Here is a 60,948-nt window from a genome sequence, read left to right as displayed (position 1 = left end):
ATATCATTTCCCTGTAGATGATGTTTAATTCTGCTATTCATTGCAGGATTATCAGGTTTTATAAACTACTTTACATACAGGCCTACTTTACTTCTACAAATCCCTCACAACAGTAACCAAATTGAAATGCTATCAATAGGCTAAATGGTTTATAATCTCTCCTACTCTTTTGGGGGAAAGACAATATTTGTTCTCCTGCATGTAAAGTCCTGTGACCTTGCACGTTGGGTAAAATATAAATATACCAAAGTGTGACAGAAATCATGTCTCTGCACGGCGCCAAGGGCGGGCGGGGAAGCACTGAACTGAGCATGCGCACAAGCCGCCTCGGTTCTTCCCCTAAGTTAAGAATGGTGGTTGAAGCGCGCCTGCTTCTTGTAGGTTAGCTGAAGTGACTTCGAAAGCTGCGTTCAGATTCTCACGGCTGGCCAACACTTGATGGAAGATAGTGGTAAGGTCACTAAGCGTGTATTTATTCGTTTGACTGGTGTAACTTTAGTAGCTTAAAGAGCGAGCCGACGCTAGCTACTAGTGGCGCCTTGTGAAGTGGTGGCGTTAGCCGGCGAGCTAACGTGGAGAAGCCGCTGGCGCCGACTATCACCTGGAGACGGAGGCAAACGTTGAGCACGCTGTAGTTGTCCTAGTTAGCCTGAGTTGAACGAGCTTATGAATTTATATCGCGGTGTTTACCCCCTGATAAGCTGAGTTTTGTGGTTAACTAACCAAATGTTAGTAATTGAGTTCGCGTTACTAAACGAGGGCTAACGTGAAGCTAACGTTAACCGTCACTTTAACGCGGTGGTACTTGTCAGGAAATAGGCCGGAGTCTAGGCCCCAACTTTCGGGTTGAACTTTGACTGCACAAACAACCTCACGGGCGCAACAAGGTCTCAAATCAGCCAGCGTCGCTAAAAAGCTAACATTAATCGAGTTTTTGCATAGCGAGTCGATGGGTTATTATTTTATTTTAATGGAGTCACAGGCAATGTTATTTAATTAAGAAAGGAACCACGTGGGTAGGTTTATTTTTAGTCGCTAACCCGAGGGTTTAAGCTGAAGCTGGCGGCCCGTGTTAATGTTAGGACAAGGAAGTGTCCTGTGGCACCGACTGCAGCTCCCCCCCGCGCCAAACCCCTTTTTGGTGTTAGAGCTAATTTAATTAAACTTTTTTAAAACTGTGAGTGTGATCTACATGACACAGCAATGTTAACGCGCCACTTTAGTGAGAACTATTAGAAGTGGTGACCTTACTTTTGTTGATACTTCTGTATCCTTGGAAGTTCAACATGTTACCAAACCGGTTCTGGAAAGTTCCTTATCTACATGTGTGCACTCTTAAATTTGGCACGCGTATTATGTAAGATTACTATTTAAGAGTACCACCCTGTACACTTAGATATCAAGTTGCGTAGTATTTCAACTAACTAACTCTTATCTGCTAAGTTGTTGATGATAATTATTAATAATTATTCTGATCATTTTCTTGCTCAAACAATTATGCATTAATTTCAAACAATTTCCACACCCATGTTGACTTCTAGCTTTGGTTAGACAAACACCCATAAACTCATAAGATATTAAAATGACTTTAACACATGGCTAAAAAAGGCAGATTTTAAGAGGCAGAAACTGGATAATTCTGCTTGAAAAATAACGGACATCATGGATTGATTTTCATAGATAATAAATTAAATTTTCTGTCTAATTATCCAACAGGCCTGCAACTCTCAGACGACGCTATTACTGGAATGCTGGACACTGAGTCCCCTGCCATGGAGAGCAATGGGGATGCCTTTCTTCCTGACCATCCTGTTCTAGGCCAAGCTGCGGACTGGTCCATGGATCAGGTCGCTCCAGAACCGATCACCAACATCCTGCCCGAGGACTCGGACGCATCTCAGGATGCTCCGGTAGAACCACAGCAGCCAGACCAAGATATGAACTCCACGGGGCTAGGCGCTGTGGAGAAGGCCGTGGAGCAGTTTCAGCTCGCCAGTGCTCAGCTCTTTCAAGAAGAGCAGCCACCGCTTCCGCCGCTTCCACCACAGCCCGCAGACGAGCCAGAACAGCCATACGTACACAAAACGGAGGAGATGAATCTAGAGTCAGAGGTTGCTCCACAAGGTAATCAAAATAGTTGTTGCGATGTTTTCAACAGTTCCCACAACCAGAGTTGTGCATTTGTTGGCACACATCTTCATACACGTAATGTGATTTCTGTATATTTCATAATTTCCCAACCAAATAAATGCAGACAGAATATAGGTTGTGCTTCTCGGGCATGATTAACAGTCTATAGGATGTTTGAATTTCAGTATTACAAAATTAAACTCCCCATATTTGTAATTTTTCTGCCTGCTCCCTCACTTAACTCTTCATGTTTCCTTGTTGACTTTTCCAGAGGGTACCGAGGCACCACAGGCAACAGAGGATGGCATGGAGCTGGAAGAACCGTCCAAAGAGACGGCAGAAGAATCGATTGTTCCTTCAGAGCCACAGCTGCCCAGCGAGTTTGAAAAGCTCTTTAAAGGGTGTGAGGAGAACCCAGAAGACTTCAATGGTTGGGTCTACCTGCTGCAGTATGTGGAGCAGGAGGTAAGAAAACATTCAGATTATGAAGATTATTATGTTCATTTTGTATGTTACTAAAGGTAAACAGAAGGATGACCTGCAATTTTAAAATTCAGGATAACCAAATTGTTATTTTATACTATTATTAAATGGTAATATTGAGTCTTTGCTGTTCCCTCTCTTGCAGAATGTCCTTACAGCTGTTAGACAGACGTTTGATGTGTTCTTCCTACGTTATCCCTACTGCTATGGCTACTGGAAGAAGTATGCTGATATTGAGAAAAAGCATGGCAATTACCAGGAAGCAGAAGAGGTAAATATATCTGTTTTTGACACACGCTTGTTTTTTTTGTCTTTGGTTTCTACCTTTAACTTACTAAATACTTGTGTTGTCGCCAGTTGAACCAGCTGGCTCTGTCTATTTTTTTTTAGCCCATCATTAGTTATTATTAGTACACTGACTCAAGACCAGGAACTTTTAGAGACTGCACGCAGCAACTGTGTTGGCATTAAGGCCTAGAAGTCAAGGGAGAATCACTTATAAATATAGTAAAAATAGTTTCAGCCATTGACGGGCTTGTTTGTGTTTGCAGGTGTACAGAAGAGGCTTGGCGGACATCCCGCTCAGTGTGGACCTGTGGCTGCACTATCTGACCTATATCAAAGAGAACTCAGACCCTAATGACCCAGAGGCGGAGGGACGCATTCGAGCGTGAGTTATTTACATGATAATAGATAAGGCTGTCTTTTTTTTTGGCTAATGAAACAACATGGATTTATAATATTCACAATCTTTCCTTTATTTTCTACCATTAGTACCTATGAGCATGCAGTGCTTGCGGCAGGAACAGACTTTCGCTCAGACCGTCTGTGGGAGTCCTTCATCAACTGGGAGACAGAGCAGCAGAAGCTGGCTAACGTCACCGCCATCTATGACCGCATCTTGTCCATCCCGACCCAGCTTTATTCCCAGCACTTTCAGAGGTAGGGGGAGGGAGCTTTTTCCTTAAGAAATTCTAACTCGAATAACGCATGCAACACATCTAACTCTGAGTTAAATCTTATTTTCCTGTTTATAATCTTCACAGGTTTAAAGATCACGTGCAGAGCAACAACCCCAAACACTTCCTGTCAGAAGAGGAGTTTGTTCAGCTGAGGCTCGAGCTCTCGAAAGCCAGTCTAGCGGCAATGGTCGGCGAGGATGAAGAGACGCCTGTTCCTCAGGAGGAGCTTCCACCTGGCACAGAGGATCTTTCGGACCCTGCTAAGGTAAATCCAATTTCCAATCCTGCAGGAGAGACAAATTTCCACAAGTACTGCTTGCAGGGATTAGCAGGAGCTTGCCTGTTCTCCATGATGAGATGGAAAGAAAGCTTTGTTCAGGTTTGAAGAGGTGTCTTTATGTCAGCAGCCAACCAATGAATGCCAGGGGGGATTCAAGTTGGCATCCAATCAGGGACTCGCCCTAAAACTTTAAGGATCAACCGTGGCCCATTGACCCCAGAACCTGCACCCAGAGGCTGATATGCAGGGTGCAGACAAACCTCTCCCCTCTACAGGCTTCTTGTCTCTGGCAAGCTCATGGTGATGTAAATCCTTGGCTGCAGGACTAGCAGTTTTGACATCAAGTGGAGCATGTCATATTGTATATGTGTACGGGGCGTTGACCATGCGTTTTTTTTCCTTTTTTGTGTGTGCCTTTTTATGTAGAGAGTGACAGAGATCGAGAATATGCGGCACAAGGTGATCGAGGTTCGACAGGAAGTGTTCAACCACAACGAACATGAAGTCAGCAAGCGCTGGGCCTTTGAAGAAGGGGTATGTGTCTTGTTCTTTCCACAACTATGTTGATAGTTAGAAGTGTTTTTCTTTGTATTCTTTGACACTGAAACAACATTTATTCATGTCCTTTTTTAGATAAAGAGACCATACTTCCACGTGAAAGCCTTAGAGAAGACGCAGCTGAACAACTGGAAGGAGTACCTGGAATTTGAAATCGAAAACGGGACCCCGGAACGCGTGGTCGTTCTTTTTGAGCGATGCCTCATCGCTTGCGCGCTCTACGAGGAGTTCTGGACCAAGGTAATGTGACCTTTAACCCTGCTCTCACTCCCGCTTCTTCCTGCACTTCCCCATCCACGATGATATCACATCGACACAGTAAATCGTCCTGCACTCTCTTTGCGTGTAACGTTGATATGTGACTGTATCTGTTGTATTAGGGGATGGCCAGCTTGCCACACAAGATTTGACTGCAGCATTTGCCAACTACTACGTTGCATCTTCTTCGTCTCCCACTACCTTACAGAAACTTATCTAATTGGTTCCATGAAGGTGCTGATGGGTTTACACAGAAAATTTCTAAAAACGATCTTGTCAATGAAGAAATTCACTGTTTCTGCCAACTGAAATTTTAGGTTTAAAATGTGCTGTCTTTTTTTTTTTTGCCTTTCTCCTTCTCTTCTGTTCTTTTTCTCTGTCCTCTTCTGCATTTCTTCCAACTCGCTTTCTCTTTTTCACTCTGAAGTATGCAAAATATCTAGAGGGCTACAGCACAGACGGCGTGAGGCATATCTACAAGAAGGCGTGTACCGTCCATCTGCCCAGGAAACCAGCCACCCACCTGTTGTGGGCTGCCTTTGAGGAACAGCAAGGTGAGTGACGGCCAGACATGCAAATTGAGCACAGCTGAATTACCATGGGGTGTGGGGCGGGAGTATCTATGGGTGTGAATAAATGACCTCTTAGGGCGTGACTACATGGTGATACAGAACCAAATTTCTTGTCATTTGGCCTGACGTTCTGATTTTCTTTGCCCAGGCAACGTCGAGGAGGCTCGTGGCATCCTGAAGTCCCTAGAGGCGGCAGTCCCAGGTCTGGCCATGGTGCGACTTCGGCGGGTCAGTCTCGAGCGACGCCACGGTAACTTGGATGAAGCGGAGGCCCTGTTGAGGGAGGCCATGGACTCTGCGAAGGATGCTACTGATTCGTCATTCTATGCTGTGAAGCTGGCCAGGCAGCAGATGAAGGTGCACAGAAGTCTGAGCAAAGCCAGGAAGGTGCTGCTGGAAGCTATAGAGAAAGACCAGGTGAGAGCTGGCGGATGTCCTTCAACAAATACATACAGCAGAGCTCAGAACTTCAAGAATTAGCAAGCTGCTGTTATGATGATAATAAAACGCATATCTATAAGAAATAATAAAAGAAGATGTTTGGTCATTGTCTGCTGCTAAAAAAAAGAGTTTCTTAAACCCTAAAATGCAGTAAGTTATTTCATTTAGATTAATTTGATCAACACACCTCGTAGAGGCATTCTCTAAATGAAAAATCTTGACTGGTCTACACTTAATATTTAATGTTTACAATTTTTTATCCTGCTGGATAACAAGTCAGACAGTTATTCAGTCGTCCACATGAGTTTTATAGACAAATTGCTGTAATGTATGTAATTTAGAAGTGCGGATATATCGCAGTCATGACATACACACTGACACTTTTGTGGCTTTACAGACAAGTCCTAAACTCTATCTGAACCTGCTTGAGCTGGAGTACAACGGAGACGTGACACAGAACGAGGCCGAGATCTTGGCTTGTTTCGACCGAGCCCTGACGAGCCCGATGCCCCTCGAATCACGCCTCCTGTTCTGCCAGCGCAAAGTCGAGTTCCTCGAGGACTTTGGCAGTGACATCAATGTGTGAGTTTGTTTGTACAGCCTGAGTAAATGGAGCAACACGAATGGATTTGTCATATTGGATACTGAGTGTTTTTCATTCTTTTCCATCTTTTAGGCTCGTAGCGGCATGTGAGGAACTTCAGAAACTACAGAAAGAAAATGAGTCCACGAAGAGGAAAGCTGAGAACGGGTATGACAGGTGTGTAATGGGACAGGGCTTGGGTCACACCAACACAGTTTTTCAAGTAACTTCCATCAAGATGCGTCGGTCCAACCAAAGCATCCTGTAGTTTCTCCATTTTCATACAGACATGTTGTAATTGTGTTTGACACGAGCTGAAAAGTTGGCACTATGGCTGTCAGTATTAAATACACCAATATAAAATAACATAAGCTTAATTTGTTGAACAAGGGATTTGACTTACTTGAAACTATTCATCTCCAGCTCTCAAGAACCTGACGCTAAGAGACAACGTGTGGACGACGCTTCCTCTGGTGCAAACGCACTGACAGACACGCAGGCCAACAACTCTGCATACAACTACAACTGGTACCAGGTGGGTTTCTTTTCTGCACACTGAAACTTTGACGTTACGGTACACCAGCCATGCATGGCCATGTAGAGCATTTATTACTTGAAAATTCTAGTAAGAATTTGTTTTGTTTAAACCTGTTTCTTTTTTTTTTCCTTTTTCCCTCCTTTTAGCAACAATACGGTGGTTGGGGACAAAACTCTTGGGGGCAGTACGGCCAATACGGCCAGTATAACCAGTACTACCCTCCTCCTCCAACATGATGGACAGGATCCTGACATGAAGACGGAGACTCAGAGGAAAGCATCCTTCCCGACCTGCCTACATCTCTGAACAGGACTATTTAACAGGGTGTCATGGAGATTTGAAACACAGAAGCTGATTTGTTTCTTCTTTCTGCGTTAAAGTGTGCTAATCAGTTCAATTACACTTCGTAGCCAATTTTTTTTTTTTTTTTTTTTTTGTGAATACGATACTCTTGGCCCTCCATGGCAGTCATGTTGATCAATGGAAAAAAAAAAAACACCCTTCATTGCTACATCCGTCATCTCCAACACTGGCTGTTTTTTTTGGGGTGGGTGGGTGTGGGGGGGTCTTTAATGCATGTTATTTGTGAAGGCAAATTTATTTTCTCCCTGTGTGATGAAAGGCTTTTTAATTTTTAGATCAGATGATTTAGTTTGGTCTCTTTCCTTGTGTTTAAAGATTTAAACTTGCAAAGGAGGCATTCGTCGGTGTACCTCTGAGTCGTGTTTCTTCATCCAACTGAAAGATTTTTAATATTTCGTGGTTATGATTCCATAAAGAAATTGAAGAGTTCCTCCTTTTTTATTTTGACTTGATTTCATAATAAAGAGATTGATATCCTGAAGTGTCTGCCGTTGACTTTATCCTTTTTTTTTTCTTTTACTCCTGAATAGTTCAAATCATGAATCAAATATTATATTTATGCTATTTAGTGACAGAACACAAAATTCCTTGATCAAGTATGTATTTTTGTGTTCAGTAGACTGTGTGCAAGTGATCACAGAAGAAATAAAATACTGTATTGTTATATATAAGTGATTAATGGTGACATAAAGAGCTGATTGCTAATATTACTGAGTCACGTAAAGGAATTAATTCATATTTAAGTTTCATAATGCCAAAATACACCGTGGCCTCCTCAGAGCATCTTGTTATAACGACCTAGTAGAGCTTTGTGTTGTTTTACTGTAACAGTTTAACTATAATTGATCGTTTAATAATTAAGTGAATCTGCTCAATCACCCTCCTAAACGTGATGGGCGTGGCTACGGCTTCCGACTCTGCTGACGTAAATCCGCTCATGCGCAGTGTGGGCCCTTAAACGGCCCTTTTTATGCTTAGCGTTGAACGACTAGCATCAAACGAGGTAAGGCCCCGGCAATATTAGTGAAAAAGCCTAAAAGTGTTCAACTTTGATCGACTTATCCCCGTCGATGTAACACCTGTATCATCAGTTATCACCATCACGCTTTATTTTGAGCAGCTGGACCGTATTTCTTGTGTTTTTTAAGCGACTTAATGAAACGCGTGTCCCATGCGGCTAGTTCAGCTAGCGTAGCATTAGCGCTCAGCTCTCGGCACGTTGCTCTGCTTCTCGTCACTTTTTTAAACTTGATAATTTAGTGACACGGTGTGCTTTGTTTGTGTATCCACGTGTACAATGTTTTAAAAATCTCCTACACTGACAAAACGTGGCGGGTTCAGTCGTCACTGTTAGCTGTCACTAATAAAACCCAACGCCAAAGTCTGATTTCCGCAACACTGACATAGAAACTAAAGTCTGTCTTTTTTTCTCCATCAGCATCAAGATGCAGCTCTTCTTGCGTGCCCAGAACACTCACACCCTTGAGGTGACCGGACAGGAGACTGTCGGACAGATCAAGGTAAAAAAAAATGCCTACAAGTTTTTGGAAACTAAATGAGTAGTGGTGTTTTCAGTAAAGCTCCAATAATAATGCACATGCTTTGTCTCAGGCTCATGTCCAGAGTCTGGAGGGTCTCCTGGTTGAGGAGCAGGTCCTGCTGCTCGCTGGATGCCCGCTGGAGGATGATGCCTCCCTGGCATCCTGCGGGGTCTCAGAGCTCTGCACCCTGGAAGTAGCTGGCAGGCTGCTGGGAGGTCAGTACACCGATGCAGCCCACAGCTGTGTATGAAAATACTAGTTTTAAAGGTAGATGGAAACCCTATGAAATATGCTCAGTGACAATAGAAATGTTTGTATAGTTTTGTGTTTTTAAAATTAATTATTTGATTGCTCTTTCATCCGAGGCATGGTAGACAGCCCTACTTTTGGATGTGACAAATCTGACTGTATAAGACAAGCCATTGAATCTTAAGATCTAGATCTATAACTAACAAATATTTTCATTATCAATTTTTTAATCAGGAAAATGGCACAAGAAAATATTCATATTTAAAAGACTTAAATTTGTATTAACTTTTTCTCAAATGTTCAAAACAGATGACGGATAGCTAATCTTTTAATCAATTAAATGTTGCAGATCATCCCAAAACAAATGCGTGAATATCTTACTGTTTTTATTACACTACACAACCCGTGTCCCTTTCTGAATCAGTGCAGAAGCTTTAGTTCTGTTCTGCTCAGTTTCTGTAAAATATCCTAACTAACACCACCTTTTCCTTTTCTCCTCAGGTAAGGTTCACGGTTCTCTGGCCCGTGCCGGAAAAGTGAGGGGACAGACACCCAAGGTGAGATTATATTCTGCTTTGTCATGTACCAGTATGTTACAAACTTTTCCCACTGACTTTAAGAACACATTCTGTATCGCTTTAAGTATTCGTATGACAGTAACCTTCACACGTTCAGTTTTGGATGCACTCGTCTTTTAAGTTTCCTACGTTCAAATGTTCACTACCTTGTGATCTTAGAGAGATAACATACATCTTGTTGTGTTGTCCAGGTGGACAAGCAGGAGAAGAAGAAGAAGAAGACTGGCCGTGCTAAGCGTCGCATCCAGTACAACAGACGCTTCGTGAATGTTGTGCCCACCTTCGGAAAGAAGAAGGGACCCAACGCCAACTCCTAAGTGTTTCAATGCTCTAAAGGAGAAACACGGTCACCGCCCACTTTTTACCAAGTTATATGTTATCCTGCTGTACAGAATAAAACAATTTGACTTGGACAAAAGAACTGTGTGGTTTTCTTTAGAAAACTAGTTACCGTTGGGTTGTGACTATTTGTATCCATTTTAAATGGACTAGCTCAAGAGTTCATGGTTTCTTTTGAAACCAGTTTGCCCCCATACTTTGATAACACTGGGGAACACAATTTATGTTGAGTTAGGTCTGGCAGCTGTTTAACAAATTTTTGGGTGCGGAATCCAAAACTGAGCTCAGTTTTTCTCTATCACGTCAAGTTTTTGAACTATAGGATCCCCGTTTTCTTAAAATATGAAAAATACTGTACTTCAGATATGTTCTTGTTTTCACTAAACAAAAGTAACAGTCTGCAATTTTTTTTTTTTGCTCTGCTTGCACACTTTGTGAGGGACCCATGGCTTGTCTTGATCACAGAGTTTTACTTGAAAATATGTAAAATATGCTTGTTTGACAAATGCACTGGTGTTTGCTTTCCTCTGACTTGGAATGGTGAAACTACCACACATATAGCAAAAGAAGTCAGGGTTGTTTAGGCATTTATGATGAGAAGTAGCAGGAGCAGACATGATCTGGAACAAAGGAAATATATACCTATGTAAATAAAACACTAAGATGAAATGGTTACAAGGTTTGAAAACGGCATAAAACGAAATAGAACTTACAACAGTATGCCCATGGTTACAAGGTTAAGAGAAAAGCCAGCACAAATCCTCTTCATTCCTACTATGCTGGCTTTCTGTTTGCAGATATTGATAGTACTGACCTATTGGGAGCTGCACACACCTCTTACAGCATTATCTCAACTGTGACTGCACAAACAAGTTGCCACGTAGCTGTAGATGAGTCCAATCGTAATCAGCTGGCAAGTCTTATTACAGCTAATCAGTGGAATTGTGCTTATCTGGAAGGAAGCTGTGGAGAAAAAAAATTGATGTGCTATAAAAAAACTAACTGCAATTTTGGAATTGGTATGCCAATTTTAATCAGCATAAAAATCTAACTCAACAGAAATAAAAAAAAAAAATTGTTCCCCAGTGTAATCGGATACTACTGCTAAAGACAGGGGTGTCCACACTTTTTTTTTAAAGATTTGACAATGTAAAGATGCCTGGGGCCAATAAAGCATTTTAGAAATGAAAAAAATTACCAATAAAAGTTACATACAAATGCACTGTTCTCTAACTTTTTGTTTTCATTGTCACAATTCTTTTTTTTAAATGACAATGTAACCAAATCTAAGCCAATCAGGTGTGAACAAATCTAAAAAACAGTTCTTCCTTTCTTTCACATCTGAAGTTAGATAACAAAAAAATTGTATGGAATACATTAAACTTAAATGAAGTTGATACAAATCTTACTCTCGTTCATTCTAAACATGAGTTATTACGAGTAATGCAAGTCTGTTAACATTTAAGTTTAAATATCACTCTTGGTCTTCTCTTTCACAAGATAATTCAGAAAGAAATATTGTGTCACATTAACAGATATATAACACCAGCAGTTGCGTCCTTAGAGGTTAACGTTTTAGTGCATTCAAATGCTTCATTATGTCAACCAAAAATTCAGAGTCGTTGATGTGTCTCAACTCTGCAGTTCGTCTAAATTGGTGTCAACTGCTGTACTACATATTTAATGGACAACTGAGACTCCTTGGTCACGCTGGTAAATCTGACTAGTGTGCATGAAACGAGTTGCTTATATAATCAGACTAATTCAAATCAATATTGAACTAATGGGACAGTTTTTTCCTGTCAATGGCATGCATGTGGATTGACATCCAACCTACATGTGCTTGATGTAAAATGATCACAATTGATGTCAAAGTGAAAAATTGTTACTAGTCGTCTCTGAAACAGGTTTATTTATCATTTACATTTTACATGCAAAAGAACCAAAACAATACAGAATAAGGTTTCAGGGTGTCTCATATTTACATTATTGACAAGCCAAAACGTAAAACATTGTAATAACTGGTCATCATTTCTTGTGATCGTGATCATAAATGAGAAAGTAGAAACAGAACTGCACAGTCAAAGCGCCATTTTAACTCGAATCATGACAAGTCCATCCTTGAGATGTAGTGCATGCTGATCAACAGCTGTAAACTAATCCACAGCCACCAGCTCGACCTCGAAAATCAGTTTTGCGTTGGGTGGAATTCTGGTAGGGCTGGAGTTAAGGAGAAGACACATTACAGCTGCAGCACAGGAAACAAAGTGTACCAACGCTCAGCTACATAGTATCAATACCTGACCTCTGACCAGCTGTGTAGGAAGGGAAATAAAATAAAAAAACATTATACATGACATGCACAAAATCAGCCAAACAAAAGGATACTTGGAGTCAGGGAGCCCCTTCCTTCCATAGGCCCACTCTGGTTCAATCTCCAGTCGAGCCGTTTCACCCTTGCTCATTGTCATAAGGCCCTCATCCCACTGTGAAAGAAAAGGATTACTGATGATGTGTTATAACGAGGAACTGACAAAACTTTAGATACCCCTGGTAAAAAACAACAAAAACATCTGCATCACTTACTCCTCTGATGACTCTGCCCAGGCCGACTTTGAAGCTCAGTGGTTTGGTTTGTTTTTTCTTTCTTGCCACTGCAGAGAAAGAAAAAAAAAACAGTGATGGTTTAAATCTATAGACAGAATGTTTATCGTAGGATACTGATTTAATGTGTATATATATAACCATGAGGGCAAATGCTTGAACAAGAACACTGGGTGTATCTTTGTTTATTTTGGAGTGTGGAGTGTGACGCAGGTTTGTCATACGTGTGGGTATGTTGGTGTCGAACACAGTGCCATCCTCCAGAGTACCAGTGTACCAGCAGCTCACAGTCTCGCCTTTCTTTGGAAAGTTCGTCTTGTCACCTTTCTTCAACACCAACTTGGTGTACTTGGGCGGACCCTATGGAAAGCAGAACAGGAGCACCGATTAATATCTTTTAGATGTGCAAAGCAAAAATCAAAGGAAAAAATAAGAAATCCCCTGGACCAGTACCTCGTCCACAACCTCTGTCTTGACTTCTTTGGGCTTCTCGTCAATTTTGACAGCTTTAACCTGCTCGGTCACTTCTTCGACTGGTTCGGTGCCTTTAAACCTCTGGAGATGACACAGAAAACATGACAAACACTTACATCAACGCCACAGATGCAGTCTGCAGTGCAATATATAAAAAAAAAAGTGTCATTCTCATCACTTACTTTGCTCTCAAAGAGCTGATTGTAGGCAATAATCAGCTGTTCTTTCTTGGCTGTTTTGGCAACATTTTTGATGTTTCCCAGCAGCTTGTGCTCATTGAGAAACTGAAAGACAAAATGCATTTAGTGAGGAGAAAGTTAAAGGATATAATCATCTGCGCACATCACTGACAGGTTCAGGGATAGCTTGTAATAATAATAATAATGTAAAAAAAAAAAAAAAAGCATGACAATGCAGCTGTGTCTGCTCTTGGTCAGATGAATAAGGTTAACATTTATCACTTTTAGATTTGATTCAAATGTAGAGTGCATTATAAATTAAACTTATTATTATTATTATTAACATGGTGTGTGCACTGTGCATTGTTGTGCATGCTGCATGGCTCGATGCTAAAACACAAACAGCTTTCCTCATGAGGCTAACCACGCAGCATGCTGCAGCTCCAAGTGTCCATTTAAACACTTTAAACATACAAATATCCAAACCACAACCACAAACGCACCAATGTGCTAAACATACCGAGTGTGCTGCATTGTCCTGAATGAACTTTATTAAGTCTTTTTTGGGCAAATCATCACTTTTGAGCTGCTCATCGCTCCACTCCCGTGTTGGTTCAGCCGCCATTTTGAGAGGCGAACTGTCAACTTTGACCCCTGTGGCGTAGTTTCATTAAAATCCGCAGAGCCCTTTTTGTTTTTGTTTAAAACTTATGTTATATATTTCAACTCAACTCATAAGCTGTCAGATAATATTCACAACGAGTTATTAAAAATAAAAACAACAACAAAAAAGCGAAGTGCACGGGCAGAAATATAAATTAAACACCGGAAACAACGCCGAATAAATCAGTAAACATTAAATTCATAGCAGGTGAACACATTATAAAACTTAACTCTATTCAAGTGAGCCAATTAACAACATTAATAAGTAATAGAGCGAGTTGACATTACTCTAACATCTGTGCCCTGACACCTAGTGGACAAACACATGTAACATCAGCTATTACTTCCACCTGTGGTCATTAAAAAACAAATACAGATATTAAAAGAGCGTAGATGTTAGAGGGATTACAAAACATTTACTGCTGTTCTAAGTGAAAGAAATGTAGTTCACATAGGGTTAGAAACAGACGTGTCACCTGTTTTCTTAGTACAGTTTAGTTTTGTTTGTATCCTATGATCATATTTAGCCACGTAGAGCCTGAACCATGAAATAATTGCAAAAAAAAAATGTGTTTATTAAATAAAAAAAAAATAAAGACGAAATTAAATAGCAATTTGCATATGTGAGTTTTAATTGTCATTTTAGCTACATCCAGTATTTTCGTGCAATTTGTTGCTCACAGTTTATTCATGTCAAACTGTTTGTTTATGTTCTGTCAGGGGTCCTTGACTTCTGCTCTTGTCTGGTCCATGCTTCTTGTAAGTCCCCCCTCATCACTATTATCTGAGTTTTCCTCAGCACACATTGCAGTAGGGGCCCATTCCTCATCATCACCTTCCTGTTACTTGAATTCCCATCCGTAATCATCAGTCACATCTCCAACACATTTAGAAGAGGCCCAGGGTTGATGAAAGCCTTCTTTCTGTACGGTGGAGGATAGCCCAGGTTTATTTCTTACACTGGTGCTATATATTTATGTGGAGATCTTAATCGTCAACACTTGGATAAAGACTATTATATAGGGGATACTAACAACATTTCATCTCAAGTGGCTATAGACCTGAGCCATGGTAAATGACTCCTCTCTCATTGTACATGCAGAGTCTTTAATAGCAGTATAAATCCTGCTAATGGTAATTTTACTTCTATATCAAGAGGAGAAGCTGTTGTGGATTATATATTAACACCCCCATGATTGTATGGACACTCGTATTGACTTGAAGGCAGTCACCTCAGCTGAGCATTTGGATAACGACCCTGCTTGTATTAAATCATTTGTGTTGTAACGTTAACTTTATTAAAAGTAAACTGAAGCCAAAATTAAAGACATACCTGTGCATTTCAAACAAAAGTCTCTTATAGAGGTTGGGTTATGCAGAAGTATTGAGATTGTGTGAGTTGATGTGTGCTAAGTTAGACCCATCTTCTTTTGTTCAGTACAAATTATGATGATTTAAGAGAGTTAATTTTCCATGAAATTGCTCAACAACAACATAAAAAAGAAATATTCTGGTGTACAGAAGAGCAAAAAATTGGACGGGCTGTTTAATTTAGATGTATTTAAAGTTTGCTCACTTTGTTTCAGAAAGAAAGCAAGAATACTTTAATTAGTATTTATTCTCCAATATATGCACAGTCTAGTATATGTTTTTGTTAGTGATTTTATTGTGTTGTAGACAAAGATGGTCTGAGGACATTTTCTATTGTTTGCAAATACATACACAGCACTCTGGTCCTGGCTTATAGGAAATGATGGTGTCTTGTGGGCTGTTATAGTTAATACAATAAGAATTTTATTTGAATATACCGGTACTTGATCTCTTGTCTGATTCTTCTCTGCACAGTGCATTTCCATTCATTTCCATTGTATGCAGATCAGTTATATATAAATGATAAGTTAGATTTCTCTTTGTATTTGAGTATGGGGAATGCAAAACGTATTTAATATTTCAATCTGTCTGTAAGTACTGACACAGCTGTATAAAATATATATGATCTACAATATTCTATACGATCTTCTTCCTCTGGTGGTTAGCACCACCTTCAGGGCTGACTTCTGCTTCTTCTTCTGTATTTCTGGAAAGTTGATGTCTATAGTATGTATCATTATCATACTATTCATACAGTTGTAAACATTGTACCAATTGTAGGCTTCTAAATATTTAAATCCAAATAAAGTTACCATGGTGCATTAAGATTTCTGAACCGACGAGGGCTTTTTGTCCAATAAAAATAAACAGGTAGCTTATAAATGACTGAATATTCAAATATCAATCATTTAATCACCAAATTATACCTTTTAATGATAACTTATATGGATATTAAAACTAATGTGGTTCACTCATTCAGAATAAAAAATAGGCACACTTCCTGGTTGTTATATATTGATAAAAATGTGTGCTTAAAAGTGTAACAAACATACGTAACAGTCCAGTGATACATGTTATAGTTATAGATTTGTTATGTCTTGCTATATGCTGCACCTATTTTTATATTGTACATTGTTATCATGGCAAGCACCATTGCATTCTGTCAGTTTGCAGCCTCCTGCTGCTTTTCTCAAAGATCATGTCAATCTCCCCTCTGTTACATCACCCTCTGTGTTTGCGCCCCGCTGTTCAAGTGGAAATCTTGGATTCACAGTGAGAGGTGCAGCATAAAGAGACCTGCATAAATATGTCTCAGTACTGACTTTGGCTGCTTCTATTCATAAATAACCTTTTAAAAGCAGCGAGCTGATGACTTGGCACCGTTCTAACTAGCTACAGAATAGTTTTTATTTTACCTCACCTTGTTGGTTACGAGGCAACAGCAGTGACTCTGGGTGAGAAGCTCATGAGGAAGAGGAGATAGCTAATTATCTCTTTAGAGGAAATCTCCCAGGTCTCATTTCACCTCCTTTAAAACCCCTAATAGTCACAACAGCACAAACTGTGGAGGTGAGACACCTTCAGAAGAATTGTAGATATCCATATTTATAAACACCGAATAAAATGTACCTCTTCTGCCTTTTGATATTGGAATATGATGTTCTCTTTATGATGACATCTCGCATATGCCTCTCTGTGGAGTATAACCATGAGTTTTTAGATATCACTTGGCCAGTGGGCCTACTTAAAAATGTCTCTTCAGTTCCTTTTTTTTTCACCCTCTCTGTCTTTTTATTCCATTGTTATGCCGCCAGCACAATGTTTGCTTTTGCATTTTAGAACGATGAGCGTGTCTCTCTCTGTGTTTAGGAGTGTCTGGATGAAACTTGCATCACAGGAAGTTTCGGGAGGGAAGAATCGGCGATTGAGGATCGTGTCTGGTGCGTGGTGTTGTGATATAAAGTATTTCTTAGGAATGCAAAGCTGAGGAGCTTAAATGAGCTCACATATCAAGTGAGGAAGGAATTCAATTTGATGCAGTTCCTGAGAGCTCTTCACATCCACAGGTTACACAAACAAGTGATACACATTCTCTAAGATGTGCCTCCCGGCACGGAGACTGCAAACAATGTAATCCTCAAGTAATGTTTGCAGAACAATGTCCTCAGTTACACTCAATTCAAGCACAGACACTGTCAGTCAAGTTTTAGGATTTTGTGGTTAACTCTAGGGAAAAGTATATGCAGTATAAGTAAGACACCTAAAATGAAACAGTAAGAAATAGGTGTGGATGAATTAAAATTATAAAACAGATATTTTGCCCTGTCATAGCAGGAAAGCATGCATAATTTAAAGCACACTTGTGCTGACATTTTGTTCCACATTTACAGCGTTCTACCAAATATCTAAATCTATGTATTTATGGAACTATGAATTGGCACTCACTCACATCCTAATGCAAACAAAGAGCTGCACGGACTTCTCAGCAGTGTCATATGTTGCAGACTAAATACTGAACAAACATATGATCAGCTACTTCAAGAAGATACTGTAATATCTTTAAATTGGATCTGCTGAAAAATGTTCCCTGATGCTTACATGTTTTCCTATCTGCGCACACATTTTACATCACCCTATCATCAAACACCATGTGTTCAATATGTTTACAGATGTTCAGATGTATGCGTGAATATGTTTAATGAGTTCTTCCTATCTGGGTCACTGCAGTTCTGTCTGACTGCAGTCACAACCTTTGACCTCAGGGGGGCAGTATGCACACATTGTTGATATGAGTTTTCCGTTCCACATTTACAAAAGATTGATATTTTCAATATATGAGGTTTACAATGAGGCTTTGACAGGAGGGAAAATGACTATGATTCACACAGATGAAGAGTGCAACAATAATAAACAGCATAAACAATGTAAATAAATAACAGGTGAGGATGGTAAGGGGGGGAAAAAAAGCTTTGCATTGCTGCTATGGTACCGAGCCAACTATGTACTGTCTGAGTGGATGGTGTTAATTTAGTGTTTATGGTTGAAACGCCTAGTGTGCATCTGTTTTTATGTATGTGCAAAAAGAAGTAGGAGTCAGTCTGTATGTGCAACCGTTAATTTGCCAGTTTTCCTTGAGAAATTCTGCAAAAGATAACTCAGTTATACCTTTTTGAATGCACTCAATGACTTCTGAAAGATCCGCAATAGATGTGCTATAGCTGCATCTAGCATGACTCAAATGCCAATGAAATCAGTGTAAGACTAAGAGAACACATTGAGCATGGACATCATGTCACTGTGTTTTTCTAACCTCACAATGCTTTTCAAATACATTCATTTCGCAGGCCTTGAGTTTCCTTATGAATCGTCGCTTAAAAAAATAACCGCACATAACACCCCGAGAACACACTTGATTCATTTTTACGAGTTTAAAGGAAAGCGGTCGACACGGGGAGAGAGAAACATGAAAGTCAGGGGAGGTCAGATAGTCTGTCATATGTATTTTCAACTTCAATGTAATTACTTATAAAATCCTGTTCAAGGAACAAAGCACTGAATTTACATTTCTCCTTCAATGCCAGTCAGGAGTAGACAGGCCTTGAAGATAACATCCACCTGTGCGCGAGCCATGGAGCCAAGGTGCTGCTCCTCTCCTGAAGCATTTTTCCACATCCACCCTACTTACAGCAGAGGAATTAAAGGCTTTCATAATGGAAATCATCTCTCGGTGGCCTTGGTCCACTGTGGAAAATGTATTTTCTGCTCAGAGCCTAATAAGCTCCCCCCTAAGCCATATAGCAGGCTGAGTTCACCTGCCTGTGCCCTGGGCTGTGAGAACACATCTTTAGCTTCATATGGAATATGATTCATACGCAGCTGCAGTTCAAACCAACAGCTCACTCTTCATGTGATGCAGGCAGAGCAGCTCCAGGGTGGAAGAGGTCAGTAGTGGAAAACTCCACCAACATCTCGCAGCAAGAAAGTTGGAACCGTTACCTTTCTCTATAAAACTTCAACCCATAACTGTGTCCCCTGGGTGGACAGTAAAGGTCGGATTAAAGTGCGGTATAGCAGGTGAGTTAATCAATAGGGAGTTTTGGAATATCTCACAATCATGCTCCTGGTTATCATCATGCAGCAAGGAGCTCTCAATCCAACAAGCTGCACCAAGCTTTGGACCATTTCCAATCCAGAGTTTAGCCTGCAGATCTGTAGTCTCAGTACTAGCCCACGCCTGCCCTGTCAGATCTAATCTCTTGGCTGCATGCCGTGAAATGGGGCTTATTAAGAGTTTAACTGAGATCAGCCCAACCCCTGATCTGAAGCGTGCAAAGGAAAAGGGCAATCACTCACCTGAAAAATCTCAAAATCACAAGAACTGGGTGGCATAAGGGGTTGATGTCAGTCACCGGAGGCTTTGCTGTACACCACTACGTGCTTTCTCCCGTCTGTCTCCGGGATGCATCATCTGTTAACCACTAATTAGAAACCAAAGAGAAAAGATGGATTTGAAGTTTCCATTCGAACTGGTCCCAGTATGATATCTCACAAGGCTTAAAGGGACAGACTTCTAAGCCAGATGCTCCCAAAACTCTTGTCTCCTTACATTCCTCTCACATTGTCTCTTTGCAGTTAAACAATGAGTTTCATGACTGCAGTGCAATTTATACATTTAAAATGCTGTATTATAACTTTGTCCACAGATCTGTCTAAGAGGTCCACAGCTCCTCATTTAATTGTCCTTAAACGTTGATATACACTGTTAAAAATAATTGCTTATAAACCGAGGCAGTAAAAGTTTGGCCCTGACATTTTTGTTTCTCTCCTGCTATTACTTCACTTAGTCTGTCTCCAGACTTTATATACAACCTGAATACAGAAACAGTTGAATACAACTTTGCACAATAGAGCAATTACATTGCACGGCAACTGAAAGAAAAGTAATGTTGCTTTAATTATGTTTTTTTTGCTGTGCTAGTGGCGTGGCTCTAGGGATGGCAATGTCTATGTGTGCAATTATTGACCTGCCTGCCACTTTGGTCCAGACTGAAATATCTCAGCAACTACCGGATAGATTGCCGTTCCTTTAGAGACATTCATAGTTCCTAGATGATGAGTTCTAATGACGCTGGTGTCTGGCTTACTTTTCCTCTCCCATTTGTAGTTTTAAGTGGTGTAAGTTTTTTTCTTTTGGCAAATCGCAGGTCTGAATGTATCTGTAACATTTTCATTGACAACATTTAGCTTTTCCTCTTGTAATTTACAATATCTGCTTGTAGCAACCAAAGACAGCTTTTTTATGCTGATATGTAAGTACTCGGAGTGCGTGGCTAAGGTTGGATGTTGAAAAAGTCAATGTCACCTGAAGCAGCATGAGCTACTTTAGCATACAGTTAAAAATCATTGGTGACTGGAGGGAAAACCCAAATAGATCATTCCTAACAAATAATTTAGAATAATAACAAAGCAGGACAAGCACAAGTGTAACTAATACCATTAGGCATTTAACCATTTACCATTTCCTTAATTGTCCCAGTAAGCAGTGATATGCACAACACCAGAGCTCTGGAACTGGCTCACAGCCTCTAGCTATGCGTCAGTGATGGCACACAAGGACCCTGAGACACCTCCCTGGGCGGGTGTAACCGCCTGCTGCAGGTGTGCCGTGCTGTGGGCGGTTTATTTTTCAAAACTCACATTCATATATACATTAAACACACCCTGCCATTCGACCCCTGCAGTGATGTTATCTCACTCCTCCATCCAGGGATCTCTCCTGTCCATACAACCTGAGATCAAGGCTCAATCTCCCCCAGGTCCCCCATCACTCCCACCCTTACCCCCATGGATCCATCTTCAAACAAACCTTTAGTTTGTGTTTACCATCCTTGGGATGAGGTATACACATGTGTCCCCCAATGGGAAACAGAGAGGACAGAGATGGTCGATGCATTGTGACGGTGTAGGGCATACTGATTGTAGACAGGTTGGGAATCAGAGGCAAAACTAAGCGACATTGAACGGCATATGTCAGGACTACATGGTTTGGATTATGAGCTTTTTTCTCAGCCTAATTTGATTTGAATGTGACACTTGCACAGCATGATGCAAAGCGAGTGTTTTTAATTTCAGGAAACAGAATTGGGAAAAAAATTGGACACGTTTATGACTTGGAATCGTAAAATTGATTTCAGTGTTTTTTGATTTGTTCATCTTTTGGAAATAGGCTGATTTTCATACTATAATTTTTTCCTCCCCAAATTGCACAGTTTTGTGGCTGAATATATTTCATGGTGATGCAGACCGACTTAAACATGTTGGCAATTTCAGTTTCATCTAGCGGTGTGTGTGGAAAAGTGATTCACTGCCTGGATCAACCTCCATTAAATCCATGCCAGAAATCCAACGTGGCCTGGCACAAACCTCCTGTCGCACTCATAAAACATTCAAACCTTCAGATAAAATTTGAACGAAATATTTTTTTCTTCCTAAAAAAAAAGAAAAAAGGATGGCATACCTTGCCTTATCAGTATGTCAAGTAAAACACCAAGCAATTTTGCTCTACTTACACTAAGCAGAATGTGTTTTCAAACTTGGGATATAGTAACTTTTTTCCCATTTGTTCAAAGATTGTATTGTATTTTAAGGCAATCCCTTTCTTTTATAAAAAAACATGAACATGCACAGGCTTACGCACCGTGCGTGAGGGCTTTTTTGTGTAATTGAAAATGGGTTTGCGTTCAGTAGATGGAATTCCATCTTCCTCCCTACGCCTCCATCACAAGGATGAAGGAGGTTTCACTGTGGCTGCCATGTATTTATACTTAGTATTTATGAAACACCTCCTGAAGGTTGTTCCTGAAGCAGAATCTTCTCTCAGGGGTGTCAGAAAGGATGGGCAAACATGTGACAGATAGTGTCATGGAAGTCATGAACCCATTATGTTGTTTGCAAATAAAATTGTACTCCACAGGCAGCTCCGGTCCTGGGATTCTGCTTTTTTTTTTTTTTTGTACATGCATGAGCCTGAATACACTTTGGAGAAAGATAAGAGGAGCGAAGGGAGAGAGAGGAATGAACTGCTGTGTGTTAAATCTTGTGCATGCTTGGGGTACACACCTGGTGCAAAAAACCACGGGACATTAAAAGCACAACAGTCATGAAAGAGGTGACCAGTCATTTTTTTTTTATGTGCAGCTCCCCTAGCTTGTCCTCTCCAGCCAGCTGAGCCACTCAGGCACAGAGTTTGATCAGTATGTGAAGCTCGACACGAACAAGGCACCATGCAATGAACATGAAAGGCTCAGCAAACACACAGGCACTGGCACTGGCACCGGCACACACACACACACACACGCAGAGTTACACACACTTCTTCTTTTATATGTCAGTCTCTCTTTTGTTTTGGTCAAAAGGGCTCACAAACACAAAGTCCAACAATTCATGCACACTCTAACCCACCAGCCACTCTGCACTCACTCTCAGAATCCCATTCATCTCAGTAATGGAGAAGACAAAAGTGCTAGTGCCAGACTGTCTGTGGCACCTTGTGGTTTTAGCTAATTTTCCTCTAGTGGGCGAAGCTGTGACCACAGGTTCAATGTCTGTTAGAGACCCGTGGGGAAAGACGAGCTAAACTGAGGAGAGTAAATTGCTCAAACAAGGAACAAGGAGAGTCTGAATGAAAGCGCAAACTATTCAAATATAACTCATGACGTCCTGTGACCTTACAATCATGTCAGACAAAAATAAAGGCAAAGAGTGATGGCACTGTTGATGATGATGACTGTGATATTGTGACATTGTTTACAGGTATAAGCCGAAGGTCAGGCTCTGTCCTGACAAAAAATAGTCATTATCTGGACGGGTGAGATGGTCCACTGGGACTCAGGTCTCATCAGTGTAAAGGACAGAGAGGGAGGCTGCAGACGACAGATACAGTAGACAGGATGAGGCGTCCCAAGACGACAATAACAAGCCATACAGGTGGAGATGGGTATCATTATGGGCAGGGCTGTCTGGCACTCTCTTTTTCTGGCACAGACAATTCAATTAATTTAGGGCTGTGTCAGAGGTTGTTCCTTAAAACCTTGGCTTAAGGCTGCACTGATACACAAAAATCTGTTTATCTCAGGTCATATAATTGTTTGACATTGTGTTCTCTTAATGAAGACACTCTAGTCTATCTGGCAGTAGTTCCATGCTTCAGTTATTCATTGTTACCTGAAGATCTATTCCCCAAAATGTTGAAAATAAGAACTGGTATGCAGTGGACACAAGCTGCCTTTAAAGATTGTTTGTGCACTTGCGGGCAGCACAACAAGCTATGAACACAACACTGTCAGACAGTTTGGTATTTGCACATAAAAAACATGTTGTGTATCTGGTCACCTTGCAAATATAAGTAAAAATGCTGTGTCTTTGTGCTTTTTCCACTGACTCCTGAGAAAAAAGAAAAAAAGTTTACCACCTAGTCGCTAACTTCTTCTTCTTCTTCTTCTTCTTCTTCTTCTTCTTCTTCTTCTTCTTCTTCTTTTCTTCTTCTTCTTCTTCTTTTCTGTCCCGGGCATTGTGTACAGTCTATCAGAGCTTTTCTTTTTGCGGAAAACTGCTGTTCAATAGGGTTGAGAGCAGCAGGACTGAACCAAAACATTAAAGTTGCAGACGGTAAAGCCAAAAACAATGAGCTGAAAGACACTAAAGAGCTTCAAAGGAGAGCAGCAGAGCTGGGTGAAACCTTCTACAATGCAGGTGGCCATTTGATTCATTGCAAATATAAAAATATGGATAAGTGCAGCTTTAAAGTCACTCTGCGGCAGAAGTTTCCTCTGAACTGGACGGAAATGTATTTAAGACTAAAACCCTGTTGTGAGCATAATGTAGATTTATCAAGAACTGCAAGGTAATGCCATTGCAAGGTTTCTCCTCCAGCCCTACTAAGGGGTGCTTACATCAACACTAAATTAAATTAAAAACCGTATTCAACTTGTATCCCAATCACTCAAATAAATCACACTGAAAATCTAAATCTGCAAGATAGATCCTTTATACCACCTTCATTCTGTACTCTCGTTTTCATCATCCATGAGTCACACAGGTCCCGTGACGCAGCTAACTCGACTATTATTACCATAACAGTATGATAGAGTTTAATAAAATAGCGCACACTTGAGGAGTCTAAGTGAGAAAATGGTTTAATCAGCGTTCCACAGAATGGAGTGGTGGTCTCCAGTGGACAAAAGCATCTGGTGAAGGGGGACTGATTGTCTACATATAAATGAATGAAAATAGGCAGAGGGAAGTGTAAAATACATACGTGATGACGTCTTAAGACTCAGACCGAGACATTATCACTTACATGCTGCGCGAATTAACTGTTGTGGTGTTATGTTGATGAAGCTGAGGCTGGCACTTACGCATGTGAAAATAGAATAGAATAGAAAATACCAGCTTACAACATACTACACAAATACGATTTCCATGTAGTAGCAGGAGAAATCATCAGCCATTTGACTTCAACTGCTTGTTTTTGCATGATCCCGTACAGGGTGATCAGAGTAATAATGTGGGATGATGCAATTTTATGTGCAAACGTCCCCTTGCAGGAATATAAAGTGAGGGCAGGATGAAGTTCTGCTTTTAAAGCTTGACCCTGCTACCCGGTGATACTGCATTCAGGAAGACAAGACTACAGCTCATACTAATTATTTCTAACTGATAGGCCAATCCATCAAGAGAGACAGTCTAAAAGAAGGGAGGGTGGAGGTGGAGGGGAAGGACGGTAAGAGCTCACGCTGAGACTCAACCACTCTTCCTCTGTAGGATATCTCCTTTCTGTGGTTTTTTCCCTTTTGTTCTTTCTTTTTTTATCTTCACCCTTTCACATCTCTTATTGCTTTTCCTTCCTCACTTTTCTTGAGTTGTTTTGTGTGCTCTCTGCACACAAAAAAAACGTCCCTTCTTTTGTGTCACAGTACTGTACATGGGGTAAATCAATAACACAAATACACGTCATAGTTTATAATGCGGCAAGCGATCTTCTGTCCGAATGAGTCAATGTGAATTCCTCAGATGAGGATTGCATGACAAATGTCCACAGCCCAGGCACACTGGGTCATTAAATTCAGATTTATAAGATTGATATCAATACTTATCAAAACACTAACGCCCCCTTATGCCATCAAAGACCCCAGGCGCCTATTCGTCCCTCGTGAAGAGAGAGATGGATAGACCCAGAGAATGGACAAGAGCGAGAGAAAGAGAAAGGGATAGATAGATAGAGAGGAAAAAAATGTCCTCAGCCACAGCAGCTGAGCGCGATTCAGCATCACGGCCTTAGCTGACGTCTCCTGATAACAATGGTGAGGGATTAATCAGTATTCTGTGCATAGCTTAGAGCTGCACTAGTCCTTTATCACAGCAGCAACTGCGGTCTTCCTCTAACGGTAAGGTTAAAATGGAGATTACGCTTTGTTCCTGCTCACCTCTTCTAATGAACCTTATCTCCCTTCACTACCCATCTCTTCATTCTGTCTCGCTCACACAGAATAACACACCTCCTGCTCTCTCTGGAGGAAAACAAAGAAGAGCTCTCTGTTTTTCTGTGTCTCTTTTTAAGCGCAATGGGCCACTCACCCTGTTTTCTCCTTCATTTCCTCTTTGAGTCATTCACGTTGAAGCATTTACACTTCTCGGCTGTCCCGTCCAATGTCTGACAATTTGTCAAAATCCCTAAACATGGACTCATTTGCTCCTAATGCTTTAGAATCGCTTAGTGCTTTTCACCCAAACAGCAAAAGTAAAATCCACATCTCCCAGTAAATAATAATGTCTACGGTTGAGAAGAAAACCAATTTAGTTTGATTAATTAAAACATATTGTTGTAAGTCCAATACTATCCATCTCACATGCAAAGCAACAAACCAATTAACACAAATGCTCCTGCAGTTAGATGTTACAGGAAATTACACAGCAGACAGCTGAAAGTTGAGAGATAATTTTCTCACATTTGAAAACATGTGCCCTCAATTTAACCTTGGTTAAAGAGATTTAACCTTTTATTAAGAGATTCATTATTCATCATTATTATTAATCATCATTAATACCTGGATTATCAGAGGAAACAATTATGTTTTTTAAAATTAAGAGTAAAACATATTAGCAGCTACAAAAAAGTAGATGTTTCACAATCAAAAAAAGGTGCAAGAAATAAACTTAACGACACAGTTAACAGTTAGAGTTACTTTAATATGAAATAAAAAACATTACGCTAATAACATCACAGTAAATGGCTAAATGGTGTCAGTTAGGTTAGCAGAGTTGGATAGACCCTCTTATTTATCAAACTAACTTTTTGAATTCTCCATGTACAAATTCCAAACAAAAGAGATTCATTCCTACATTAACTAACTTCTTGTTGGACCTTGTATTTATAGGTGATTTTTTTTAAAAGAGAGAGATTATCTTTATTTGTAGCTTTATTTTCTTTGTATGTATAGTGTTACATAGAATAAATATTAGTAGAGAGTAAGTAGTAAGCGTAGATACAAATAAGATGAGAGATAAGACGGAGGTATGACAAGAATACTTTATTTACACTATAATCTCATAATATCAAATAAATATGGTACAGACAGTGGTATAAATATGAATAAATACAATTACTGTGCAAACAGATCCAGTTCTCAGGCATGCTAAATTTGTCTGAGCTGTGTAAAGGCTGCGTTCTTCAGGGTCACCTCGGTCACACTAAGATAATTCAAAATGTATGATACATCACCTTTGTTTATTTGTTCCCTCTTGATTCCCTCTTGTTCTTTTGTTTTGCAAAGCTGAATCACACGCTGGTGAAACAACAGCAACCTTAATTTACACCTGAGCGGTAGGCAGAAGTATGTAACGCAGTGATGGCAAATCAGGCCATTCAACTTGAAAAGCTTCAGAGTGCTGTTTGTACACGAAGGTGGCTTCTTTCAGCACATCGACTCTGTGATCCTCTCAAACATCAACAGGATGAAGAGGAGTTGCAATGAATCACGCGGAAGCTGGCTTTTTAGGATGTCAAGGTGAAGAAGTGTAGGCACAAACTATATAGAGATAAACTCACATCGCTGTATGTTAATGTGTTCTCCTTTAGTATTCTTGGACATGTAAATGCCCACTTTCAGAATACATGATACAGCTGAATTACATGTGCACTAATTAGAGTGATTATGTGATTAGAGTGGTCCTCAAAACTACTTTGTGTTTGTATCTCTGCAGAGCGACGGACCTGGACGAAAATGCATCTCCCATGCAAATTTGTCATCCTGACGAGACAGGATTCAATCTGGCAAAGTCAAAAGACGAAGAGATGTAAGAGGAGCAATTTGACAAAGTGTCCTCAGATATTAGAGAAAATCCTATTTTCTTAAATTTCTATCATTGGGCTCTCAAATACAAAAACACCTTCTCGACTTTTTGGAGGCCATCTTCTTCTATTTCTCAAAGTAAGAGCACTGGCGGGGCCCGACTTAATGAATGATGAGGCAATTTGGGACGATTTTAGCTTTTACCTGTCTGCTCTTTAAAAGGTATTGGTCTCTCTTGCTAGAGCTCCATCCCAATGTATTCATTGTTTCTCCATCCAACTGAAAAATTCTCCTCATCAGCCTCTAAATCACATTCATTCATCTCAGGCGACAATATCAGGTGTGATGTGAATGAAATGTGAACTGAAAGAGGAGGGAAATGCCATTACATTTCTATTTAGTTTTTCCTTTTAGCTTTTAATCACCAGCCCATTTGGCGTTACATTCACTGAACGACATCTGCAAAACTGTACCTGAAACATGGTGGTCTAACAAGACACTCTTCTACTACTGGTGAAAACACATCTCGCAGATATATTGGCATTCACATCGAAACCTGTTTCTGGGAACGTGACTGTAACATTTAGTCTTCTTTTAGCCTTCACTTCCTGCTGGATGCTCATGAATGTTGACTCACTAGTTGCTGTTTCGTGCTCGGCACGTATCGTACTGTGGATCTGTCAGAGCAAACTGTTGGTATCATTGTGAGTAATGTAGGCACCAGGTTGTGCCAAGGAAGAAGAATAAAAATAAATATATATTTTTTATTCTATCGGGTTCACTGGGAGTCCAACAGTATTTTAGGAGTGCAATGCTAATCAATGAAGTATTCTTGTAAGCAGCTGTTACAAAGTCGTTGGCAGCTGAAGCAACTAAATGTCCTGTTCGGAAATCTGTAGCGTACTATGATAAATGGTTTACATATTATTTCCCCAGCTCCTTCTGCTCTGTTGTTGCAGTGACCTTTTATATCTCCAGACTTAATTCTGCCATCATAAATGACCAATGCGATCTTCCATTCACTGTTTCACTTTCTCCCCTTTTTCATCTGTCTCATAGTTTCCTTTTCGCACACGTCTGTAAATCTCATGCATAAAAGAAAATGTAAAATAAAGTGTTGCTTCGGCTTCGAGGGACATATCTTTCATACATGCACTATTGTTCACAGAGAATCTATCCAAAAAAAAAGCTCAAGTCATTTCTCTGCATGAATGCCCTTTCTAAACCAACAGGCTTTAGATGAATTCTAAATCACTCAATGTGCTTCACTCTCCACTCTCTCTCTCTTTCTCTCTCTTCTCTCTGAGACCACTCAGATCCAAAGCTGGCATGATAAATCTGTATGCACATCTGCCAAACCATCCCTGTCTCCTCTCCACCTCTCTCCCTCCTCCCTGTTCTAACCCCTCCACCCCCACCCCTCCGTGTCCCCACCTCCCTCCATCTCTCAGTCCCAGACTCATTTGATTCGGGGTGTAATTGCGGGTGCAGATCTGTGGCAGGGTGTGGAGAGGAGCGATTGCTGTGCTCCGCTGAGTGCTGAGGATGAGATAGAAGAGAACAGTGCCCAGGAGACTCCATGCTGCTATAGCTGGTTACCTAGACTCACACCTAGATGCAAGCGCACTACAGTGCCAATGGGAAGCCGAGGTTGGCTTTGCCAGTTTAAGTCTCTGTGTCTTTGCTTCAGTCTGTCGTGTTCTGTGTCTTTCACACTTGAGTCTCTCCCCTGTGGGAGTCTCTTATTCTCTTTTCACCTGTCTCTCATTTCGTCCCCTAGTTTTGCTTCTCGCCATCATTTCTATCTATCTATCTATCTATCTATCTATCTATCTATCTATCTATCTATCTATCTATCTATCTATCTATCTATCTATCTATCTATCTATCTATCGTGGTATACCCTAATCTCTGTGTCTTTCTCTTCCACACTCTCTCCACAAGCGTGCATTTTCAATTCCATGTGGACTTAGTTCCTGCAGATTTATCCTTGCTAGGACTCGAGCTACCAATTACCACGCAGGTGCCTTCACGTTTTCGATTTCACGTTCACTTGGCGAGAAACGTAAACCCAAATATGTCTGAATGCATATTGTCAAAGAACGACGGGACGATCCTTCTTCCAAGTGTTGCCGCGTGGAGCCTCAGTGCGCAGCCCATCAGGGAAGCAGTCACCCTCGAACACAGGAAACAGACCACAGGTTTATTTGGAAAAGCTGACATGTTTTTTTTTTTTTGAGTGATCATGATAGCAACACAATGTTTGCTATCATATTTTCTTTTAGTGGCTGTCCTTAAAACTGCAACAATCTCTTTGGTGCAAGCTAGTAATCAAGTCCCTCAAACTACATAATTACAGCCGACTGTTAAAACCCATCAGCCTCCTGTGGTTCCATGCCAACGTATTAAACAGAGGTATAGCCTGTAATTATAGTCAAGACACATAGAGTATAAAGTGAAGTGCCTATGGACAGGGGAAAATATTAAGCAAGTTCCCCTGTGAGTTGAGACCCTAGCAATTAAGTCCCAACATGCTACAGTACATAGCAATCAGATACACTGGGTTATAAGGCTTAATTGCATGACATTGACATCCAAAGCTTTCCCCAAATTGGCTCCCATAAGAAATTAACTGGTGCTATGTGCGATAAATATTCTGAGTGAATCTATTTTGGTAAAGTGAAAATACAGACTCAGCTCCCTGCTCTCAGTCGTGGCCCTGAGATCCTTGCAGGAGAGATTCAGGGGGGAAAAGATTTTGAGTCTGGGAGCGGTTGCTCCGCAGGACACTCCAGGCCTTCACAGGAAATTATTTATTCAGGAAGTAAGTGTTGCAGCAGGCCATGGGGCCTCCCCTGCCATCGTTTAGGTGCATGCGCCTGCTTCATTTATCCTCCCCCTTTTATTGATTAATTCATGGCCCTGATTAAATTTTCACAAGTTGCCAATTGTCCTTCACAACGTCCGACTCCCCTGTCGATCTTGGAGCCAGTGGGGACGGCTGCCCTCTTGGTAATGGGAGAAAAAGACGCTACTTCCTCTGGAACGTTTCCTCCCTCATCACAGAAGGAGCTAGTCTTAGAGAACCCCTCTCCCTCGCTGAATATTTCACAGATTTGCAGGCCATTATAATCTTTCTTTTTTTGGTTACCCAGTGAGAGATTACTTAAATATTGATGATATGGTAATTCATCAATAATTGCGGGCTGCTGGGATAACCACGCACATATGGGCAAAGGAGAGTATCAATTAAGCAGTCAATCATTTCTCACTTGGAGTGTGCAGTGATTCTGCATTAGTTGAAGATGTACCACAGGAAGTTAGGCATTAAACAAAGTGCTATATAGTAAAATGTTGCAGAGATTTATCTCATTATTCATAAGAAGTTCTGCAATGAAGAAGCTCTGGCAAGACACATGGATGCAAACGGCAAGATTTCTTAAACTAGTTATGCAGCTAGCAGTCACATTTCCTAGTTGAAGATACAGCGGGACCTCTAAGAAAAGCTGTGATATAAGATGTAAATTAGAGCTGGAAGACAGTGTGAGTCACCTTAATAAATTTAATGACGATGTTCAAGACTGTTCAAGAAATATTGTAGGTTACAGGTATGACAAAAAAGTATGTTTCCAACAAGGCAGAGAGAAAAAGACGCGGCATTGTAAGTTAACAAAGTTTCCCCAAAGTAACAGCTGAATTATCGTACATGCTTTTGCTCTGTCTCCTGAACTCCTGCTACTTTCCCTTTCATGTTCCACTTTTCTCAAGGCTATGACATATAAAGCAAGAAAGCCCTTCTGACTATGAGAAATCACTTTCATTTCTTTGCAATAATAGAGTCAAAACCTACAATTATTCCCACACTTCGCTACCTGATTACCTGATATGCGGCAGCAGCAGTGCGTGCGCACACACACACACACACACACACACACACACACACACACACTGAAAGAAAGAGAAAAAAAACACAAAAGAAAAGCTGCTACGCTAACTTTACTATCGGGATAGATTTTTTTTTTTTAATCTCCACAGCAATAGATCAAGCTCATTCCCATAACAAGATGATACAACTCTGTGCTGCATTATATCCACGCACATTTGGATGTGAATAAAAACTCTGTGTGTGTGTGTGTGTGTGTGTGTGTGTGTGTGTGTGTGTGCGTGCGCTGAAATGATCCATGAAGCCATGACACAATAATTCTCAATATCTGTCAGTTAAACATGCATAAAAGAGATTATACTGGTAACGTAACTCAATAAATTGAATTGAAATAGACATGATAAGATTTTGATAAAAAGGAGTTTAAACATTCTTGACTGAAACAGGGGCCGGTCAGTCGCAGCTCTGGAGCGTTCATTCAACTCTAAAGTCTAATAATGTTTAACTCTTTAGCAGCTAGACGCTCTGCTGTTATCACAAAGTTTGCCTACTTTTAGAGAGAAACTCACTGTGTGCACGACAGAGAAAGTATGTCACATAAACTCCGGGCTAAGTATGTTAAACAACCCCTCTGCTGCTCAAAGAAGGCACAGCATGGAAGCTGTCGGACGGGTATTTAATAACTGAAGTGTTATCCAAACCGCAACCCTAAAATTAGTCACCACGTTCAGTTGCCATGGAGAGTATCAGACAGGGCTTTGTCTGTGTGTCAGAGAGAAGCATAAATCCCACAGCCCTGCGATAAAAGCCACTAGATTAGAAACACGGGAATGTGCTGAATGCATCTTTTCTATCTCTATCTCTCCTTTGTTCTCTGCTCACTTTGTTGTTATGTCCTTTCTCACCCCTCTCATTCCAGTTGCTCCTTACTACCTGTCTAAAGGGAAGAAATGGACTCTTCTCAATGCCATCCTCACATCAGCCTGTAACTGTGTTTTTCTGTGTCACAGTGTCCTCTTTTCCTCACTCCTCTGCCTCTCATTTCCTCTACCACAATGACACTTGTTAATTCTCATTTTTCTCCCTTATTTTCTCCATCTTTTGCTGTCCTCCCTTTATTATTTTTTTTATATATTTTTTTTTTACCTCCCTTCCTCCTTCATTCCCTCTCAGACTAAGGGTTGCATGGCGTTGCCCCTGGTGAAGGCACCATCCCACTGTAAACGAATGAGTCTGTCACACTGCAAACAATCTGCATTCATCATGTCTTATCTGCCCGGGCCTCCATGGCAGCAGTCATGATACCCGGGCAAAGCGAATGTGTTTGGGCCCGTGGCATGCAGGGTCAAGGTCTACGGCTCAGGGAAATAGCACGCGGGCTCAAGGCTTATTTGGCGAGCTGGTGTTGGATTTAAGCATCAGGCCGTGGAGGAGGGGGGCAGATGGCTTGCCTTATCCTTGATCCAGGATAACGTTCTTTTTTCTATTTGTCCAGTGGATGGTTTGCTGACCATGCATGCTCTTTTCTAGAAATACCCGGCTTCAGATTCATGCGGCTGCAGCGCATATACTAACATCTGGCAGGATAATAGGATAACCAGAGTCTTAAACCTAAACATAAACAGGTTTAAGTGCCTTGCTTGAAGGCTTATCATAATTAATTGTTGAGATGAGCGAGGAGCGAGTGCTGCTTAATCACCTTCCCCACCCTGAATTTCTCCCTCAGTTGCAGACTTCAAAATGAAGCATTTTCCTTCACATCGACTTTAAAATCACGCCGCACTGATGTTACAGATAAAAAAAAAAAATAGACACAAAAAAGTTTGTACTCCGACAAACAGTATTTACAGCTACCAATTCCTCTGTGAAATATTATTCCAGTGAAGCGTAAGTCAAACAACATTTATGTGGGGACTTATTGTCAGTTATCAAAGTCATTACCACAGAGAGACACATGCAAGCTATTTCTGTAAACAAAAGCGGCACCATGGAGCTTGTATTGATGGATTCTACGATGAACTTACGTTTAGACTGTCAAAAATGTTTGTCAATATCAGTGGGATAGCTGATGGAGTTTCAGTGGACTTTATTGGATCCAATAAAGCGTTGGGTCCTGATGCGAATTTGGATTTTATAGCTCATGCGACGCCTTAATGGTGCACAACGGCTCAGAGGGAGCCAACAAAATAATAGAAATACGTGAAAAACCTGCACAAACAAAGACATTTTTATCTTTACACCCAGAATTCATCAAGATGCGATTTCCGGAGATGCTCCGGCATTAAACTCTTGACAAAACTGTGGCATCCAACTGGCCTTGCTGCTAATGACGACAGGAAAACTGTTTATGGGCGTCGTGTTTGGAAGCAAGATTGAATGATAGCACCGGTTTGAAGGTCAGAGCTGCAGCGTTGACCGAGCAACAGAGTCACTGACTCCACCTGCTGCCTGGCAGACCTCTGAGCTACCTATCAGTCACACACCCGGCGGACGGCCGCACCCTGGGTGACTGGACTACACCTCCCAGCTAGCCACTCTATCACCGCAGACAGTGCTCGCGGGAGCATGGGCAGAGGGCATGTTGGAGGTCGTAATCAAGTGCACGGCCTGACTCTTCCATCTGATGGTGCGTGTGTGTGTGGAAAGGTTAGGGGTCACGTGGACATTTCGAACGACTGACTGGATGCGAGATGGGACTCAGCGGCGATAATAAAGATGTAACATGGCGGAGAGAGCGCATGACACATGATAACTGTTGGTGTAATAATTAGAAATACCATGATGGATGTCTGCAGCTGACCATGAACAACACACACACATGTTTGTGTTTATATAATTACTAATGATGAACCCAAGCACGCTGCAGTTGTAGCTGCAGCTTTCTAATTACAATTCCATCTCTATGCTCTTTCTTCCAGCCACTCATCACTCAAACAAAAAGGCAGATGTGTGTTTGGGAGCAAACATCTCCACTATATTACATTCCACAAATCAATTTTTGATCCCCCCCCCCACCCCTTTTCGCTTCTGAGTGAATTATGTGTATTATCCTTGAAGTACAAAGCAGGAGTTAATATAAGTTCACTGGTTGTGCTGCGATTATTTCCTTTCATTGTTGTGTATGTGCTTGTGTTTCTTCTTTCATAATTCAAATCACTGCAGGGAAGTCTCTGCAGGGGGGTCATGCAACACCACACCACGAGCCTCTGGTTCTCAGCTTGCATGGATACGGAAAAGTTAATGAGCACCTTGAACAATGTCGCTCCAAACAAATCTAGTTAACCTGCATTTTAATTCAATTTGGCCTTTGATTGAGTTGTTAATGCCACGTTTTTTTTTTTGTTTTTTTTTGTCCAGATGCATGTGCATATCCACGAGAGAGCCCTGAAAAAATACCTCCTTTTGTATTTGGGCTCATTCTGTTCCCTGCTGCGATGTGAATGGATTCACTGATGGATGCAACATGAATAACAATTAATGCAGATAATAGTAATGACCACTAGAGTTACTCCCTGCACTTACAGTAGCATTTGAGTGTTTTGTATCTGCTCATCGCATTAGCATTTTTAATTAGGAAAAGCACTATGACGGACAATATCTAAAAGTGGTGGCCTTTAAACCGATTTTCATTTCACCCTAAACAAGTTCTGTCCTCAATCTCATGTGGACCTTCTGTGTCTGTCGAGAGTGAAATACACTATCCTTGACTGATAGGGACACTGCTCCACTAATGCATATTTAATTGTGTGAGCCATTACGATGCTGGAATATTTCAATTACATACATGCATTATACTTTCCTTGGAGGAACAGCTCTGTGTTTAATTTGATTCCGTATAATTACTGTAAAATGAATTTTAATTGTTATATCCAATCCTAAAATAAATTGCCATATATTTTCTGCTCCCTGCAGTGAGGTGACTTTTCATTTGGAATTAAAACATCGCAATCAGACTATATTCGGCTAAATTAAGAAAATGCAGTCCATCTAGATAACTTTGTTTAAGCAAAAGCATGACGACACTAAGGCCTCTATTAACCCACTTTGCAGCAGAATCTAGTCCAATGGAAATCTCATCACTGAGGGCTGAAGTCTGTCTAGAGTGAGCGGATCTGAATGTAAAAATAGGACCCGTAACCTTTTTGTTTGACCAAAATTAGGCAGCAGTTTCTGGCAAATCCTAATTGGCCAAGTTGTTTCTCCAACCAGACCTTGTCAAAAACGTTATGGGTGTCACGGTCACCGGAACATCTGCCATATTTATTACAGTTGGCTGCCTATTTCTGCTTTAAAATGAATCTGGCACCTGCCTCTATGCTGCTTACTATGAAATTTTCACTATTGGAAGATGAAATATATGCACCCCTATCTCTCGCTCTATCTCTCTCCGTCTCTTTCTCCATCGATGGCTTCTGTTGTCCGAGTGGATCCAGCAGGTTCCGCTGGGTAAAGATGAGCTTCCCCTATTCGAAAATCAGGAGACACAGCCGCCTCATAATTAGATTTGCTTTCTGTGTGGCGCCAGTCCCTTCAATCTAATCTATTTATGCATTCCCTCTTTCAGGCCTCATTGAGATTCTATCGCCTTGTATTTGTACCCCGCCTGTCAAAACGGCCTTCTTTTCTTCACAATTTTGGGCTCATTTCACTGGCGGAGATGGGCGATGATTGCCCGCTGGTCTCATCGCAAATGCAATGTGCTGGAACTTAAGAGGCTTCTCTTCTCTCTTTAAAAGGCTGGTGTGTGTGTGCGTCTTGTGTGCGAGTGTGTATGTTTGTTTAGCAGGATGAGACATATGCTCGGCTGTGGGATGTGTTTGTGTTCTTGTGTACGTGTACTCATGTCCTTCTGTCTCTATAGTATTGATGTGGGCATCAATAAATAGTCTGTCCATGAGTGAGTAGTATAAGGTTGTGGTGGTGTCAGGGAGGAGGTGGAAGGAGAAGGTGGAGTGTTAAAGTAAGATTAACTTTATTGATCCCTGGGAGGGAGAATTGGTTATTATAGGAGCAAACAATGAGCTATGGGTGAAAATGCAATAAAATGAAGCAGAAGATGTGTGCCAGCGTACCGAAATAGACCTCTTCTTGGCGTAAATGAACTCTCAAATCACAGATTTGTGTAGCTCTCACAGTGGTTACACCTAATGTGCACACTCAAACATGTCACAGTTTTTTCTGATCATGATCACAGAAGATGAACTCAAGCGAGTCTTTTCACACTATTATATTATCTGAGATCAAAATGAGGCTATCGAACTTTTCATAAACAACAGTCGCTGTGGCTACAATTGACAAGTAAAGGATAATGCAGTAGCACAGGAGTTATAAAGTCAACAAACTTAATCAGCAACATCTTTCGAAAGGTTCACTAACACTAGCTACTGAGGTGTCTGCACACAGGTGCATAGTTCCCTACTAACATTAGTATTTTTGACTACATATGGTTTACATGAAGATACTTGGTTTGTCACAGTAGCTGTAATCTTAAGGTCATCTGGATTTTGAGGTAATTTAGATAGAAAGGTCCCAAATGGTGTCTTTGTCCTGTGTCTATCTCCATTTACAAGGTTGAGGAAGAGATCAAGGAGCCATTTCTTGGGATGCCCTGAGAAGAGGAGTCTCCCCCTTTCTTGGGCCTTTTATGACACCAGGGCCATATGTTGGGAGACACTGGGAGAGGAGTCTCTTCCTCTTTCTCTGGCTTTTATGACACCAGGGCCATGTGTTGGGAGACACTGGGAGAAGAGTCTCTTCCTCTTTCTCGGGCCTGTACGACACCTAGGCCTTTTGTTGGGGCATCCCAGGAGAGGGGGCTCTCTCTCATTCTCTGGCCTTTTATGACACAAGAGTTATAAACATTGTTTATTCTGAATGCATGTTCTCCCCCATGGTATATAAGAGCTTGCCCTGTATAGTTCGGGAGAGTCTTTCATCATTCGGCCAGGAGCTCTCCAAGTAACGTTTTACTTGTACGGTACTGAACTTGTTGTAATAAACTTGTTATACAACTAAGACGGTGTCGGCGGAACTTCTCTTCAAACATCAGCATCACCACCGAAAATACACTACACTACCAAGCGAGAAAAGCAGCAAACTTGAGCTAAGGTGTGTTTGTTTTCTCATGGATCCATTTTTGTAAGAGGAAAAATGTGCTATTATTCTTTCAAAAGTCACCTCGTCTTGTTTTAAATAAACATTTTAGATACACAGGAGACACTGTCAGTTTCGGGGTTATGCAAATAGAAAGTGATTTGATCACTTTGCCAAATTACAAGCACGAGAGTGCATTGTTATCGACTGACATTATCCGATTTAGTTTGTGAGCGTGCGTGTGTCTTTTGTGTGGCAGTGTGTGCTTGAGTAGCCATATACATGTTATCTGTTTACACGAAAAGAAGAGAGCCACAGAGTAAATGGGATCCAGGTGACTTGAGGCGTCTCAAGTGTTTCATTCCGTGTCTGTCAGCAATGAAACCTGTCGTAGTTTGTTGCCAATCCTATCAGCGTGAATGGAAATGTCCCCGGAAGGGCATGGCAAAGCTTCAGTACATCCGAACAATAAATTACCCCGATAACAACAATGAATGTTTTTTTCCTGACAAGTCGCTTGCTATTTTATCATTGTCCAGCTGACACCGTCGCCGGTGCCAAGCTGACATTGGTCCGCATTCAAACCAAATCGGGCCTTTGTGGTGAAGCCATCTGCACTGAAGGACGCGAAAAAAGAAAGAAACTGTGAGTGAAGGTTACGGAACTGGAGTCATCCACTCAGGTGTTTGGATCAATATCCTACATGGCAAGGTTCAGCAGTGCTTTTATAGATGTGTGTGTCAAAAGCACCCACCACTTTAGTTTTTATAAGATCATCTTATTATGAACATATAGATTTAATCAATACTGAAATACTGAAAGAAAACACAAAATGGAGGACATATTCTGTAAATTTCAAAGCCGTATTTTAAAATTCTACAATAGAAAACACATTAAATCTACAACACACTGTGTATTTGAACATTTCCAACCATGGCATTCCTTGGTTGTAGAAAAAAAACAGCCAGCCAGGGACACGATGAAAGCGTCACAAAGACTGCAGCCGTTATCAGAATATTCTGAAAGATGCTAAGAAATAGTTAGAGCAACCATCCATCCCTTATCGACTTGCCCTGTGGGGTTTCGGGGGTTAGAGTCATTAATTAACCTGTTAAGTACACGTGTCTTGGGACTGTGGGAGGAAGCACCCGGAGAGAACCCACGAAACCCCACAGGGCACAGGACACAGGAAGAACAGGCAAACTCCACATAGAAAGGCCCCAGCTGAGGTTCAAACCAGGATAGTTATAGCATGTAACCACAAATTGTCATCTATATTCCTGTCAAACCTTCTAACGGGACCTTGCAAGCTGTTCCCCCCCACCGCTTTCACTCTTTGTACAAAGTTAGGCTAATTAAGCACATTTATGAGAGAAGTATTAATCTCCTCATCTAAACTCTTGAAAAATGTCAAACTTTTTTATTCAACTTGAACTAACTTTGTTAGCAACTTTATTTATCTGTGAGCTGAAACTAAATGTGAGATTTTAGTACTCTATGGCTATGGCTATATGATCATTTGCAAAAAAAACCAACAAAACTCTTAATTCTGTCTTGAACACTTTAGAAAAAAGGAATTTAATTAGCGAGACGTTTACACCCTCTAGCTTGCAGACTATCTTTAAGTGAGGCACGTAAGCTCACAGTATATAAATACAGTCACTGGAGAACAGCACAAGACTGCGACTAAAGTGCTAAAACCCCTTTTCTAAATGTGAAAAAACAAGTCTGAAATTGAAGTCAGGTGTTGTCGGAAATAACTACTCAACCTTCCCTGTTGAGTTCGAATAGTGAAAAAAAAGCCCTGCATCCTATAGTAGCTATGCTAATTGACTGCATTGAGTAAAAGCTAGTCAGTATGACAGCCCGTTTCTGTGATGCTTGTTTCCTGTGTGCATTCAGATCTCTTGGGCATGTAATGCAGCTACGCTTCCTGAGAGCTGCAAGCAGCCGCACTGTTCATCTGGTGACACCATTACAGTGAGTGATGGTCTGTCTGACGGGGGCTTCTGTCACCACTCGCAGGAGGAGTCAACGAACTGAACAGTCTCTGAGCGTCTGAGGAGCTCTGCTTGTTGCCAGAGGGATAAACACTGTCACTGGTTGCTTTTAATTTTACTCTGTCTTGTTGAGAATTTGTCAGCTGAACCACTTGATTGTTGTCTCTAAAGCATTTTAGTTCACTATTTGACAAGCATTCACTTTCTGTTATCTAACTGTGAGAGCTTTTGTGGTGATTTCCAGGCTTTCACCACTCATGGTATTATGGTTAGACATGTTTAGTTCCCATACAGAATGAATATATTATCTCATCTGACAGTTTAATTGCGACATTACAGACATGTTCGCGCGTGTAGCTTGTGAGTTTGCATGTCTTACCGTCGTGACAAACCCCAAGATCATAGGAGCACCTTGAACTTACACCTCACAATACTTTGCAAATAAGATTAGAGCAATTTAATTAGGCAGAAAGCCACAGTAATAAAGCCATTAAATTAGTCGCTGGTGCAGGGCAAGGAATCCCACTAATTAACCTGTGTCTCTTAGACTGTTGCAACCCAGCTTGTCATAATGACGAAGGCTCGATGGTGCAATGACCCAAATGTCCCGACCTTGTCCAAAGCACTTAAATTCTCATCTAGTTGCAGAATTGGCAAAGTTCATTAGTGCAAACATACAAAGTGTGCAACATCCTCCTGTTTTTTTCAACTCACTAGACATTTGATGGGTGTAAAATGTAAACGGTTAAAGCATCATGACTTGAATGATGAATGATTACAGGCTTGGCTTAGTTTAGCGGATCCTTTTTTGCTTTCATAATACTGCACTCATCAACGTTTCTTCAAATTTTAAACATCGGTTTCAGTTGAGATTTATATCTGAGCTTGGTGGATAAATAATCATGGACTTGAATTGATGCTCATTCCATAAATATCCCTTTTTCTGCAGCATGCACAACCAAAAGTAACACATTCATATTTTTTTTTATCTAGTGCACTACCAATCCCACTTTATATAAGGACAGTTGAACATGTGCATTAGTTATGATTAAATTATGTTTAAGTCAACAATTTTACTAACAGTCATAACATAACAACAAGATAGCAGCCAGATAATATTACTTAGTAGTCCAACACAGAGTTACTGATTAAAAGTCAGTCTCAAATTTGCTCATCAGGCAGCGTCTTGCTCTGTCACTCTCTCCTTTTATCGTCTTAACTTCCTCCATCACCTCTGTTATTATGTACTTAGAAGCTGTCTAACCCTGTTACATTACCTGCTTGCGCAGCTCCCAGTTCTGGCATGACACTGGTCCTGCTCTTCAACAACTCCCCCTTCTCAGTGGTCCATAAAGTATGATCCTGTGGTACAAACACTAACACTCCCTAGTGCTCTGAACTCACCGCCCTGGTAAAAAAAAACTAGATAGCAGCAGCTATAGTTGGCAGCAGTTTACTTTACTGTCCATCAGGAAACTCTGTAAATGACAGAGAGGAGGAGGTCAGAGTGAAAACTAGAAAACATTTCCTCCATAAAGTATGATCCAGTTTCAGACCTAATGCCGTAACGCGTTAAGTACTTCTTGTAGGTGAGTCATGTAAGTCTTTGTAGCATTAAAATGATTTAAAATCTGCGCTTCTGTGGTAGAAAAGTTACACAATGTTCCTTTAACATCAGCTTCATGAAAAAACAAAACTGAACAAAACAAAACACTTTGTTCTGTGATGCAGAATAGAAGCACATCATATTCCTTTATTTCGTGAAGCAGGCTGTGGATCAAGCAGCCATTATTCTTCTAAATCAGTTTCTAGTACTTGACCCACAGCCGTGCCCAAAGCAGAGACATAAAGATGAGAGTGTAAAAATAAATCCAGAGTCAAAATGAAAGCCTCGATTGCAGAAATAACATCTCACGGCTCACCTTGTGAACACTCATCTACATCCTATCAAACACTTGAAAGTCATTTTTTCCATTCTCATATGGCTTTGGTAAAATATGAAATGGCATTAATTACTTTACCTGTCCACATTTTCCTAACACTGCAGCTAGAGGGCAAGCTAGCATAGAAAACTGTTTGACTGAATGTCTCAGACGGATGAGGGTTAAACTGGGATCTCAGTGATGAAAGCCTGTGTGTTAACACATGATCTTCATAGGATATAAATTAAGGATGTTCAGCATGCCTTCAGAGTAATACTGCACTGTACATCACTGTTTGTGTATTACCTCAATGCAAGAGTAGCACAGGATGATATAATCCTCTTTGTTTAAATGATGAGAGGTGTACCCTTCAGATTATTTGACAACATAGCTGGATGTCTTATCTCGGAGGCTTACTTTCACAGACATGCACTTACACGCAAAGCCCTGGAAAGAATCAGCGAGACGTAAAACATGACATCTTAAAGATGTAACATGAAGGTCTGCGAAGCGCTGGATGTTTCTGTTGGTCTTTGACACGGTATCCGTTTTGGGTGGGTAGTGCTTCTAGCACGCGTTGGCTGACTGCAGCACCCATGGGACTTTGCCTAGCCCCTGGCATTGTCATTCTTCATTGATCAGAGGGGAGAGGCTAACAAGGTCTCCAGGCTACATGCTGCTCTCTGCCTGCTGTTAGAAACCTGCTTCTGCTGTGCTGTCTAGGCTGGGCATTGGTGCTTTCCCACTGTCAACGAAAAAACCATCTTAGTCAGTACCTAGATTAAGGGTATATTTTGGTTCATCACAACTTTGGCCTCAATTTTATAGTTATAGTTATATCATTTCTATCAGAGATGATAAATGCTGAAATGTGGGAATGCAGCAAAAAGAAATCTGATAGGGCAAGAAACAGAAGCTGTATTTTGAGGAGCAAAGAAAAATATCGACATCTACAAAAGTATCGTCAAGTTTATGAAAAATCGGGTAAAGATGAGCAGACGTGGCCGCTAACAGTGCTGAAGCCACGCCCACTCGTAGGAGCGGTCAAGCAACAATTCTGGAGTGACAGAAACGTGCCAGATGAGTTCAGAAAATTTTATGACTAACTGTGAAACAATCTGATCGAGATGAATTGATCTCTATGTCTCTGCTAGGGGTGAAGGGTTATGCTGAGGGTGGCCTCAGTGTGTCATCGATCCATCCTTTAGCACCGCCCAAGAACTCCGTTCAAAGTTCAAAGTCTTTTCACGTGTTTTCACCAACTATTTTCCAACATATTTAATGTAATCTTTACACAGACTTTAATGTCTTGTTTACAGCTTCTTATTTTATAATTTTCTATAATAATCTTTGAAGAGAAGCCAATGTGGAGTTGTTTTAAACTGGCTCTTTTTTAATGGCCAGTAGGAGGTGGCTCCTTTAGCTGTAAAAAGAATTCTGATTGTTTTGAGTCTTATGATGAAAGGAAGCCACTTCTCAGTTGATTTATGCCATCCATAAACCATTTCATCATGAATTTATGTTCCCAATCTCCAGTTTGAAGTCTTCTTCCTTTCATTTTGTAAATTATGTGTGGCTATTGGCAATTGACATATGTTTGTCATTGAGTCTGTTCAGTGCAACACACCTGGCTCAGATCAAACTGTCAAACTAGACAATATCAAGATACTGTTCCTGCAATGCCTATTTCTTATCTTAAATATAACAGTTGTTTAGCTGTAATATGAGGATGTTTGTGACTGCTTGAAAGAACCAAGCGCAGCCCAACTCTCAGTACGTCATGTCACCCACCAGTTCCACACTCTTGTCCAAATATGTTCATTTCTGGATCCAAAAACAAAGTTGGCCATACAGCCATGATGCCAAACTCTGGGTTTATACTTGGCTGTGGGATGACAAGGCAACAAGCTCAGACTCAACTGTCCTCTCCCTTTTCAGTAACTCACATTTAGCAAAGCCACTTCCACTGCAGACCTGCTCACTGCAATCTGCTCTTTCTGTCACCGTGACTGAAATAACATAAATACTTTCAATACTGTAATAGTCCCATATTCAGTAAATAAACAAGGTGAACATTCACACTGTTTGTACCGTGGTTACATGGCAGTAGGCTCTCTGTAATGAGACATGGTGAAATAGGAGTTACCTAGAAACCAAAACTTACGCTGTAGGTGTCTACAGGGGGACCGCTGTTAAACCCTTTATGTCAAACACAAACCCAGTTGAAATCCTCCTTTCAGTTTCTCACTCTGTAAAGTGATCCCTACTGAAGTAAAATGACCATTAGCAAGGCTACACTGCCATCATGGATTTAAGTGAAGTTATGTACAGAGCATAGCTCATTAGATTGTCTCCACACCATCAAATCCAGTGCGGTGATCCTGGCCCTCTTACCTGTAACCCGCATAGCAATCATCCCTCCCTCTGACCTACTCCGCCGACCCGCCGCTTGCCCTCTCTCTGCCTGCTTCCTCATTAGTGGCTGGCTCTCAATAAGGCAAATCCATTAGTAATCCTACTATCTAACACAGCATGAATCTGAAATTTTCCACTTTTTTTTTTGCGCTCACACAATCGGTCTTCACTTTCGCTCTAATTTGCATGCACACAAACATAAGCACGAGGCACCCTCACATGTCACTATTCTTACTCCTGGCACTCTGTTTGTCTGTCTTTCTCTGCAGCTTCGTGCCATTATTCCCTCGCTTTCCTCCACATGTCTGTGAAATACCCAGAGAGAACACATACACACACCCTCCTACGCACTCCTCCTCTGGCATACGGTGCATCTAAGCTGGGTGAAATCGTGGTCATAGGATGCCTCTGCTGCTTGGATCTAAATTGGCCAGACCTGAACTCTGAGCTTCAGAGGATGGCCTGTGGTAACAAGGGGGGAAGAGGTGAAGCCCCATCCATACGCAGCACCACTCATTTATTAAGTTTGTGAAGGAACTGCTCGCAGGATTGTATAATCAGTCGAGTCCTGAATATTCAAATGTACATATGTCTAACGTGAATATTTATGTCATCCATCTATGAAATGGGTGGAATGATTGCAATATCAGAGTACGCAGATGGCTCAGAGGCATGACTTGGGTAAGCCGTGTAATAAGTTAGAACATTTTCAGAGCGAGGCAAACAGACTGACTCTAAAAAATGCACTAAAAATAGAGATAAAATGAGAATTTGGAGCCTGAAGTTATCATATATGTGTTGTATTGGGATAGGAAACATATAACAAAGAAATGCTGCCAACTCAGATGAATAGAACCAGACTGGGTAATCATACAATTAATCTATTTTGTTACCTGTATCACCCTGAAGCTACGTGACACAAACCAGACTAAATTACACCAATTAGGTTGCTGTGATAGATCTAGGTGCTCTTCATCTTCCACCCCTAATTAGTTATTTTTGTGCTGCGATTTTTCTTAATTGAAAACGTCAGGAAAATGCATTTAGCACAAACAAAGCGTAGCTAATTGTAGTGTGGAACAATGGCAGGGGTGAGAAATGAATTAGCCCGCATGACATGTACAGTATGTGTGAGCATAGCATGTACTGTGTGTGTAGGCAAGCTGGTGTGTTTCCACCATGCAGTAGAAATCAGGAGTGGTTTGTGGGTAATTCAGCACCTCCAGCTGGAATTGACCGGTTCTCCTTTTAGAGGAGTTTAATCTAATTTTGCACATTTAGAGCATTAATTAGTAACTTGTGTATACCTTACAGTACTGCTGACCATTCTCTAATGCATGCCATAGATTTTTAGATTGATTTCGTACCTTCCAGGCAGCCACTGGTTTCCATAATTTTCAGTAGACTATGAAACCAAAGCGTCCACTGAGACTCAGTCTGCTACAAAAACTAATAATATAAGCTTCTACTGGTGTAGTTTACAGCATAGTGTTTGATTAAATTTTGACAGCTAAAATCTGCTAAATTACCCCCAATTTCCAGCTAATTCCAATATATATTCCCAAATTACCCCCAATTTCCAGCTAATTCCAATATATATTCCCATGAATTCCCATAATTTTCTTTAATTCTCACAGAATGTTTCCGATTTGGAATATTTCCAAAATTCCCCAGACTAACTTCCTATGAAAAGTTTTTACCGGAAATATTCCACCCCTTTGCAACCCTAGGAAGCACTACTGTGGCTTCCACATCAACTGTCAATGACATTGATAGGGTGGCTACATCACCTGCTACAGATTGGTTTGTACACAACAAAACAAACAGGACTTATTAAAACAAATGAGCATTTCAGTCTGATTATCAGGTTAGTGCTAGCTGTGGTCTTCAGTGTCAAGCTCAGACAGAATGTATGACGAAATGTCAATATTTTACTGGACAATGACTCATGAGCGAGAAGGTATTACAACCATATCTGAACAGAGTGTGTTTTCCTCAAACTAACAAAGGCCAGACAAAGCTACATGGAGGTTCATTCCAGCTGTCACTTCAGCTGTGCTAACATATCGACAACGCCTCGACCTAACCTTGTCATTGCCACCGTTACTCCCACCACAGTTGGCCCCTCTCCCGTTTTACACTCTCAGGGGTTAAAAGCACGTAGCCCTTATTCAATCTAGCTCTTGATCATCCAGATAATGACTTTAGGGAGCTAGTTAGGCCGAGGGACATGTGGAGGCTCTGCACACATGACAGCCAACAGACGGGATAAAGAGACTGTTGGCCTTGCCAGAATGACAAGCTGAAGGCGTTCATATTCAGCATGCAGCTTCATATGATATAATGTGTGCTCAGCTGCAATATTATGTGGGCTGGAGAAGACTTTGTGTTTGCACATGTGTAGATTTACAGTGAAGCAGCATGTGTTAAAAATACACACGGAAGCTGCAGGGAGGAGATTTCTGCTTAAGTCTAATTGTGCCATGTGTATTATTCACAAGCACAACCACAGACAAGGTCAACCCTCATAAAAAAACAAAAATATTCAATCATACTGTACAGCAGTGCTGCAACCCTGAATCTGCAAACTGTACTTCTGTTCAGTAGATTTAGTGCATGAATAGTAATGGAGTTCATCTCCTATAAAGTCACAAGCAGGCAGAATTGTTCTGACACACACTTGTGTTAACTCCAAAATGTCAGAGCAAATTTACCCGTTGTCTCTTTCTGTCTCTCTTTATTTCATGCCCTCTTTCTTTCCAGTGCTCTTTTTTCTTGCTTGCACAGGAAATTTAGAGGGATGCTCATTCTCCAGAGACAACACAATTTTCTTCTTCTCGCACTTGAGTCCCCCCCAGTCAACATCTCTCAATTCTGAATTATAGCTAGGTAATGCCAGAACTCACCCTCATTACCAATCATAATCACGGAGGGAGAGAAGTGGCGATAACGTATGCATATGGGGAGAAAGTGGCTGTCGAGTAGGGGGTAACACATGCAAATTGAAGCCTCATCTTTACTTGAGTCTGAAGCTGGTTGAGACGGTTTTCTTTACTCTACATCTGAAATTAAGTGGGGAACCACTTGAACAGGACTTGAATAGAAACTAAAGTTATGATCTCATTTTTGTATATCCTCTCTTGATACTGTTTCTGTGCAGCAGAAGCTCTCAACATCAGAGATTTTACTGCCACTTTTACATCCACCTTTGCCTTCCCCCTCTCAGATTTAACTGACAATGACTGGTGGTGTTCTATATTTTTCCTATTGTCAACAACGAACCCTCTTATACAAGTATTGTCTACCCAAAGCCTGATATAGCGTATTCCTCTGTGCCATAGAGCTGCATTGTTGCCCAAAAACATGATGGATGAGTCATACTGTTACACTAGGTGACATGTTCTTTCATTATGATGAACATGGGCACTGTTTATTTTGAGTCACACTGTCCTGCTGATGTAAATACTCACTACAGCTACGTTAATCTGCAGCTGAAAGTATTAGTTCACGGTTTGTTTGAATCAAGTGCACTCAAAACTACAGTGCCCAGCTCAATTATGTAATTAATTATATAGAATTACACAGAAAGAAAGTACAAAGTGGCCTGTTTTGAGGAGGGTAGTTAGAATAGAACAAATGAGCTCCTGACTGATTGAAATTGGAAAGTACTGCGAGATAGATGAACACATTATTGGTTAAGAAAAACAAATAGTTTTAGAAGAAACAGGTCATGAGATGAAGTGAAGCACCATCATCATGGTTACTTTGAGGTGATGTGCACCCGTGGGACTTACTCGTGTGCTTAATCCAAGACACAAAATGTGGTCATGCATGGTTGACATAGATATGCCATGTTCCGTACAGGCCTGGAAAGCACAGTGACTTGTTCCCAGGGAGAAGCCCAGTTTGCCGTGCATATGGCCACAGCTGTAGCACACTGGCATACACTCTGTTCTGCTCTGGGTGACCCTCCCATGTGCCAGTTCGAGGTAAATGCTGCAGCTGTGGTAAACCTCTGCCACACTCTCCCGCTCAGTCCCTCTCGCTCTGTGATGCTCTTTCCCTTCGCATGCACGCAAGCAAACAAGCTCTTAGTCTCGAGGGATGTATATCTTCATCTGTGAATTCAGAGAAAAACAAACCATCAGAAAGCAGCATATGGCCCGCTTCTAACGGGATACATCTCTTGAGCTCTAACTGATACACTTACACAAAGGGCCCAGTGGCTTGGATGTTTTGCACCGCTGTCTGAGCTTTAGGTGGAATTATTTGCTCAATATAACAAGTGAGACTTTTTTTGTTTTGCACAATTTTCAGTTTTGCATTGTTATTTCTTCTGAGGATGATATGGTTGTCTTTGCCAGCTCAGAGTCCCAAGGACAATTGGAAGATGAATTCGGCAGCGTAGAGAATCACAAAACTCCTTTATTTATGCATGTAGGTCGGTGAAGAACAAATTCTTATTTACAAGTCTAACCTTGGAGGAGTGAATTTTCCTCTTTAGTGGGAAGGGGAGGAGATAAAAAATGACGTTCAGGCAAACAAAAACACTGAGGGACAATATTAGACAGTGATAAACAACAACATAAATACTGAAATAAGTGCAGACTGGCAGCCAAACGTAGTGGCAAAATCAAATGAAAGCAGTAGGAATAATGAAAAGGGATTAGGCAATAAATAATAGTGAGAATGACGAGAGGCAACACAGAAAAAAACAACAGAACAGCATGACACTAAAATCACGAGAAAGCTGTAATAGGTAAGCTACATTGATTAAGATTTTATTTTTTTGTGTTGCAGTAGACTCAATAAAACGTGCAAATGAAGACACAGCATGATATTTAAATCCACGTTCAATATTTAAAACAAGTTTTCCTCAGTCTACGAACATCACTGTTGGAAGAAAACTCGCAGTGAGGTGTTGGGCAGTGATGCTGCCATCATCTTGTATGTGCTTCACATTTACAAAGAGGTAAATCGAATTTATGACTTCTGTTGTGCTCTACAAACAAGAGGAGATTGTGTCATGACAGATGAGCTGGAGGTGATGTGACATGCAGATGGGTTTCTTGTAGAGCACATGCTGCAAAGCTCACATTACTTGTTGTGCCTGCCTGAAAACGACACTTTGTCCTGACCTAATCACCACTGAAAGAAATGGAAACAAAATGTCATAGCTGAGATTTATTACTTTTATATAATACACTATATGGCTAGGAGTATGTTGCCACCTGAGAAAAGATGCTGCTACTCAAACATTGCAGCTTTCCACAAGAATTTCAAAAACTAGCTGCAAGGATTTGGTCCTATTTAGCCACAAAAGTGAGGACAGCGAGGTCGGGCGATTTAAGGTCTGGCTCACAGTTGACGTTCCAATTTATTCCAAAGGTGCTGGAAGGGGTTGAGGTCAGGGCTCTGTGCAGGAAGAGCCAAGTACAAAATAAAACTATACATTAGTGACCTCTTTTTAAAGATTTATGTCTTCAGCGACAGTGAATAAGCTCAGGGCTGAGGGACACATATGGGGCAGAAAGTTTTGTTGGTTTTGGTCTTTTCATGGGATTTGTTGACAATAAGAAGGAAATAGAATAATACTGTACCCATTTCAGCACCTAACTCTATAAAGGAAACTAGTTTTTAGGGACCTCAATGTCAGGTTGAAACTGTTGCCAAGCATATTATTCTCTGAATAAAATATCATTGTATGCTAGAGATTTTCCTTGAAACTAAAGGGCAGCACACAAACCTTGAAAAAGAGCCCAAGGAATTATTTTAATTTTGAAAAATGGCAGCACAATTTTTATGTTCAATGCCAACATTCAGTGTTAATCCATGAAGTGGTTTGCCCTTTATTCAACGTAATCACAATCTTGCTCTAACCTTAACCATGGTGTAGTTTTCATGCGTGCATACTGCAGAAAGTGAGAATTAAGTTTGCTTTAGACATAAAAAAGGTCCGTTTTACTCCTATATAGAGGATCCTATACAGCATCAAGGATGGACAGACAACCTCAGACCACACTGAAGAACTACCATATACAAAAAGCACAGCTGATACATGAAGCAGCATACAGTAGCTTTCTTTCTTCCATTATTCACTGTCAGTTATGGCTGAAATCATGAACTTCACCTGTCTTAAAATGTCTCTAAAGAACTCAAAGAATGAATCCAAACAGACATGGCTTATAGTTTATGTAACACTGAGGTGTGAGTAAGGACAGGATCCCCAAATAAAAAAAAAAACTGTACTTTTTGCCATGGAAACAAGCTGATATTCTGTCTCATCTTTTTTCAAGTGGTGAAACTAGCATTACTGTTTTAGCAGCACTGGTTCAATGCTGTGGTATGTAGCCTACATACTGCGTTTCATCTGGTATGAAAAATTTAGAACATGTGTTATATCACCATCAGACCCACAGAGACATGAATATCAAAGCACATTCTCTTGGTTTTGTTTCATAACACCCATATCATTCTCTTTTCAGCTCACCCTCACTACTCTGATGCAACATATGAACGTGTATACTGTACATGAACCTTTGCAGGTCCACAGAAAACACAGGATGATTGTAAAAATGGAGTCAAGCTAAGGCAGTGCTCACCCTCCCTTTTCTATTCTGCTCTCTCCCCTGTCAACTTCTCCCAAATGAGCACAGATGCCTCCTAATAGATTCTGCTAACTCAAAGACCATCTCTGGTGTAGCCAAGACAACACAGCTTATGATATATTCCCTCTTGATATTAAAAAACAAGTGGGATGAGCAGAGGGATTGTCTGGGTTCTCTTATCTGACTTCTGAGAGCCACCATCTACCCCCCTCCCTTCTTCCTCCCACCTGCCTCCCTCCCCTACGCTCCCACTTGCCTTCTCCCCTGATCGTCACGGCGATAATATGTAGTGATGAAGGGGGAGGTATGCATTCTGGAGAGACAACGATGTGGGCTAACTTCAGCCCCCCGCCTCCCTTCTCTCCATATTCACCAAATCCCCCTGATGCTGTTCTTAGATCAGCCTATTTGTTATACATGGGCTTTTTTTTCTTCTTCCTGCGTGCAAGAGATGCTAAGAGAGACGAACTCCTTGTTTGACTAGTGCCAGTGCTGCCTTGTCTCTTTTAGCCACTGACGGTCTATAGGGATATGTGTGTTCACGTGGTTGTGTGTTGGTTCACATTAAGAGCACCCACTCTGACTGTCTGCTGTGATGTCTACGTCTCCACTGGATGTATGTGCAAATTGGCAAACTCGACTCTTCATTTGTCGTGTGTGAACTCCATTTGTTTCTCTAAAGGCTGAAACAACAATCAGCAGCTAAGTGATGAACATTCAGTGAGAGCATTGGGAGAGCTGAACCAAAGAGATGGCCACCAAGGGCCATGTCCATTATAGGGAACACAAATGTTCTTTATGTTGTAGTATAAATGCTTGTATGACAGATCTCAGTCAACAATGTGTATGGACACTATCATGCATTATAATTCCATCAATAAACACATGACATGATGTGAAAGGAATATTTCACTGTCTACTCATCACCGACAATGTGGCATCAGGTAAGAAAAGATATGCCACTCTTTTATTCCATGCATGCTTTTGTTACTGTGAGTGTGTGGTTGTCTATTTGAGGCAATCAAATGGATCATGCGGGTCATTTGTTGAATTGTGATCAAGTTCAGCATGATATCTGAAGGTAGAGTGGAGCTGTAGTCTGAAATGTTACACAAAACGTTGGTTTCTTTTGATTTATATCATCCCCATTTCCATCCACAGTTTGTAAATTTAGCCCTCTGAACCAGATAAATCAAAATCTTTGTCCCAGACCTATGTTTGTGTGGGGATATACACACTTACTCTTTCCAGTGATGGTGATATCTTTAATATCCTTGAGGGTAAACGTCCACACATCTACTTAGAGATCCCAGAAACAAGATGCACATAATAACTTTAGATCTGTCTGATCAAAGACCATGTTTCAATGTTTTCTTTAGTATCAAAAGTAGTCAGCCAGCAGATAGCAGATTGTTGCAAAGAGGGGCTGCAAACAGCTAATCCAGTGCGACTTTTCATGGTGCAGATTTGCCTGAATGTAGATAAATAGATAGAATAAATGCACTTAAATCTGGCCCAAAGCATAGCCCACAGCTAACTTTCTGACTTCATAGAGATATCATACTTCCTGGCTGTGGCCCCTAAAGCATTATGGGAATTGTAGTTAAATTGTAGTAAATAGAAGACAACAATAGGAATGAGGATATTAATTTAATAATTTGTTTTACTTGCTCTATTATGGTTCAGATCTTTGAGGCCCTGCTGTGGTTTATTTTTGGATGATGAGCTTTAATCACAAAACTGTCTTAGCTGATGCCCATGCATCAATGTCACTACTAATCACACATTACTTCAAAAGCTAAGATATCCCTTAAAGTGAACTAAATGGATATTTAGTCAAAGACATGCAGTGGAAACCCAGTTCAGTCAGTGTTCTTTTGTTTTTATCTGTCACTCACAGCAGTCAGACTGAGGTGCAGTGGGAATATGGGCTCTGACTGATCAATTGACAGCTATTGATCTACAGCCAGTCACAAATTATCGACAAAATTCTTTCTGTCAGTCATGACAAACCATTTCTTATGGCATTTTCTTTCTCTTATAGCAATTTCATGAAAACATGACATCTAATCATTATCAAGACCAGGTGCATCAACTTTTCTTCACAAGAACAAAGAACTGTATAATTGTATTGGATATGTTTTTGGATGAATAGTATATTGTAATACAGCTGTATCTCCCCAAAAATGTATGTGCAGGAGACCTTAAAAATACTTCTAAAGGAAGGTGCCCTTTAAAATATTATCTTCATGACATTTCAGTTTTATCAAAGGTCCAGTGTACAAGATTTGGGGGGCTTTATTTACAGAATATGGAATAATATAGAAAAAATTGAATATTATATTCATAAGTATGTTTTCTCCAATCAGCTGAAAGTAAGAACTGTTGTGTTCTGTTACCTTAGAATGATGTCATGGGACCTCTTCTACATGTTGAACCTCTATGTTTCTACAGAAGCTCACAATGGACAAACTACTGGCTACTGGCTCTAACTGGGTGTTTTGCGTTTCTTACGCCTTCCTCCCCTTAATTCTGGAAACAGGAGGGCGGGTGGAGAGGGGTGTAATCTGCAACTACACCGCTAGATGCCACTAAATCCTTAATACTGATCCATAACAATTCACAATGCAAAAATACTTTTTTCTGCATCGTAATGACTTTTGTGAGAAGGTTTTCTTTTTACAACTTACTTCTACCTTAATTTCAACATTACTGGCCAAGTCTGTCTCCAAATAATACACACACTCAAACAAATAGACTCAAAGCTACAGACAAGAAAAGCCATCACCGCTTAACAGCATGCATGCACACACATAAACCCTGACACACATGCACTCACACACATACACTCACATCCCAGCAGCCAGTTGTTCCCTGCTTTGCATAAACCAATAATGTAATGGAGAAAAAGCCATTCCCTGATGAACAATGTTATGAATAATTTAAAAATAATAACAGCTGAAAACCATCTCAAACTTTTAAACTTGCTCCAATCACCCAATCAAAAAGTCCATAAAGAAATGTAATGCCAGTCAATGCACGTAATGTTACAGAATCATTGTACAAATAAGATGAGTTGCTCGCATTTACTTCCGATTGAATTCAATAAGCTGAGTCTGAGCGGGTTTGATTTTTGCTGTGATGGATTACAGTTGAGCTTGCTTAGCAGTAGCAGAGTGCTCACTAGCTTTGTTTTTGCCGTTTGACTTTCCTTCACGCCTCAGGGATGAGGTGACCGCTACAACCACATTGTGGGAAGAAGATAAAAGAATTGTATCTTTGTACATATATGTGCTGCAAGCATCTGTAGATAAATATGTAGATGAATAACTCATTGTGGTGCCGCTAACCAGAGCTAAAAACAGCGGATACCTCCGGGAGGCCATGGGCGCGGTCTATTTCTGACCCTGTGGCCGCTGTTAATGGATGATGCTCTCACAAGGGCCATTGTTGAAAGTGGAACTGCAAACAGCTACGTGATGCACAGACAATATTTAACAAACCAAGCCTGAAATTAAACACATATACACTGCTGTGCTGTGTTGACAAATACAATCATAATTATGTTTATTTTAAGCATATTGTCAATAACGTATTATGGCAATCATGTGTTTATTTTAAGCATATTGTCAATAACGTATTATGGCAATCATGCCATTTTTTTCTTTTTTTCTGCTTTCTTCAGTTACATAAATGACAAAATGACAGAAATGATGTGTAATTAAATATGCGGCTCATTATTTAAATGTTTATTTTCGTACCAACAATGTACAGTTTTTCCTTTGTAGCTTTAGGGTAAAATCTAATCTAGTTTTACACTAATGTGTTCCTTTGCATTTAAACTTTGTAACCTAATTAAGAAAAATAACAAAAAAATATTCATTCAGTCTTGTAATGTGTAGACGTTACTTGTAGTATCATCACTTCAGTCTTGTAATGTGTAGACGTTACTTGTAGTATCATCACTTTATTGAAGATGTTTGATTGTAATAATTCACTAAAATAACTCGATTTTTCCACAAAATCTCGACTGACATTTTCTGTAAATGTGTATTTTGTGACATTTATTTAAATTCTGATATTTTACTTTAATTTTATTGTTTTTGTTTGGGTGCCAGTAATTTAACTGTTTATTTTATTTAAATGTTTTATACAGTGATAATATCTGTTGGGATAGAGCGACTTCATTTAAAGGTTAAAGCACATGCTTAAGTGATGCATAACTAATGCATGAATTACGTTGATCTAATAACACATGCATTAATTCAGGACGTATTATGAATGCCTGTTGCTTATCATTCATAAATAATTGAGTTCACTATCAGTTTGTGTCCTTGGTTAATAGTTAATGGATCATCAATTTATGAATGTTACCTCTGTCAGTTCATACGTGAAGCACACAATGAGCAAGAAGCAAGTCACATAGGAAACAAAGTTTCTGGTCTTTCTGGTCTAAAGAAATCAGAATGTGTTTTTTTAATGCAGCAACATGTAGATGACTGACCTCTACATCGACATAAAAAAACAGTTTCATTTGTTTTTGGGAAGAGACGATGATTCATGTTGAATGAGCAATACGGTGCCTAAAGGTGTTCAAGATTCTTTCTCAAACAGTACCAACTAACCTCTGTGCCAAAAAATAGATAAAATACTCAACATTTATGCTGTTTAGTGAATGTAAGAGGATAGGTTATCCCAAGTAAAAGACTTTTAACAGGCCCAAAAACTGGAATGAGGTACAGCTAATAAATAAGGAGTGAAGAGATGTCGAAATGCATTTCATCAAGGTGAAAAATCCACTGAAGTTGGACTCAAACCAACGTTAAACAGTGGAACTGAGACACTTTAAACTCAGCCAGATAAAATGTTCTTTCTGGGACGTAATAAGGAGACCTACGAACACTTACATACAAATACATTCAAATTGAATGTCTCTTTTTATACTTCACTTTAACCAAACATACAAATGAAATATTTCAACCAACTTTATACAGTCTGTTTTACTTTTATATGCACTGCATACCCTTACCATCTGTCATGTGTTAAATGTATTTTCAAAAGATGCAGATATTTGGTGTTAATCTAGAAAGTATGATGTTCTCTTCTGTTCTGTGTAGTAAATAAAACTCCAGTTTCCGTATGCAGCATGTCCAAATGTCCAGCTTGTAGCTCTGCAGCCCCAGGCACATCGTCAGCTGGATCTGAAAAAAGAGATGTAAAATGACATGGCCTACGATTTATTTAAAAATCTGTCACTATTAATTTATCGGTCAACATATTTGTCACCCATCCAGATGTAGCACCCACTCAGCCTGTTAGGATGAATGACTTACCGCCCATCACTCATCCAGCTGATATCACCCTTTGGCTGCCTAAGAAAATCTTCATGTGACATGGTACTCTTGAGGGCACACTTAATCTGAAGGAGCTGCGTTCCTCCTGGCCTGACTCCAAACCAGGGATGGTCAGGACCACAAGGCCTTTCCTTTCCACAGTATGACCTTGAACCTCCAGGACTTCTCTTGCACTTTGTACCTCGTCTGTCAACTTCTATACCTGGAAAGGCCTTAGTTTGATATACGTTTCATAAAAAAAAAAGGTTAGTGTTCGGCCGTGTCCTGTATGGGGTCAGCGGCTGAAATAGTGGGGTCAATGCAGAAGAATAACTTTTAAATTCTGTGTGATCCTTGAAAAGTTTTGAGGAGTGGTGCTGTTGATGAGCCTGAATAAATGTGATCTGATTTATGATGTTGGAAATTTATGTGCTTCACCTCCAGATTTCAGCTCTACATCTGCCCTTGTGCCTGAAATTCACTTCCTCTGCACATCAGTACATGATATCACTCTTTCCCCGTGTGACTGCAATCCTAACCTTGATTAAAAAATCATCAATAGTAGCGATACTTAGCAGTCACGTGTGACATGCAATAACGAAGACTGCAAGTGCTGGAAACAGAAATGACACTGTTTTGACTTATACACAGTTATGCAGCTGTGTGGACAGTCCTGCAGTACACAAGCACATCACTTTTTGTATTTCTGCTGTGTTTGTCCCACCTAAACAGCTGCAACAAAGCTAAGAGTGAGGGAAATTTTAAGCACAGTCTGTACACGCCCACACAGTCCAGAGAAGATGTCTAGTTAGGCACAATAAGTGAAAACACCTGTGTAGGTACGTGTACCATGGATCTGTAAGACCTTTAAGATAGTTTAAGAATAAAAGTTTTAGGAAAATTCAAGAAATTATGATTTTTGTGAATTTTGCTGTCTCCAGTTTGTCATCAATTAATAGCAGATTGCAAATAAAACGTATAAACTGCTTTTTTGTTTGTAGCATTATGCATCATTTCACTTGAGGACATGCAAAAAGTTAAGTAAATAATCAAGAATGTAATGTTACTGTTTAATGACGTGTAATTAGAAGTTAATCAGAAAAGTAGCTGCTGTTCCACTCTGCAGCTGACTCAGTTAATCAGGACTGATTCATTAAGAATGTGGTCAATATGTAGATTCACTGATATCTGAGAACTAATCATTGCGTAAACTGTCATTAACACAGCAACAAAATCTATGATTGAACTTATTTAATTATCTGTTTTTTAATTATTTTTTCATGAATACCTGGTAACTACTCGCTCAAGTAGTTTCAATCAAGCGGCAATTTTCAATCAAGTGGCAACCTCCGGTTAAGCCATTGCGGAAGTAATTAAAACTGTAATTCCTCAAGCGTCCGCTTGAGACAGGCTGCAGATTTAGAAGTGAGTCAATCTCCATAAGCGGCCACATTAAAATGTGCAACTTCACAGCAGAACTAAACATGTTTACAGCCTGTTTCAGACAACGTTTTTGGTTTCTATAGCTAATTTCCCTGTTCTTGACAACTCTGAGTGTGTAACTCACTCGTTTAAATTATATTAAGGCTTAAAGTTGTGCATAATTAACAGCGTTACCACTTGATTGATGGGTGGGTGCCATTACAGATGGCTTATTTAAACACCCAGGCGTCATTCGGCCCGCCTCGGATCGGCTAATGATCTATGCCGATATTTAGATTAGCTGGGAGTGGAATAAGCAGTACATCATCTGCAAAACAGCGCGTTGGAAACCTATGGATGATGTCACACAGGCTCTGTCCATTCTTTATACTGTCATTGGTTTCTAAGTACTATATTATTTTGGGTGTTCATCATGAATAAATTAACTCACATTTTTTTTTGTCCTCAAGAAAAAATATCTGTGGTCAAGAAATTGTATTTGTTTGAATTTCCGTGGTGGTGAAACAGCTTCATCATCATGAAAAGATCTCAGATCAGATTTTCCATAATAACTCAACGTGTCTTTGAAAGAGAGCTCATATTTGGTTCTTTCTTCAAAGATAGGTCAATCTGCTTGTTTAAGGGCTTAAAAAAAATCACACGTTACGTCAGTACAGTCTGCTCCAAAACTATCTGTCATCCAACTCTTTCTCATCCAGCCTCTCTCTGACCGGCTGCCCTGCCGTACGGCGAGTTTGCCCGGTGGGACACAATGGAGGTCGTATCTAGAAGGGACAGTACATCAGCTGGACGCTAATCGGCTGACTCACCTTCACAATGCCCCCCTCTGGGATGGGCCAGAGGACTATCGAAGGGGAAAGGCAGAGGGAAATCAGACTGTGAGCGATTAGGTTAATGAAAGAGGGAAATGGAGTGAAAGGACAGAAAAAGGTGGCCCTAAGGCAAATAAGTTTAGAGGAGAGCTGAACCATTTGCTCTGACAGCTTTAAAGCACAGCATTGAGACACTGATTGGCAGAGAAGAAATAAGAGCCAAGATACACTGTCACCGGGTGAAAGAATTACTTTAAATGTACTATTTTAGAACCTCCCATTTCCATCAAGTGCTGGAAGGTCAATGAAAGCAGAGCCATCACACAGAAGTCCCCTTTTTTACAGCTGTCTGGTTTTACTGACTAACTCTAAGTTAACTGAAATTCTCCAATAAAGTCTCCTTTAAAGTTCCACTTGGCAGGATTTTATATAGAAACACAACTGTCTCAGCCAAAACTGTGAAGTAAGCTGCAATCAAGACATGCATCCAAATAACGCTGACACACCACATAAGATGATGCTTTATGATGATTGCTTATATATTCTCACTTGGATGGCTGTAGGCTGTGACCACCAGGTGGAAATGTTGTATATGCTCAGTGGTGGAAGAAGTATTAAAATCAGAAAAATCAATTGCTAAAATCAATTGCTACAGCAATACCAGGATATATATATATAGATATATATAATATATAGATATGTATATATATATATATATATATATATATATATATATATATAAATAAACATGCATTTCAGACAGGTAAGATGTTTTTCATTTAAATTGACTTGTTTAAAATAGTTTAAAAATGCATGTTGTCCCTGTGTCTTTGTGGGTTCTCTCCAGGTACTTTGAATGGTGGTTTGTCCTATTTGTCAGCCCTGTGATGAACTGGCAACTCTAACCCTCTCAATCAGTGTCAGCTGGGATTGGCTCCAGCCCTCACAACCCTGATTATTCAGTTAAAAATAAATAAAATGCATTTTGAGAGCAAATTAAAGGAAACAACTTTTATTTTGTGTTGATTTTGGCGGCCCTTGTGGATAAAAGTGGTGACACTGTGTTGTGAGGATTAGATGAGTAACTGTAATATGACAATGGTAAAACAAAGCAAATGTTGTAAACATTCACTAGTAATGTTATGTCTTTATAATAATAACAAGCCAGCAGCAAGATATAGCTATATCTGTAATGTCCAAAGTGACCTATGACTCATGGACACACATGACTGTACACATGTATTTGCAGTAGGTGCAAACTAACTGCTGCAGGCATAAACATGTTATATGCCGGTCTAAGGGAGGGAGTGGGCTAATTCTGGAACATTTTCCCAAATTCACTCTAATCAAATGACTAATGAAGGTTGACACTGTTTTGCCACTGTCTCCTTTAAGTTTGTTATTGTTCATTTTTCTTTGCTGATCCTGCCCCAGTATCAACCCTACCCATAAAATATGACACAAAAGATAAAGTTCTCTAAAGAGATATCTCATCTTGCTTCTGTTTAACTGGCCAACATAGTACTCGCTGCCAAACTTTACCTTGTGAAATATAAACATAAGCTCTTTCAGCCTGCGTGTCGTACATCATTTCACCTGATGTCGTGGGGAATGGGACCCAGTGACAGTCATTATGAATGAACTATATAGAACTAACTAATCTTCTCACTGATGGTCTTGTTTGCTTATGTGGGTCATATGAGGAATCAGTAATAAATCGAGACTGTTCCTCAAACAGTTAAAAGCTCCTTGCAGTTACTTTAAGGACTCAATGGCAGCCTACAGTAAAACAACTTGAAAAGAAGTGACCAAGGTATCATACTTTATAACATATATGTTATGAATTGTCGCATTGTCGCCATTGTTGATCTGTTTCATATATATATATATCACACAGATCAACAATGGCTGAGAATATGAACATATATTTATGCGACAATGCTCTTGGATTGTGCAGTTTCTCATGATCATGGGATACTTTTGTTATTTGTCCAATAATAGCATGGCAGCGACATATAATCTACCTCTTGCTGTGTCTTTATTGTATGATGCTGAATTTCACACAAAAAATGCTTCACGCATGCTTCCAGCAGCTTTTAAATGAAATGTTAGGACAAATGTGAAGTGACTGATGATTGAGATTTGCACCTGTGTGAGCAATGTGCGGTAGCTCCATGTTAACAAGTGTTTGTTTACAGAAAATGTCTCTGTCAGGCAGTAAAGAACAAAATGCAAGAATTATGCAGTTGGAATAGGAGATTCTGGGTACTGGGGTGTTTTGTCAAATGCTAAATAATGTTAAAATCAGCAGCAGTCTGGTGCACTGAATTTTTTAATTATTCCTAATCCTCCTGTTGCTCTAGTACCAAAAAAAGAAGACAATGCAGAAGAAGGAGAATAGGAAATGATGATACTAATAACTTCTTCAGAAGCGTTTTAGAATTTGTTGTTTTCTTCATTTCAAGTTTGATGTCAGCAAAAAATTTCATCTCTCTCTAGTCTGTCTTGCTAACATTGTCTGGTGTTGCATCTCTTGGTCTGTCTTTGTGGGCTGTGACTGTGACTGGGAGTGAAATACAACTATTTAATACTTTTCATAAACTCCAACAGTGTTTATAAATTGCAGCTTAGAAAAGATAACTGTGTCACATGTGAACATGCATTCATATGCACATGCACAAACAGTAACCTCGGATGGGACCAGTCCAGACAATATACTGTATGTACGGAATGTGAAGTCTATTCACAAACAAATGTGTCACCACAGAGCCTCCACACATAACAAATAACCCCTGGTCTTACATTTACATTACTTTTAGTAATTTAGCAGATGCTTTTATCCAAAGCGACTTACAAAAAAGGGAATCAAGGTACAGTGCGACAAGGATGTGTTAGTGCAGCAATAAGTACTGTGACAGTACTA

General features: G+C 40.4%; 3 protein-coding genes across 3 annotated transcripts; 2 read left to right on the top strand and 1 right to left on the bottom strand.

The window, feature by feature from the left end:
- Nucleotides 1–278: 278 nt before the first annotated feature.
- On the top strand, nucleotides 279–7,649 carry prpf39 (PRP39 pre-mRNA processing factor 39 homolog (yeast)). Its single transcript, XM_010731915.3, has 15 exons — nucleotides 279–451; nucleotides 1,717–2,124; nucleotides 2,402–2,595; nucleotides 2,759–2,884; nucleotides 3,165–3,283; nucleotides 3,388–3,555; nucleotides 3,660–3,840; nucleotides 4,282–4,389; nucleotides 4,489–4,653; nucleotides 5,099–5,225; nucleotides 5,392–5,660; nucleotides 6,082–6,266; nucleotides 6,361–6,444; nucleotides 6,691–6,802; nucleotides 6,952–7,649. Exons 1-15 carry the CDS (start codon nucleotides 439–441, stop codon nucleotides 7,039–7,041), a joined length of 2,349 nt encoding a protein of 782 aa, XP_010730217.3. The 5' UTR covers nucleotides 279–438; the 3' UTR covers nucleotides 7,042–7,649.
- A 408-nt stretch (nucleotides 7,650–8,057) lies between these two features.
- faua (FAU ubiquitin like and ribosomal protein S30 fusion a) lies at nucleotides 8,058–9,954 on the top strand. Its single transcript, XM_010731916.3, has 5 exons — nucleotides 8,058–8,171; nucleotides 8,607–8,688; nucleotides 8,780–8,924; nucleotides 9,460–9,515; nucleotides 9,728–9,954. The coding sequence occupies exons 2-5, from the start codon at nucleotides 8,614–8,616 to the stop codon at nucleotides 9,851–9,853; spliced, it is 402 nt and encodes a 133-aa protein (XP_010730218.1). The 5' UTR covers nucleotides 8,058–8,171; nucleotides 8,607–8,613; the 3' UTR covers nucleotides 9,854–9,954.
- A 1,813-nt stretch (nucleotides 9,955–11,767) lies between these two features.
- On the bottom strand, nucleotides 11,768–13,797 carry fkbp3 (FKBP prolyl isomerase 3). Its single transcript, XM_010731917.3, has 7 exons — nucleotides 13,653–13,797; nucleotides 13,136–13,237; nucleotides 12,933–13,034; nucleotides 12,704–12,839; nucleotides 12,462–12,529; nucleotides 12,264–12,361; nucleotides 11,768–12,086 (listed from the first exon to the last, which is right to left on the bottom strand). Exons 1-7 carry the CDS (start codon nucleotides 13,755–13,757, stop codon nucleotides 12,032–12,034), a joined length of 666 nt encoding a protein of 221 aa, XP_010730219.1. The 5' UTR covers nucleotides 13,758–13,797; the 3' UTR covers nucleotides 11,768–12,031.
- Between the last annotated feature and the right edge of the window lie 47,151 nt (nucleotides 13,798–60,948).

The sequence above is a fragment of the Larimichthys crocea genome, chromosome XI (genome assembly GCF_000972845.2).
Source record: "Larimichthys crocea isolate SSNF chromosome XI, L_crocea_2.0, whole genome shotgun sequence".
Taxonomy (NCBI): Eukaryota; Metazoa; Chordata; class Actinopteri; family Sciaenidae; genus Larimichthys; species Larimichthys crocea.
The sequence above is the reverse complement of the archived record's forward strand: the minus strand, read 5'-3'. Positions and strand labels throughout refer to the sequence as shown.

What these genes read in the sequence shown, in the direction of transcription:
- prpf39 (XM_010731915.3), top strand. An exon ending in ATTACCAGGAAGCAGAAGAG is followed by an intron (nt 2,885 to 3,164) that starts GTAAATATATCT and finishes TTGTGTTTGCAG; the next exon opens with GTGTACAGAAGAGGCTTGGC. An exon ending in TGCCTTTGAGGAACAGCAAG is followed by an intron (nt 5,226 to 5,391) that starts GTGAGTGACGGC and finishes TTCTTTGCCCAG; the next exon opens with GCAACGTCGAGGAGGCTCGT.
- faua (XM_010731916.3), top strand. Translation starts at nt 8,614, where the DNA reads ATGCAGCTCTTCTTGCGTGCCCAGAACACTCACACCCTTGAGGTGACC. An exon ending in AGACTGTCGGACAGATCAAG is followed by an intron (nt 8,689 to 8,779) that starts GTAAAAAAAAAT and finishes GCTTTGTCTCAG; the next exon opens with GCTCATGTCCAGAGTCTGGA. An exon ending in AGCTGGCAGGCTGCTGGGAG is followed by an intron (nt 8,925 to 9,459) that starts GTCAGTACACCG and finishes TTTTCTCCTCAG; the next exon opens with GTAAGGTTCACGGTTCTCTG.
- fkbp3 (XM_010731917.3), bottom strand. Translation starts at nt 13,757, where the DNA reads ATGGCGGCTGAACCAACACGGGAGTGGAGCGATGAGCAGCTCAAAAGT. An exon ending in ATCAGCTCTTTGAGAGCAAA is followed by an intron (nt 13,035 to 13,135) that starts GTAAGTGATGAG and finishes TGTCATCTCCAG; the next exon opens with AGGTTTAAAGGCACCGAACC. An exon ending in TGGGCAGAGTCATCAGAGGA is followed by an intron (nt 12,362 to 12,461) that starts GTAAGTGATGCA and finishes TTTCTTTCACAG; the next exon opens with TGGGATGAGGGCCTTATGAC.